The sequence below is a fragment of the Dermacentor albipictus genome, unplaced genomic scaffold, assembly GCF_038994185.2.
Source record: "Dermacentor albipictus isolate Rhodes 1998 colony unplaced genomic scaffold, USDA_Dalb.pri_finalv2 scaffold_11, whole genome shotgun sequence".
NCBI lineage: Eukaryota > Metazoa > Arthropoda > Arachnida > Ixodida > Ixodidae > Dermacentor > Dermacentor albipictus.
The window spans coordinates 11,811,344-11,883,432 of NW_027225565.1; the positions used below are offsets into that span (position 1 = coordinate 11,811,344).

The following is a 72,089-nucleotide window of genomic DNA, read 5'->3' on the forward strand; positions in this document are numbered from 1 at the left end:
TACGTGCAAGCTTGGTAAATAGTACCTATGTTTTGCAGAGGTTCGGCACGCTTATGTAACAAATGTTGCTTGTGCACATCCAGGTGTCTTAGCTTCTAGAGCCTCACAAGGAGCCCCAAGGATGGCAATGTGTTGTCGGATGTCCCGGAGTTGTTGCTATCTGTTGAAGAGGTGCTGGCTGAACAAGAAAGCCACAGTGAAGACAGCGTGAAGGCTGTGCCAACAGATGCCGTGCAAGTGGCTGTGGACCACCAAAGTTATGTACAGCACCGCAGCGACGCACGGCTTAAAGTTTATTACATTGCAGGTTATGTGGCGAGAAGGCGTGTTTTGCCCACACATTGTGAAGACTGCAAAGCAGCATGTCTTAGTGATAAAGGCAATATCCCCAGAGAACTTCCATCAGAGGCATCCAAAGAGCAGGACCTTGGGGGATTTTATATCCCCCAGAATCGTCCTATAAGGTGGTAAATGCCCTTGAAAAGAAACTCACTCGTTCATTCAGGGTAATACGCTTGCATGCCAAAACTGTGGCCGAAATATTGCAGTCAATTCGTGATATGCCAAAAATTGGTTGCCTGGACCATTCTGCTACCCTGACAGCCTCAGTTACACGTTTTTATTGCCTCACAAGGATTCACTTTTTGCTTAAAGGTGTCAATCAGCAGGGCAGTGAGAAGAAATGGAAAACACTGAAACCTTGTGTGTTGTAAAGTTTTCACTATTTTTTTCCTCACTTGTAAATAAACGATTTCATGACCAGATCTGTTGCTTCACTGCCTGCAGTCATGAGAAATTGCTTATATGAGCGTCAAAATGACATGCTACAGGTGTGCAAGTGCAGACAGAAAGTGGCTGGTAAATACGTCGTGACACATTATCAGGTAATGTCTCTTAATCTGGAGACATTACCTGATGCGCATAGGGTGATTGACTACTGTGCGTGACTACATCATAGGGTGATTGCATAGAGTGAATGACTACTATGCGTGCGTCACGCATAAGGTGATTGACTGCGCTGATCTAGAGGACGACGGTCACATTTTCAGGGAGGCGAAATGCAAGGCGCCCGTGTGCCATAGGATGCCAGTGCGCGTTAAAGAACCCGAAGTGGTCGAAATTATTTCGAAGCGCCCCCCCATGATGCATGATGCAAGCATGACGACGCACGGAGGAACCCATAAAACAAACGCACCCGCACAACTGTCCAACACACAGACAAACCCAACACAGACCAAACCACTATCACAAATGCAGCCTATAGCACAGATGCCTACACCCATCACTCATCTGGAAGGGAAACTAGACAATATGTGCGCACAAATGCAATTATTTTTTGCAGAGATTCACAATCTTAAGCGGTACGTCGACGACTCGCTCAAAGGAGTAAAAAAAAAACACGAAAACGCCGTAGCAGCCTTAGCCTGGAGAACCGACATCCAAAGGTCACCGTAACCACAGACACAGAACATTTCGAGAGCCCATACTCTGGCAAACTACACACCTACCTACCAAGAGAATCTCGTAATTTGGCAATGGAACTGCCGTTCACTAGATAACAAACATGCTGCACTTACACAATATATCAAGGCGGCGCTCATCCCACCTGACATTATTTGTCTTCAGGAAGTGGGGAAAATGCGGATACCTATTGGGGGCTACCGTTTTTACAGCGATTTGAACTACCCTGAAGCGGCAAAATTGGCCCGCAAGGACTTCACAATCAGTCGCCAAAGCACCTGGCCTAGAAATCCACCACCAAACACTCACCATTTGGCCAGTTAAGAAGGGTCGTCCCAAGTGCATGATAACCAACATAAATAGCCCCCATAGGGATAAGAGGGCCGATTTTTCATTAATTTTAAGTCATGTATCTACCTTGCTCTCAACGAAAGACCGACTAATCTTTCTCGGAGACTTTAACGCTTGGCACTCCGCATGGGGTTATCAACGCGACACCGCCAAGGGCTGAATCTACTACGAGAAACTCAGTCCCACGAACTTGTGCTGATTACGCAGCCAGGCACTCCTACAAGGATAGGAAACAAGTGTTGCCCGGGACACCACGCCGGACCTTACGTTTGTCAACAATGAGACGGGGGTCACCTGGTGTAACCTAGACGAAACACTAGGTAGTGATCACTATCTATTGTGTGTCAATGTTAAAACAGCTAAAGTTCGACAGCCCCTAGGGGTGGCCAGGCTCACTGATTGGAAAAGGTATAGAAAACAACAGCAGGCTGCTTCCTCATTTCCAGCCACGGCCGCAGGTTGGACAACTTTCCTCAAGGAGGCCCATGCTGCCACCACCAGAGAGATCAAGACCACAACGGAAGCACCAGCAGTAGACAGCCATCTCGCCCACCTCTGGGAGGCCCACAGAAGCCTCACCAAACGCTGGAAGCGGCAGCGGCGTAATCGCAAACTTAGGCGCCGAATGCTGCTGGCAAACGAAGCTAACACCTATGCAAAGGAGCTCAATAATCAAAATTGGCGCAGCTTCTGCTACTCTCTCAGAGGCACCCTCAGCACCAAGAAGACCTGGGCCATTCTTCGGTGCATGTTAGACCCAACTAGCACGCGCACCGAGACGTCTAACGTCATGCGACGGCTATTAGGAGAATACAAGGCCTCAGAACAAGAACTACTCGAGCACCTAAAACGCACCTACACCGGTGCTGCCCAGACATCTTCACACGTTATGAGAGAATACCAAGGACAGGATAACTCGAGCTTGGACGCCCCCATCACCTTCTCAGAGCTCTACGCAGCGGTACAAACCTTCAAGAAGAACACGGCTCCTGGACCCGACCAAATCACCAACGCAATGCTGCGCAACCTTAGTGATGTAGCCCTACAGCACTTAGTCGAATTCTTCAATGAACAGGTCTGGCGACCGGACGAAAGACTACCGCGAGAATGGAAGGATGCAGACATCGTGCTTATACCAAAACCGGGCAAGCCGCGTGAGCAGAACCATCTTAGGCCCATATCGCTCACGTCTTGCATGGGCAAGCTCTTTGAACGAGTAATTCTAACCCGACTCGAAGCCCACATCGAAGGAAACTCACTCTTCCCTGAATCCATGTTCGGTTTCCGCAGGAGAATCTGTGCACAGGACGTCTTTCTTGTAATAATAGATGAGGTGCTCGATCATCCTCCGGGCAGTATGGACAGAATCCTGCGAGCACTCGACGTCCATAAGGCATTTGATAACATCTCACACACTACAATACTAGACGGACTACGAGATATCGGGTGTGGTGAAAGAGTATTTCATTACGTTCAAGACTTCCTGAGCAGCCGCTCCGCGAAAATAGGACTGGGTTCAGCACGTTCTGCCCTGTATCGCCTACCAGATAAGGGCACTCCTCAAGGATCCATATTGTCACCACTTCTTTTTAACATCGGCTTACGTAGAATGGCCCTGGACTTACAGAAGAACCGGGACCTTGGCTGCGCCATATATGAAGACGACATTACACTCTGGGCCTGCAAAGGGTCCTACGGAAACCGACAGGACACGCTTCAACAGGCCATCAACACCATTGAAAGCTATATGAGGCGAGCAGGCATGAGGTGCGCGCCAGCGAAATCGGAGTATATTCATATTAGACCTAGACATACCCTAGCGACCAGAGCTCCGGATCTGCAACTCACCTTGGAGGGAGAGCCCTTCAAGAGGGCATCCCACCTGCGCGTACTGGGAATGCGCATTCAAGAAACGGGCAGCGTTAGCATAGCGCTCTCCAATCTCAGACGCACTATTCGGAGCGTAACTGGGCTTATTAGCAGAGTTGCACGCAGCCGAGAAGGCATAACCGAAGCAGACACCATGCAACTAGTAAACGCCTTCGTCATTAGTCGTCTAACGTATGCTCTGCCTTTCCAAACCACGCGGCGAAACGACATCGAACATGCGGATAAGCTCATAAGAATCGCCTGTAAAGCAGCACTCGGCCTGCCTGAAAGCACAAGTACGATCCGACTGAACAAATTAGGAATGATGAACACTTTCGAGGAATATGCAGCGGCCACCCTAATGGCGCAGCGTGAACGGCTAAACACGACACCTCAGGGACGCTTGGTTTTACAAAGACTTCACTATCCGCTGACACCCCAATATTGCGGCGACGAAACAATCCTATTGCCATCTGAAATCCGAGAGCGAATCCACGTGGTGCCAATTCCCCGTCACATGCACCCAGTCCATCATGCGGCACGGAGACGCGCGCGGGCAGCCACCTTACTAAGGCGGCGAAGCGATCCGGATACTTACTTTACAGACGCGAGTTCGTATCACAAGAATACAGCCACCCTCAATACATTTGCAGCAGTCGTGACTAGCCAAGGACGAACAACCGTAGCAGCATCCTACACACGAAATCGGTTGCAACGGCCGAAGCTGTGGCCATAGCCCTGGCCATACGCGCCGCGGAAGCTAAGAGCCGATTGGCCTACGTGCTGACAGACTCGCAGGACGCCTGCCGCCTCTTTCTTGGGGGGGCTTTACCGGGCTGCGTCTTCCGCATCCTAGGAACGGAACTCACCCTGGATCATTGCGTGACCTGGTGCCCCGCGGACACAGGGATAGCGGGGAACGAACGGGCGGACCGCTTGGTTCGAGGCATGACCGGCCGAGCCGCGGGCCACACCGCCCGAGAGAACACCTCGACACCCAGTGCGCCAAGAGAAATCCTCGAATTATGACGGCTAAGTAGGCGAACCAAAGCCCTTCCTCACCCAGACCTAGACAGGAGGCAAGCACGGGACTGGCGCCGCCTGCAAACAAACACTTTCCCACATTTATACAGGCTACACAAAATGTACCCAGACAAATACAGCAACACATGCCCGTGGTGCGAAGGAACACCGACATTGGAACACATAACATTCCAGTGCGCGTTACGTCCGGCGGCTGCCACCTCGCCGCAGCTGGACAACACTCTACATACGTAACTGGTCGTGGGAGGTGCGACTCGCGGAAGTGAAATTGGGAAGCCAACTGGCGACCCTTGACCAGGCCCGGCGAGCCGCTGTAACCAGGGGGGCCCTGGAGGAGGGGCTCCACCCACCATAACCAAACCTCTATAACAATAAACGTTTACTCTCTCTCTCTCTCTCTGAGTGGAGGACAAAAAATCCATTGCTTTGTAGCAAATGCTAAGATTTTGAGGACACTTTTGAAATGCCGTGAGGCTGATGTTTCACTAATGCTGAACAGGGTAGCCAGCGATGAATAGCTGATGCCAAGTTTCAATTTCATCAGGAACAGCAGCAGTCGGTCTTCTTTAGATACGTCACGTCTGCGCTCAGTCAAGACCGGAAACACACTCAAGAGCGCTTGTACTCCTTGAAACACTTTCGTGGCCAGTAAAATAGCTTGTCCGATAGTCTGGACCACTGTGCTTGCTGGCAATGTTCGGAATGTGTTGCACTTCACAGTCGCGTGTCTCGTGGTGGGTTATCTGCGTTGACAGGTTGTTGCCTTCAGTGCAGCAAACAAACACTGAATAGCTTGTGGTCGCGCTGCTCATCTCCGATGTTTGAGTTTCCTAAGAGAAATTTCATGTTATATTAGGGAAGTGCTGCTCTCACAATTCTAACACTTGATAGCAATTAAAAGGTATAGGCTTTCACATGTTCTCAAAAGGTTTGTTATGTGTCAAATCTTGTGAGGATAACTAGGGTACAAAACTGTCAGTGCAACAGCTGATCTACCATTTCTATATCGCTGCATTCTATTCATAAAGCCATGGCTTTCATGTGCAGCAGACGCATTTCATTGACATGACTGCAATTTGTTTTCAGCTTCTACAAAGACTGCCAATTGCTTCTGTTTACACAAAAGCACAACCCAGAAGACTAGGTACTTAAGAAGATACTCTCATTCTTTTGACATTTACTTCACAATTACAGCAGTGAGCAAGGTACTAAAATCACTATCGGTATAATCGACTCCATACTTTTAGATACGACAGAAATTAGAACCTTAAAACAAGGACTCTGAAAGAATTATGCAGATCCAAATGCAAATGCTGGAGTATTAATGAAGCAAAACTTTAATGGAGTGGTTAGTAAATGCTGTACAACTAATGACATTGCTTGCCAATTGTGCTTACTTTCATCCATATGCAACGTGTAATCTCATGCAACAGCTACTTTTATGTGCCACAAACGCAACAATTTCTATATCTCTTATGCCATGTTGGCACTTAATTGTAAATACATTTAAGGCTTTTATATTCCTTGTGTAACAGTGGCACATACTCATTCTGGAAAATTAGCCAATAATACGCACACACTGAATGGCTAAATAATAAAAAATAATGTACCTGAAGGAAGCCATTAAATACAATGCGCTTTTTCATTAAAAAATTGCTGTCCTTTAGATATGCCTACAGGCCTACATTACGGGCTAATGTGTTATGTATGAAATAATGTTTTATTACACTGAACAGTCATCCACTTCCTCGCACACCTTGTTGGTTAACATACAGTATATATAATCCTGTAAGCTGGTGCTACCATTCAGAGCACATATAAGCTTCACATATGCATCCACGAATATGTCAGGCAAGAAGCCATAGATTCATGCCAAACTGCAGGAAGAGGCAAAGAAAGGTTTAGTTCAAAATTTTCTGCTGATGAAATGTAGTGGGGTGTTTCTGCTAGTGCAGAGTTTCTTATAAAGCTCACCACTGATCTGGCTGCTACGTGGACCACAACGGCAGCACACAACAGGTTCAGGCCATCCCATGCATCCATAGAATCGCCAATCACCTCGGCTGGTACAGAGATGGCACTGCTGCTGGCGTCTTCAGCATCAAATTCTGCTACCTCTGCCGCACAAGGCGCTGCAGTAGCCGAAGCCGCAGATCTGTGCATCCATCTGCAAACGCACGGAAAGCTCAAGTGTGACAACCTCTCTATGTAATTCGGCCAGTAACCATGTCTGCTATAAAATGCGATACCACACCACAGGCCATATTTTATTTATGATGAAGGCACGCAAGATGCAATATCGAAAGAAAGGCTTATGTGTTGACGGTTGTCGAAGGAAAATGAAGTATATTTGATATCCCTAGCAAAAGTGATATCGTAACAACAAATAAGGATGAGTGAATAACAGCAATTCAACAACATGAAAAAATTTATACGCCTCAGCATCGCAAGTAAAATTCAGCTGAAGTTGCGGCTACAAGAGAACACCACCCCCCACCCCCTTCTGTTGTGGCTGCTTTTTGTCCCATGCAGCCCAGTGCCCCAATTCGTTGCATGAATATATTTTGCATTACTGCAAATATAAACCTTCAGTTGAAAGTCAGTGTTGTGTTGACTGGTCACTCTTACTCATGCTAATTCTTTAGCTTTTCTTTTTTTTTGCATTATGTATCAACTAGCCCAACACCAAACCCTCCTGAAGCGACAAAAGTAAGCGCGTGCACAAGGGGCCGTCCGATGCGTATCATATATAATTATTTACCGCGGCACGAGTAAAGCAGGTACCTCCTGAACCTGCAAATCTGTGCAGCAGGAGCCGTGGACCACTTCTTGTAGACGGGTGGGAATATTGTTGGCAGGTAACCCGGATGATTCTCCATGTTGCTTTTTTTCTTCGTTGACGAAGTGCCTCGAACAAATTCTCGTATTGTTATTCGGGCTCCAATGTGAGGGGTTATCACCGCTGAAACATATGACAGAGAGCTATCAGCTGACACTAAGTAACGCGAAGACTGAACAAATGTGTGCTAGCGTGCGCGAGAGAAATGCTAATTTGCGAACACTCGACGTGCGGTGCAGTGCACTCCAGCCTTAGTTCTGTTCTACGCGTGAGAAAACATCGGCATGATTGAGTCCGGTTCCAGCACTCTCGTCTTGATCCCGGCGCAGACACGAGCTGTAAGTTGGCTTATGAATGCACAACAAAAGCACACTGCGTACAAAGTCCCCGTACGGAGCGCTTACGAAGCTAGATTTGACAAGTAACAACCACTACACGTTTGTTTTGGAGCGAGACGAGCTAAACGACTAACAGCAGGAATCAGTTGACGCGCCTTTATGCAGTTGTCCCTTTACTTGGCCGTTTACGCCTTCGTTCGTTTAACGGAAATTCGCAAGAGCGACACTTACTTGACGCGCCGAACCGCGACGATCCATTTCAGCCGCCGGTTTGCTTCCAACGGTCTTGAAGGGAAGCGGTAAAATTTGATGGCGTCAGATAGTGCGCTGCCTTGCTCTGTCCTGAAGGCGGACATTCCAGTGCCTACCGACGCTCAGCTTCCGTGAATTACTTGCATCTGCAGATTTCAACGACGAACCCTGCTGCCCCGGCCTCAGGACAGCTCCAAGTGTGACGTCACAGACTTTTGCGCCACCGCTCTTCTGCCGGCCGAGCTGTAAACGGGTCACACGAGCAGCAGCGACGGTGGTGATCGGACGCCCCCTTATCTGCTTTGTTTTCGCCTTACAGGTTGGTGAAAAACCTACCTTCTTACTTGCCATTTTCTTTCACCACCGCTGCTGCTGCCGTGTTGCTCGCTGCTGCCTTGTTTTTTACCGTGCTCTCAGTTGTAGTGTTAGTAGAAAGATTTCCCATTTTAAACCTGTATGTTGCATAAGCTATACCAAGGCTAATATGCCGGAGACATGCCCTGCCTGCAAAGAATGTCTGCCAAGTGACGGACTCGCCATCAAGTGCACCGAATGTGAGTACACCTACCATCTCGGCAATTGCTCTGGTGTCTCTCCGTCAACATATAAGGGAAAAGGCGAGAAAGGTCGCAAAGCGTGGCGATGTCCAGACTGTCGTAAAACAAACGCAGGAAGTTCTGACGCACTCAGTACGCAGCCTGACCTAGCTAGCTGTTTAGCCGGCATAGTTCAATAACTTGATGCTCTTGCTGGCCTGCCTGACCAAGTCAATGAAGTGAAGAAATCCATCGAACTAATGTCAAAAAAATACGATGATATACTTGAGCAACAAGTGAAACATGACAAAGAAATTTGTTCCTTAAAGAAACGTGTCAGTGCCCTTGAGACCAGAGTCGACGCTGATGATGTGGAGTCGTTGAAAATGACTGTGAACGATCTTGAGTGGCGAAATAGGAAGCTGAATCTTGAGGTGCATGGCATACCTGTGACTAATGATGAGAATCTGATGGAAAAGATAAATGATGTAGCAAAATCTGTGAATTTACCAGAGCTCACATCGAACGACGTTGATGTTGTGCACAGACTTCCTTCAAAGCCAGGCAAGGTGCCCGGGATTATTGTACGGTTTTCAAAGCTCTTAACTCGTGACATGTGGTTTCAAAAGCGGACAGCCTTAAGAGATGCTCAATCGGATGTTTCAGTCACTGAAAACATGACGCGTCAAAGCCGTGAGCTGTTGCGCTATGCAAAGGCTTGGGCAGGTGAAAATGAGTACCAGTATGCTTGGCATCGGAATGGAAAAGTGTTCATTAGAAGGAAACAATACGATCCTGCGCTTGTCATTCGTTGTGCAGCAGATTTAGACCAGTTGTGAGGCCAGTAATGTGCGGTAGTACGCGGCACTCTTTCTTCAATGTCTCTTTTTACTGAATTAGTTCCTCTTTCTGACCTCCATAGTTCCATTAAGCTTGATAATCCTCATTGCTGCTCTTGTATTCACGTTAATCTCAGATCTGGCCGAAATAAGCAAGAAGAACTTGACTGTTTTTTCGGCGAAGTGGAAACTCGTTTCAATGTTGTTATGTTTTCGGAAACGTGGTTTACTTGTGAAGGTGACGTTTATGTTGTACTGACGTATAAGTGTTTCTATATGAACCGATCCATAAGAAGGGGAGGTGGTGTTGCAATGTTAGTTTCGAATCTTATGGAATCGGAAATGCTGCCTGAATTTTCTTGTATCACGCCCCATTATGAAGTCTTGGCAGTCAAGTCTGGCACAAGGATATTTTGTGTCTGCTACCGTCCACCGGGTAGCAGTTCTGCTGAGCTTTTTTTATTTCTTGATTCATTCCTAGAATTTGTTAACATGAACCAATATCAGTTAATTTTAGGTGGCGATTTTAACATTGACATGCTGGCCAATAATAACACAACAATCGAGTTCAATACTTTACTTAACGTTCACTCCTGTGAAAATGTCATCATGTCACCTACACGGATTACGACAGAATCAGAAACACTTTTATATCTCTTCATAACAAACTTCAAAACAGATAGTTTGAAATCTGGCACCATCGCTTATGCTCTGAGTGATCACATGCCAATTTTCATATCTGTCAATCTCACTCCGAATTCCCAACGACAACCGGACCAAACGTCATTTTATCGAGTTATAAATGATCAGACGTTATGCGAGTTCAAGGAACGCTTATCTATTCTTAACTGGGAACATGTTTTTGAGGAAACCGACCCTGATGAAGCATACAAAAAATTTTTAGAGATATTTACTGACATTTATAATGCTTCCTTTCGACTGAAGAAATTCTCCCAATCAAAGAAAAGTAGAAAACCATGGGTCGACAAAGATATGTTGCAATTGATAAGAAAACGAGATAAACTTTACAGACTGTTTTTAAAAAGTAGGTGTCCTGAAGCGCTGAAAACGTTCAAAAAATTTAGGAACTTCGTAACAAAGCAACTTCGCATCGCTAAAAAGCAATATATTTATAACCGATTCAATTCAACTGGTGGACAGTCCGAAAAAGTTTGGAAGGTTTTAAAATCTATCTTTGGTAATTCTTCCGAACCGACGACAAAAATTATTTATGAAGGGATTGAATTAAAAGGTGCTGACCTGGCAGATGCCTTTAATAACTACTTTCTTTCTTTTGCGGACACATCAAACAGCGATGTAAATCTGTCTAATATGAGTGCCCGAAATAGCGAAACAATATTTCTAATGCCGGTTACAGTAAATGAAGTAATTACAGAATTTTTATCACTCCATAATAGTAAAGCTACAGATGCGTCAGGTTTCCAGATACAGCCCATAAAATTTACTATCGACATTCTTGCACCTTGCCTTGCCCATATCTTCAACTTATCTTTAGTTTCCGGCGTTTTCCCGCGTCTTATGCAAAGGGCAAAAGTTATAGTAATATATAAAAAAGGGAACAAAAATGTAATGGGAAACTATCGCCCGATATCCATCTTACCTGTGTTTTCTAAAGGCCTCGAAAAAGTTGTTCTTAAACGACTATCTTGTTTTAGTGAAAGATACAACATTATCACTTCAGCTCAATATGGCTTTCGTAAAAACAGATCTACTGAGTTAGCTCTCCTTGCTCAAAAAGAATTCATACTAGAAAATTTTGAATCGAAAAACATGGTACTAGGATTATTTCTAGATTTTTCAAAGGCGTTCGACCTTGTTAATCACTCTGTGCTGCTTAAAAAATTGGATCATTACGGTATTAGAGGCATAGCCCATACGCTGATTGCCTCATACTTGCGACATAGGTCTCAGTTTGTTAGTATTGCCGGTGAATGCTCCCAGTTGAAAGCGGTAGCTTCCGGCGTTCCGCAAGGGAGCATTTTGGGTCCGTTTCTTTTTGTTCTTTATGTCAATGATATTGTCCACATCGACAGCACTGCTAAGTACATAATTTACGCAGATGACACCAACTTGTTTTTTTCGGGTACTTCAACTGCTGATCTCGCAAATCGAGCTAATAAAACCTTAAAAGAAATAAATACTTGGGCGGCTGATAATCACTTAAGAATTAACGTTAGCAAAACTGCAGCAGTCATGTTTCACCCACGTCACAAACACTTTGAACCTCCTCTATTGAATTAAACAATGCCAGAATAGAATTTGTGCAGTCTGTGAAAACTCTGGGCGTTTACTTTGCAGCAGATATGTCGTGGAATGATCATATTAATTACGTAGTTCAGAAACTTTCCAGAACAGTTGGTATCATGCGCCGCAATTGCTTTAATTTTCCTACATCAGTTAACTTGTTACTTTACCACTCTTTGCTCTCTTCCATAGCCAACTACGGATGTATGGTGTGGGCAACAACAACAGCTGGAAACATTAACAAACTCACTGTCTTACAAAAACGTATTATATGCATTGCATGTAAAGTGCCGTATTTCTTCCACACTGCAGGTCTTTTCCATCAACACAACATTATACAGATGAAGTCCATGTATAACTACAGACTGTGCTATAAATATAAACTCGCCATGATGAAAAATGATGACTCCTTGCTTAGACTTGCTGGGTTAGAGCAGAGCAGAACTGTGTATGATACCAGCACAACAGAACCTTGGAATGTTAAGAAATGCCGCACAAACTATGGCAAACAAATGTTGCAGCATACCTTAGCGACACTTCTGAATCATTTGTACTGCTACGAGCATATTGATTTATATAATATTTCTCTGAAAGAATTGCCCCAAATGTTCGTGTAGTTTTGTACTGTACAAGTACAATGTAGTGCGTACTGAACGTGCATGTCTCATTCTCTGTACCAAACGTACGTGTGTTTTTTTTGCTTTTTTTTGTTTTTCTCACGTTTTGTTTGTTGTACTCCGCCGCCGTCAATGCTGCACTGTAAGAGGAAGCCAGGACCTCTCAAGCTGTCTATACAGCTTTTTCCCTGCCTGTCCTCGCAACGCCAGTTGCGGAAATAAACCTTCAACCTTCAACCTTCAACCCTTCGCAGTTGTGGCAATCCTTGATGCAGCAGTATCTGCGCTTGTTCTTCTTCTTCACACGTCTCACGGAGGAGCTGCCGAAAGGGAGCGGTAAACCCATTGTGAAATTGGAAAACGAGGCTGTGTGGCGTGCTTGAGCGCAGTACGAACAAATGTGCCGTGGCGGCGAAGGTCTACCCACGGGTACTCACCGCCGCTGCTAGGTGGCGCGACGTGTACAGCCAAACTGCATTGCAGGTTGGAGACGCGGACCATTACCGACCGGCGTGCACTGCTTCTGACGACCGAACATGCCAGAGAAACGATCATCTCCGCATTTGCAACGAGTTGCTCTTCAATGCCTACCTACAGCTGCGCGAACTACCAGGAACCCACGGTTTGCTCACCATCGCGAGCCTTAACGAATGCGAGCCAATGCTGACGTGCCCAACAGACTTCGAATCACACAAGACAATTGTGTTTCTTCGATGGTTACTCAGGACTCACGTCTGCGTCGTAGGCCTTGACCTCGACTTCCTTGCTATAAAAAGACAAGACCCGACCTTCTGCGAAATCCTGCCTCAACAGTCCGCGCTGAAGAGGATAAATGTACAGTTCATTGGACCCACCTCAGACACATTACGCAGCCTCCCTACCTTGCCTGACGAGTCTGAGAGAACTCGAATGTCGCATCTCCTGGAGGCGCACGGAAGCGCTGGTTGCCTCACTCGCGACACTTCTGCCAACGAGTTGCCTGACTTCGCTAACGCTGGAAGAGGTCTTTCTCGACGGCGAGCCCGCGGAGAGATTCTTCGAGGCACTCACTGCGAACTTGAGCCTCAAATTTCTCGACCTGAGTTACTACAACGCCGAAGCAAACGAGACGGGCGTGACTGCGGAGAACCCGAAGACCACCAGATTGCGGGAGAGTTGGTCAATTCCTGACGCGACTTTCAACACAATGCTTCTCGGGGAGGACATCCTAGCCAACAGGAGGCTTTCGACGCTTAGCATTGATTCTATTCTCCACAATGAAAGATGCGTGGAGTACCTGTCACGGAATGCGACGCCCTCACGAAGCTGACCATTGACGCGAAGTGGATATGGAGTGTCACGATACCAGAATCCACTTTCGAACGCTGTGTGAAGGCACTGGTAGAGAACAAGACGTTGGAAGACCTCGCCCTTCCTTACCGCGTGTGGAGTCCACAGAATGGATCGCATTATTCGCGTTTCTGCCATAAAACAAATGTCTAAAGAACCTACACGTGTCGGGAAACGATACTGTTTTGTGGAAGAGTCCAGCATGTCCTTGAAGCACTAGAGCAAAGCGAGTCGTCAAAAGTTTCTTTCGGAGCTAATGTACACGGTTGCAGACTAGACCTCATAAAATTCGGGGCATTTTCAAACATGGAGCTTCAGTGCCCCGACAACGTGACACTGACCGCTTTAGAACGCCTGCCTACGTTGCCTCACTTCACTTCACGGTCGCTCGAAATCTCCGAGAGTAATTTGATTTTGTTCACCTCTCCCGCCAAGTACATCCGGGAAACGACCGTACTACACGAACTAATCCTGGTTGTCGGCAAAGACGAGGTCCCTACGAATGCACCAAACCCGTGCAACGCCCTCACGAAGCTAACCATTGACGCGAAGTGGCTATGGACTGTCAGGATACCAGAATCCACTTTCGAACGCTGTGTGAAGGCGCTGGTAGAGAACAAGACGTTGGAAAAGCTCGCCCTTCCTTACGGCTTGTGGAGTCCGCAGAAGTGGATCGCATTATTCGCGTTTCTGCCACAAAACAAATGTCTAAAGAACCTACACGTCTCGGGAAACAATACTGTTTTGTGTAAGAGTCCAGCATGTCCTTGAAGCACGAGAGCAAAGCGAGTCGTCAACAGTTTCCTTTGGAGCTAATGTACACGGTTACAGACTAGACCTCATGAAATTCGGGGCATTTTCAAACATGGAGCTTCAGTGCCCCGACAACGTGACACTGACCGCTTTAGAACGCCTGCCTACGTTGCCTCACGTCACTTCACTGTCGCTCGAAATCTCCGAGAGTAATTTGATTTTGTTCACCTCTCTCGCTAAGTACATCCGGGAAACGACCGTACTACGTGAACTAATCCTGGTTGACAGCAAAGACGAGGTCCTTACGAATGCACCAACCCCGTGCTGGATAATGCTGTGTGATGCCATCCCGCCTAACGCGAGCATTGGAACACTCACGGTTGCCACTGGCAGCAACAAGTACGAGGAGTGCCTGGCTGACACAATCAGCCGCAGCAGGAACATCATGCGAGTGACACTGGTACTGGGCAATTTTCTCCAGCATCCTACGGACTTCGTCTAGCGACTGTCGAGGAATATTGAAGACAACCACACTCTCCTCGAAATCATTCTGCTCATTGATGAGCTCGACGCCGAAGGAATGAGATGCTGGCTCTCGGTCTCGCAAGCGACCCGAAGGAACGCTGGCCTAATGGCTCGAGCGAGCGGTGTGTTTTCCTTTCCTGCACTGCTCATCTCGACTGGTAGGTGTATCTGAATTTTTTGAATGATAAGGTAAAGAGGTATCTCCTGTGAATTGAACACACCGTGAGGTAGTGTTTTGAATATTACAAAAATTAGAAGCACCGGGAGCCAGATCTAGTCATCTGAGCTCTGTTCTAACCTAACCTAATCGAACCTAACCTAGATATTTGCTGTAAGTGTATTCCCCCCTTATTAAATGCCATCGCAAGTTCCTATCAATATTTTGCCATACTGCAAATCTTATGTGAGATCATAAAAAGGATACGCGCCCAACGACAACGTACGAAGTCATTAAAAATGCTAAACAAGACGTTTGCAATAGGCAACTGACTATGTGTAACATAACGAAACGTAGGCAACTTTGACCCTATACCCTGGAGTAACTGCAGTTTGAAAAGACAGTCATTACAAAAGTGCTTACCCTAACTCACGGTGTAAGGAATATTATGAGAGGTGAGCGAACAGCGGCTTTTCGGCGTGCTGAGCGCACGCTGGCGACTCGCGTGTGCTTCGGCCATCCCCAGAGTGCGGCGCTATATGTTCGGGGGCCGCCAGCTCGTTCTAAAGGGCGAAGCCTCCCCGACATGACATCATTGCTGACGTTCGTCGCACGCAGTTAGGGTGGCTAGAAGGGGAAGTGTGAATACCGGCGGCGCTTTCCTTCGGGCGCGCGTGACCCCCTTGCACACCGATGCCGCCATGGGGAATGTGGTGCTGCCGCTCGCGGCGGGGGACTCGTAGCCGTGCTGGTCTGCGCCTCCGCTGTCAGCTGGTCTCGGCGCCCCTTTTGGAGTGTTCCTCGTGACAATCCGTAATTCGAGGGCGAGATGCAGTCGGCAGCGAAAAAGAAGACGGAGCTTTGTGCCCGGATGTGATACTGGGTGAAAGAAAACCTCAGAAAAGGTATCTCTTCCGTGCCCCTGCCTGCAAACAAGCGTTTGCCAAACGGGATCGAGTGGTCCCAATGGTCAGGCCAGGCTCATTGAAGCTATGACGTCGAGGTTCCCTGCAGAAGTCATGAGGTTATTTTAACATAGTTTTTCTCTCAAAATGGTGCATGATTGTTCTCTATGGTATTTCAGACGGGGGCAGCAAGAAAGAGGCCACCCTTGATGAAACTCTTCCGTTTCTTGATGAATGGGAGGCTCACTCCAATGGGCTCGGCTTTCTTAGTAACAGTACTTCTGAGGGGCTGAGGATGACCATCCACTCAACAAAACACCTTCTAAAGTACCTTACCGAAAATGCTGACTTCATGTACATGATGACTTCGAAACTGAGCCAAGACCGCCTAGAGCAATGTTTTGGCGTTGTGAGACAAGCGAGTGGGGCAAACAATCATCCTACCCCAGCTCAATTCATTATAGTCATAAGGTATGTATACGTGCAAGCTTGGTAAATAGTACCTATGTTTTGCAGAGGTTCGGCACGCTTATGTAACAAATGTTGCTTGTGCACATCCAGGTGTCTTAGCTTCTAGAGCCTCACAAGGAGCCCCAAGGATGGCAATGTGTTGTCGGATGTCCCGGAGTTGTTGCTATCTGTTGAAGAGGTGCTGGCTGAACAAGAAAGCCACAGTGAAGACAGCGTGAAGGCTGTGCCAACAGATGCCGTGCAAGTGGCTGTGGACCACCAAAGTTATGTACAGCACCGCAGCGACGCACGGCTTAAAGTTTATTACATTGCAGGTTATGTGGCGAGAAGGCGTGTTTTGCCCACACATTGTGAAGACTGCAAAGCAGCATGTCTTAGTGATAAAGGCAATATCCCCAGAGAACTTCCATCAGAGGCATCCAAAGAGCAGGACCTTGGGGGATTTTATATCCCCCAGAATCGTCCTATAAGGTGGTAAATGCCCTTGAAAAGAAACTCACTCGTTCATTCAGGGTAATACGCTTGCATGCCAAAACTGTGGCCGAAATATTGCAGTCAATTCGTGATATGCCAAAAATTGGTTGCCTGGACCATTCTGCTACCCTGACAGCCTCAGTTACACGTTTTTATTGCCTCACAAGGATTCACTTTTTGCTTAAAGGTGTCAATCAGCAGGGCAGTGAGAAGAAATGGAAAACACTGAAACCTTGTGTGTTGTAAAGTTTTCACTATTTTTTTTCCTCACTTGTAAATAAATGATTTCATGACCAGATCTGTTGCTTCACTGCCTGCAGTCATGGGAAATTGCTTATATGAGCGTCAAAATGACATGCTACAGGTGTGCAAGTGCAGACAGAAAGTGGCTGGTAAATACGTCGTGACGCATTATCAGGTAATGTCTCTTAATCTGGAGACATTACCTGATGCGCATAGGGTGATTGACTACTGTGCGTGACTACATCATAGGGTGATTGCATAGAGTGAATGACTACTATGCGTGCGTCACGCATAAGGTGATTGACTGCGCTGATCTAGAGGACGACGGTCACATTTTCAGGGAGGCGAAATGCAAGGCGCCCGTGTGCCATAGGATGCCAGTGCGCGTTAAAGAACCCGAAGTGGTCGAAATTATTTCGAAGCGCCCCCCCCATGATGCATGATGCAAGCATGACGACGCACGGAGGAACCCATAAAACAAACGCACCCGCACAACTGTCCAACACACAGACAAACCCAACACATACCAAACCACTATCACAAATGCAGCCTATAGCACAGATGCCTACACCCATCACTCATCTGGAAGGGAAACTAGACAATATGTGCGCACAAATGCAATTATTTTTTGCAGAGATTCACAATCTTAAGCGGTACGTCGACGACTCGCTCAAAGGAGTAAAAAAAAAACACGAAAACGCCATAGCAGCCTTAGCCCGGAGAACCGACATCCAAAGGTCACCGTAACCACAGACACAGAACATTTCGAGAGCCCATACTCTGGCAAACTACACACCTACCTACCAAGAGAATCTCGTAATTTGGCAATGGAACTGCCGTTCACTAGATAACAAACATGCTGCACTTACACAATATATCAAGGCGGCGCTCATCCCACCTGACATTATTTGTCTTCAGGAAGTGGGGAAAATGCGGATACCTATTGGGGGCTACCGTTTTTACAGCGATTTGAACTACCCTGAAGTGGCAAAATTGGCCCGCAAGGACCTCACAATCACTGTCGCCATAGCACCTGGCCTAGAAATCCACCACCAAACACTCACCATTTGGCCAGTTAAGAAGGGTCGTCCCAAGTGCCTGATAACCAACATATATAGCCTCCCTAGGGATAAGAGGGCCGATTTTTCATTAATTTTAAGTCATGTATCTACCTTGCTCTCAATGAAAGACCGACTAATCTTTCTCGAAGACTTTAACGCTTGGCACTCCGCATGGGGTTATCAATGCGACACCGCCAAGGGCTTAATCTACTACGAGAAACTCAGTCCCACGAACTTGTGCTGATTACGCAGCCAGGCACTCCTACAAGGATAGGAAACAGTGTTGCCCGGGACACCACGCCGGACCTTACGTTTGTCAACAATGAGACGGGGGTCACCTGGTGTAACCTAGACGAAACACTAGGTAGTGATCACTATCTAATGTGTGTCAATGTTAAAACAGCTAAAGTTCGACAGCCCCTAGGGGTGGCCAGGCTCACTGATTGGAAAAGGTATAGAAAACAACAGCAGGCTGCTTCCTCATTTCCAGCCACGGCCGCAGGTTGGACAACTTTCCTCAAGGAGGCCCATGCTGCCACCACCAGAGAGATCAAGACCACAACGAAAGCACCAGCAGTAGACAGCCATCTCGCCCACCTCTGGGAGGCCCACAGAAGCCTCACCAAACGCTGGAAGCGGCAGCGGCGTAATCGCAAACTTAGGCGCCGAATGCTGCTGGCAAACGAAGCTAACACCTATGCAAAGGAGCTCAATAATCAAAATTGGCGCAGCTTCTGCTACTCTCTCAGAGGCACCCTCAGCACCAAGAAGACCTGGGCCATTCTTCGGTGCATGTTAGACCCAACTAGCACGCGCACCGAGACGTCTAACGTCATGCGACGGCTATTAGGAGAATACAAGGCCTCAGAACAAGAACTACTCGAGCACCTAAAACGCACCTACACCGGTGCTGCCCAGACATCTTCACACGTTATGAGAGAATACCAAGGACAGGATAACTCGAGCTTGGACGCCCCCATCACCTTCTCAGAGCTCTACGCAGCGGTACAAACCTTCAAGAAGAACACGGCTCCTGGACCCGACCAAATCACCAACGCAATGCTGCGCAACCTTAGTGATGTAGCCCTACAGCACTTAGTCGAATTCTTCAATGAACAGGTCTGGCGACCGGACGAAAGACTACCGCGAGAATGGAAGGATGCAGACATCGTGCTTATACCAAAACCGGGCAAGCCGCGTGAGCAGAACCATCTTAGGCCCATATCGCTCACGTCTTGCATGGGCAAGCTCTTTGAACGAGTAATTCTAACCCGACTCGAAGCCCACATCGAAGGAAACTCACTCTTCCCTGAATCCATGTTCGGTTTCCGCAGGAGAATCTGTGCACAGGACGTCTTTCTTGTAATAATAGATGAGGTGCTCGATCATCCTCCGGGCAGTATGGACAGAATCCTGCGAGCACTCGACGTCCATAAGGCATTTGATAACATCTCACACACTACAATACTAGACGGACTACGAGATATCGGGTGTGGTGAAAGAGTATTTCATTACGTTCAAGACTTCCTGAGCAGCCGCTCCGCGAAAATAGGACTGGGTTCAGCACGTTCTGCCCTGTATCGCCTACCAGATAAGGGCACTCCTCAAGGATCCATATTGTCACCACTTCTTTTTAACATCGGCTTACGTAGAATGGCCCTGGACTTACAGAAGAACCGGGACCTTGGCTGCGCCATATATGCAGACGACATTACACTCTGGGCCTGCAAAGGGTCCTACGGAAACCGACAGGACACGCTTCAACAGGCCATCAACACCATTGAAAGCTATATGAGGCGAGCAGGCATGAGGTGCGCGCCAGCGAAATCGGAGTATATTCATATTAGACCTAGACATACCCTAGCGACCAGGGCTCCGGATCTGCAACTCACCTTGGAGGGAGAGCCCTTCAAGAGGGCATCCCACCTGCGCGTACTGGGAATGCGCATTCAAGAAACGGGCAGCGTTAGCATAGCGCTCTCCAATCTCAGACGCACTATTCGGAGCGTAACTGGGCTTCTTAGCAGAGTTGCACGCAGCCGAGAAGGCATAACCGAAGCAGACACCATGCAACTAGTAAACGCCTTCGTCATTAGTCGTCTAACGTATGCTCTGCCTTTCCAAACCACGCGGCGAAACGACATCGAACATGCGGATAAGCTCATAAGAATCGCCTGTAAAGCAGCACTCGGCCTGCCTGAAAGCACAAGTACGATCCGACTGAACAAATTAGGAATGATGAACACTTTCGAGGAATATGCAGCGGCCACCCTAATGGCGCAGCGTGAACGGCTAAACACGACACCTCAGGGACGCTTGGTTTTACAAAGACTTCACTATCCGCTGACACCCCAATATTGCGGCGACGAAACAATCCTATTGCCATCTGAAATCCGAGAGCGAATCCACGTGGTGCCAATTCCCCGTCACATGCACCCAGTCCATCATGCGGCACGGAGACGCGCGCGGGCAGCCACCTTACTAAGGCGGCGAAGCGATCCGGATACTTACTTTACAGACGCGAGTTCGTATCACAAGAATACAGCCACCCTCAATACATTTGCAGCAGTCGTGACTAGCCAAGGACGAACAACCGTAGCAGCATCCTACACACGAAATCGGTTGCAACGGCCGAAGCTGTGGCCATAGCCCTGGCCATACGCGCCGCGGAAGCTAAGAGCCGATTGGCCTACGTGCTGACAGACTCGCAGGACGCCTGCCGCCTCTTTCTTAGGGGGGCTTTACCGGGCTGCGTCTTCCGCATCCTAGGAACGGAACTCACCCTGGATCATTGCGTGACCTGGTGCCCCGCGGACACAGGGATAGCGGGGAACGAACGGGCGGACCGCCTGGTTCGAGGCATGACCGGCCGAGCCGCGGGCCACACCGCCCGAGAGAACACCTCGACACCCAGTGCGCCAAGAGAAATCCTCGAATTATGACGGCTAAGTAGGCGAACCAAAGCCCTTCCTCACCCAGACCTAGACAGGAGGCAAGCACGGGACTGGCGCCGCCTGCAAACAAACACTTTCCCACATTTATACAGGCTACACAAAATGTACCCAGACAAATACAGCAACACATGCCCGTGGTGCGAAGGAACACCGACATTGGAACACATAACATTCCAGTGCACGTTACGTCCGGCGGCTGCCACCTCGCCGCAGCTGGACAACACTCTACATACGTAACTGGTCGTGGGAGGTGCGACTCGCGGAAGTGAAATTGGGAAGCCAACTGGCGACCCTTGACCAGGCCCGGCGAGCCGCTGTAACCAGGGGGGCCCTGGAGGAGGGGCTCCACCCACCATAACCAAACCTCTATAACAATAAACGTTTACTCTCTCTCTCTCTCTCTGAGTGGAGGACAAAAAATCCATTGCTTTGTAGCAAATGCTAAGGTTTTGAGGACACTTTTGAAATGCCGTGAGGCTGATGTTTCACTAATGCTGAACAGGGTAGCCAGCGATGAATAGCTGATGCCAAGTTTCAATTTCATCAGGAACAGCAGCAGTCGGTCTTCTTTAGATACGTCACGTCTGCGCTCAGTCAAGACCGGAAACACACTCAAGAGCGCTTGTACTCCTTGAAACACTTTCGTGGCCAGCAAAATAGCTTGTCCGATGGTCTGGACCACTGTGCTTGCTGGCAATGTTCGGAATGTGTTGCACTTCACAGTCGCGTGTCTCGTGGTGGGTTATCTGCGTTGACAGGTTGTTGCCTTCAGTGCAGCAAATAAACACTGAATAGCTTGTGGTCGCGCTGCTCATCTCCGATGTTTGAGTTTCCTAAGAGAAATTTCATGTTATATTAGGGAAGTGCTGCTCTCACAATTCTAACACTTGATAGCAATTAAAAGGTATAGGCTTTCACATGTTCTCAAAAGGTTTGTTATGTGTCAAATCTTGTGAGGATAACTAGGGTACAAAACTGTCAGTGCAACAGCTGATCTACCATTTCTATATCGCTGCATTCTATTCATAAAGCCATGGCTTTCATGTGCAGCAGACGCATTTCATTGACATGACTGCAATTTGTTTTCAGCTTCTACAAAGACTGCCAATTGCTTCTGTTTACACAAAAGCACAACCCAGAAGACTAGGTACTTAAGAAGATACTCTCATTCTTTTGACATTTACTTCACAATTACAGCAGTGAGCAAGGTACTAAAATCACTATCGGTATAATCGACTCCATACTTTTAGATACGACAGAAATTAGAACCTTAAAAGAAGGACTCTGAAAGAATTATGCAGATCCAAATGCAAATGCTGGAGTATTAATGAAGCAAAACTTTAATGGAGTGGTTAGTAAATGCTGTACAACTAAGGACATTGCTTGCCAATTGTGCTTACTTTCATCCATATGCAACGTGTAATCTCATGCAACAGTTACTTTTATGTGCCACAAACGCAACAATTTCTATATCTCTTATGCCATGTTGGCACTTAATTGTAAATACATTTAAGGCTTTTATATTCCTTGTGTAACAGTGGCACATACTCATTCTGGAAAATTAGCCAATAATACGCACACACTGAATGGCTAAATAATAAAAAATAATGTACCTGAAGGAAGCCATTAAATACAATGCGCTTTTTCATTAAAAAATTGGTGTCCTTTAGATATGCCTACAGGCCTACATTACGGGCTAATGTGTTATGTATGAAATAATGTTTTATTACACTGAACAGTCATCCACTTCCTCGCACACCTTGTTGGTTAACATACAGTATATATAATCCTGTAAGCTGGTGCTACCATTCAGAGCAAATATAAGCTTCACATATGCATCCACGAATATGTCAGGCAAGAAGCCATAGATTCATGCCAAACTGCAGGAAGAGGCAAAGAATGGTTTAGTTCAAAATTTTCTGCTGATGAAATGTAGTGGGGTGTTTCTGCTAGTGCAGAGTCTCTTATAAAGCTCACCACTGATCTGGCTGCTACGTGGACCACAACAGCAGCACACAACAGGTTCAGGCCATCCCATGCATCCATAGAATCGCCAATCACCTCGGCTGGTACAGAGATGGCACTGCTGCTGGCGTCTTCAGCATCAAATTCTGCTACCTCTGCCGCACAAGGCGCTGCAGTAGCCGAAGCCGCAGATCTGTGCATCCATCTGCAAACGCACGGAAAGCTCAAGTGTGACAACCTCTCTATGTAATTCGGCCAGTAACCATGTCTGCTATAAAATGCGATACCACACCACAGGCCATATTTTATTTATGATGAAGGCACGCAAGATGCAATATCGAAAGAAAGGCTTATGTGTTGACGGTTGTCGAAGGAAAATGAAGTATATTTGATATCCCTAGCAAAAGTGATATCGTAACAACAAATAAGGATGAGTGAATAACAGCAATTCAACAACATGAAAAAATTTATACGCCTCAGCATCGCAAGTGAAATTCAGCTGAAGTTGCGGCTACAAGAGAACTCCACCCCCCACCCCCTTCTGTTGTGGCTGCTTTTTGTCCCATGCAGCCCAGTGCCCCAATTCGTTGCATGAATATATTTTGCATTACTGCAAATATAAACCTTCAGTTGAAATTCAGTGTTGTGTTGACTGGTCACTCTTACTCATGCTAATTCTTTAGCTTTTCTTTTTTTTTGCATTATGTATCCACTAGCCCAACACCAAACCCTCCTGAAGCGACAAAAGTAAGCGCGTGTACAAGGGGCCGTCCGATGCGTATCATATATAATTATTTACCGCGGCACGAGTAAAGCAGGTACCTCCTGAACCTGCAAATCTGTGCAGCAGGAGCCGTGGACCACTTCTTGTAGACAGGTGGGAATATTGTTGGCAGGTAACCCGGATGATTCTCCATGTTGCTTTTTTCTTCGTTGACGAAGTGCCTCGAACAAATTCTCGTATTGTTATTCGGGCTCCAATGTGAGGGGTCATCACCGCTGAAACATATGACAGAGAGCTATCAGCTGACACTAAGTAACGCGAAGACTGAACAAATGTGTGCTAGCGTGCGCGAGAGAAATGCTAATTTGCGAACACTCGACGTGCGGTGCAGTGCACTCCAGCCTTAGTTCTGTTCTACGCGTGAGAAAACATCGGCATGATTGAGTCCGGTTCCAGCACTCGCGTCTTGATCCCGGCGCAGACACGAGCTGCAAGTTGGCTTATGAATGCACAACAAAAGCACACTGCGTACAAAGTCCCCGTACGGAGCGCTTACGAAGCTAGATTTGACAAGTAACAACCACTACACGTTTGTTTTGGAGCGAGACGTGCTAAACGACTAACAGCAGGAATCAGTTGACGCGCCTTTATGCAGTTGTCACTTTACTTGGCCGTTTACGCCTTCGTTCGTTTAACGGAAATTCGCAAGAGCGACACTTACTTGACGCGCCGAACCGCGACGATCCATTTCAGCCGCCGGTTTGCTTCCAACGGTCTTGAAGGGAAGCGGTAAAATTTGATGGCGTCATCCCCTTCGCAGTTGTGGCAATCCTTGATGCAGCAGTATCTGCGCTTGTTCTTCTTCTTCACACGTCTCACGGAGGAGCTGCCGGAAGGCAGCGGTAAACCCATTGTGAAATTGGAAAACGAGGCTGTGTGGCGTGCTTGAGCGCAGTACGAACAAATGTGCCGCGGCGGCGAAGGCCTACCCACGGGTACTCACCGCCGCTGCTAGGTGGCGCGACGTGTACAGCCAAACTGCATTGCAGGTTGGAGACGCGGACCATTACCGACCGGCGTGCACTGCTTCTGACGACCGAACATGCCAGAGAAACTATCATCTCCGCATTTGCAACGAGTTGCTCTTCAATGCCTACCTACAGCTGCGCGAACTACCAGGAACCCACGGTTTGCTCACCATCGCGAGCCTTAACGAATGCGAGCCAATGATGACGTGCCCAACAGACTTCGAATCGCACAAGACAATTGTGTTTCTTCGATGGTTACTCAGGACTCACGTCTGCGTCGTAGGCTTTGACCTTGACTTCCTTGCCATAGAAAGACATGACCCGACCTTCTGCGAAATCCTGCCTCAACAGTCCGCGCTGAACAGGATAAAGCTACAGTTCATTGGACCCACCTCAGACACATTACGCAGCCTCCCTACCTTGCTTGACGAGTCTGAGAGAACTCGAATGTCGCATCTCGTGGAGGCGCACGGACGCGCTGGTTGCCTCACTCGCGACACTTCTGCCAACGAGTTGCCTGACTTCGCTAACGCTGGAAGAGGTCTTTCTCGACGGCGAGCCCGCGAAGAGATTCTTCAAGGCACTCGCTGCGAACTCGAGCCTCAAATTTCTCGACCTGAGTTACTACAACGCCGAAGCAAACGAGACGGGCGTGACTGCGGAGAACGCGAAGACCACCACATTGCGGGAGAGTTGGTCAATTCCTGACGCGACTTTCAACACAATGCTTCTCGGGAGGTCATCCTAGCCAACAGGAGGCTTTCGATGCTTAGCATTGATTCTATTCTCCACAATGAAAGATGCGTGGAGTACCTGTCACAGAATGCGACGCCCTCACGAAGCTGACCATTGACGCGAAGTGGCTATGGAGTGTCACGATACCAGAATCCACTTTCGAACGCTGTGTGAAGGCGCTGGTAGAGAACAAGACGTTGGAAGAGCTCGCCCTTCCTTACGGCTTGTGGAGTCCGCGGAAGTGGATCGCATTAATCGCGTTTCTGCCACAAAACAAATGTCTAAAGAACCTACACGTCTCGGGAAACGATACTGTTTTGTGTAAGAGTCCAGCACGTCCTTGAAGCACTAGAGCAAAGCGAGTCGTCAAAAGTTTCTTTCGGAGCTAATGTACACGGTTACAGACTAGACCTCATGAAATTCGGGGCATTTTCAAACATGGAGCTTCAGTGCCCCGACAACGTGACACTGGCCGCTTTAGAACGCCTGCCTACGTTGCCTCACTTCACTTCACTGTCGCTCGAAATCTCCGAAAGTAATTTGATTTTGTTCACCTCTCTCGCCAAGTACATCCGGGAAACGACCGTACTACGAGAACTAATCCTGGTTGTCAGCAAAGACGAGGTCCTTACGAATGCACCAACCCCGTGCTGGATAATGCTGTGTGATGCCATCCCGCCTAACGCGAGCATTGGAACACTCACGGTTGCCACTGGCAGCAACAAGTACGAGGAGTGCCTGGCTGACACAATCAGCCGCAGCAGGAACATCATGCGAGTGACACTGGTACTGGGCAATTTTCTCCAGCATCCTACGGACTTCGTCTAGCGACTGTCGAGGAATATTGAAGACAACCACACTCTCCTCGAAATCATTCTGCTCATTGATGAGCTCGACGCCGAAGGAATGAGATGCTGGCTCTCGGTCTCGCAAGCGACCCGAAGGAACGCTGGCCTAATGGCTCGAGCGAGCGGTGTGTTTTCCTTTCCTGCACTGCTCATCTCGACTGGTAGGTGTATCTGAATTTTTTGAATGATAAGGTAAAGAGGTATCTCCTGTGAATTGAACACACCGTGAGGTAGTGTTTTGAATATTACAAAAATTAGAAGCACCGGGAGCCAGATCTAGTCATCTGAGCTCTGTTCTAACCTAACCTAATCGAACCTAACCTAGATATTTGCTGTAAGTGTATTCCCCCCTTATTAAATGCCATCGCAAGTTCCTATCAATATTTTGCCATACTGCAAATCTTATGTGAGATCATAAAAAGGATACGCGCCCAACGACAACGTACGAAGTCATTAAAAATGCTAAACAAGACGTTTGCAATAGGCAACTGACTATGTGTAACATAACGAAACGTAGGCAACTTTGACCCTATACCCTGGAGTAACTGCAGTTTGAAAAGACAGTCATTACAAAAGTGCTTACCCTAACTCACGGTGTAAGGAATATTATGAGAGGTGAGCGAACAGCGGCTTTTCGGCGTGCTGAGCGCACGTTGGCGACTCGCGTGTGCTTCGGCCATCCCCAGAGTGCGGCGCTATAGGTTCGGGGGCCGCCAGCTCGTTCTAAAGGGCGAAGCACGGGGGCGCTATTCTGGACACGCATGGCGGCTGCACAGCCGCCATTATCTGCCATGTTTACTCTCTTATTGGCTGTGGCGAGCTCACGTGCCTTGAAATTTTTGCCGGGAAACGGAAGTTTTGCGAAATGTCATTTTGTGTTTTCATCAAGATGACGAAACGTGACGTGGAGCTGCAAATGTTATGGACTAATACATTTTTTTTGGTCCTTGGCAGATATATTGTGATGTTAGTGCTTCAAAAAGAATGTGAGCGGTGGCGTGCAGAAGCCAGTGCAATGCATCTGCGATTGCGCGAATATGTGGTGGCGATTCAAGATATGCGCCATGCCAGCTTGCTGATTGGCTGAAGGAATATCTCGTGAGGAGCGTCACAGGAAGGGCTGTTTCGTAATCGTCATTTTGACGATGCGTGACGTTGCACTGGGCCGCCATTGGTGAAATTTTCCGCCATAATTTTTGCTGCGACGAGCCGCGCGAATTATGCTAATTAGCAGCCATATGCAATGGCAGCCGAGAGGAATGCGTATCGCCACATTTTCCCCATCGTTTGGAGCCACGAAAATCTTTTGTTCATAACGCGTGCTCATAGTATTTGCATCGCTCTCGGGTGGTGTTGGCATTTGTGTTTGGGGCAATCATTTTTTTAAAGAACGTGTTTATACAAAATAATATTGGTTGAACATAGCAAACTTTCAGCAATGTTGTCCACTTTTCACTGCTGCATTTGTATTGTAATCGAGATTAATGCCTTTTCGCACAATCAGACGTTATGACAACGGCCTCTTTCTAATTTATAAAAAGAAATGTACGCAAGGCGGCGCCTTGAAGTTTCCTCCCGCGGTGCGAGTAACCAGCGAAATGAACAAGAGATGGCAGCGCCGGCGCTTGCGTCGCGCTAGTGGTTATCTCTGGCGCCCGCAACGCTATCGGTGATATTCGGCCGTTTCTCAGCCAGCCGAGTCGGGCTGAGTCACTTACGTTTCACGAAATAGCGATAACGTGGCCTAGAACGTGCGCGCATCACCACTGGTAGGTCGCGTATGTTGTCTCAAGCAAGAAAACAAGTGCGTTGGCGCCAACATGCGATGACTCATTGCATTTCCCGGGGACACGCATCCTAGCTATTGAAGCAGACGACGGCTTGTACGCAGCAGACGACGGAAGCGCGATGCGTTTTCGACGGAACAATCATAAGCTTCGAGATAGCTGCTTTATTTTTACTGCGGAGGAAAACTGTTTTGCTTTACCGATAACGCTACATTCAGTGTCTTCATTTCAGTTTCTTAGGCGAAACGTCAAGTTGGCGTCACGTTACGTAAGCAAAACTGGGCCACCAGCGCCATTTTGTTTGCGTCGCGCCTACGTCACGCACCGAAGAAAATGGCGGAATATCCAGAATAGCGCCCCGGATGAAGGAAACTAAGGAGAGGCTCTGACGTCACTCTTTGTGAAGCAAAAGTGAAGCCGGAAGTTGGCGTTGCTCATGGCGATGCTCCGCCTTTTGTGCCACCCTCCTCTCTTGTTTACATCTTTTGCGAAACCACGCCGCGCTGCGCGTGGTTTCGCGCGCGGAGCGCGTGCGCTCGCGCAACATCCGGCAGAGCACGGTGCAGGTAACACAGCGCCAACGTTCTTAGACATACTTCAGTTTCGCAGCTCCCTATGCGAGCCCATTGGCCGACGTGGCCGAAACGGGTATCACTGTCACTGTGTTTTCTTCCTATGTCCCCGTCTTTTTTGCGGTCAATATGATTTGCAGTAAATACCAACTAGGCCAAACTGATGTTCTACTGAAGGGTGTCACTGAAACTACCGGCGCTGCAGTCGCGTCTTTCGTCATGCGCCGCGCGTCGTCTGCTCCTGCTGCGACGCGTCGTTTGCACCAACAGGCCTGTAGGCGCTTATCCGTCGGTAAATGTAGTTTAGATACGCAGTCTGAGTTTTGTGACAAACCTGCCGCGCGTAAGTAACGGGGACTTCACGGTGTCTGTGCACTATCGGCGCTGCAGTGACATATCTCTCACGCAGCGCGCATCGTCTACTCCTGCGATGTCATCTCTGTGGTGGGTCGTTTTCCCCGACTGGCCTGTGCCGTTTGCTCTTTGACGACTGTGTTTTGGCTGCCTGAACTATATTTTATGCCAAGGACCTTTGAATGACATGTATAGCTAGTCTTTAGAAGCTGCAACTACACCGCAAATGAGAGGTTGTGCACTGCGATTCCACTTTTCAACCAACTTTTTCCCTATAAAAGCGCCACGGTGCTCCCTTCAGCGGGGGCTTTTTTTTTTGCTGCTTATTCTTAAGATGTGTATTCATTAAAGACGGCGAGCGCCTGTGCAGACGTAGGGACATTAACGCATCACGCCTAGCAGTCGCTTGAGACAACGCTGTGGTGAATTGATCCACCCCCGTCAACGCTTCTTCGCCTAATAAATTTAATTGACACATGTATTTTTTATAGTTGTCCGCGAATATTATGGGACGTGCAAATGAGTTGGAAGTGATCTGTGAGCAGTGAAAAGGACGAAGTTATAAATACTATGAACATATTTATGTCAAAGCTTAATTCATTTTCTTTTTGACGAACAAAACAAACAACAAATACAGTGACACTTTTTATTTACTTTGTGCACAAAAAAAGTAATTTTGAGCTACTTTTGCTCAAAGCAATTTTGCCCTCTTTCTGGCTGCTTGCACCTGCTCTGTCAGCGAGTTATCGACGCCAATCAGCACAGATTATATATGAAATAAACTACGCTAGCTTACCTGTCCATATTTGTGCTTGAGCAAATGGTTGCGTACACACTTCAGGGCATGTGGCACATCTCACAGGAAATAAAGGTACGCGCTCAGGCAGGCATGTATGTGGAATCTTGTGAGAAGGTGAGGTTACGCTGCCGCTGATTTCCATCTGCTGCCACACCGAGCGATTGTTCCCAGCTCCGTCACTGACTACGGCGATCACCATATATAGCACCATGTTTATGCAATTGCATTACATCTTGCAACACCAGCTCTGCTAAAATACTGCCAGGCGCAGCACCTTTCGTGGCAAAGCTAGGTGGCAATCGGTTGCACCCAGCTCTCCAGAAGTGGTACGAACATCAGCACGAACGCATGATCTGCAAGTTGGTCAGTTCCTTCATTTGAAATACCACCGTAGTCCACAAAACCATTAAGTTTGAAGGTTGACTTGTTGAAATTGTACGCCTGGCGCAACTTAATTTCATCCAAAATCAGTGTGCTGAATTTCTTCCCATCTGCTCTGTTGCCCAGCTGTTTTCCAACAGCTTCCATGCAGAGAGGATTGAAACCATACTTGCATGGTATTCCTTTCAGAATTTGTATGAGACGGCTCACGGAGGGCAAGGGCAGCATATTCATGCTCGAGGGCTCAGAAGCCAGGCCTGAGTCCGCATTGTACCGCGCGCCACACGGAGACTTTGCTTTCAACAGTTTAAACGATGTCATAAATGCAAGGAAGTTCGGCCAACGCTTCCTCGATTCTGTTATCGGGCATTTCAGAAAGCCTTCTTCAGAGGCAAAATTTCATTATTTTGCTTTTGATGCGCAGCAGCCGCCCTTAAGCAGCCTCTTCTTCACATTGCGTAGTTTCTGATATTGCTTGAGCGTTGCGCTCGGAGCCTCAATGCTCAGTCGAAGTTTCCTCTGTAGACGGAGACAACGCGCGCAGACTAGTTGCTTTGTAAAGTACATTGCACTGCTTGTGGTACATATTATCTGATGTCACCGTGTCACGCTGCCTGCTTTCACGCCCGCACACATGTTCGAGCTCTCTGCTTCTCTCGGGATTCTTTCCACATTTGCAATGCTAGTCGCAGCTCGAAATAGCCTCTTGTAAATTTTGCTGTAGCCGTTTATGCAGCAAGTACCATCCTCTTCAAGTACAACAGTTTTCATTACTCACAGATGCCTGGCTACCAGTTGCCTCATATAAAATATTCCGCATCGCTTCTGTGTTGCGTCGTCCTCAACAATTTCGAACTTCCAGAGCGTAGAAGGCAGTGTCATGTTCGTGAGCTCGTTGAGCACCAAGTGTGTAGCGCACATTTCTGAACTTCCTTCTTCCAAGCCCAACAGCAGGTTTGGATTAAGTTGAAGCGTTATCACTACAAGCTTCGCCCAATGTACTTGCCGGCACTTGCGCTCGTTCTTTTGGTGGACGTCGCTTTCGCTTCACATTTTTTGGCTTTGAGATGTGCTCAGGCAGCCCAGGAAAGAGCCGAAGAAGTGGGCCGGGAACAAGCATCCATTTCCCGCGAGGAATCAATATTTCTTTGTTACCCATAACATGCTTGTAGTATTTCAAAATGTCGTCGTCCTCAAAGTGGAGTTCACACACTTTTGATTTGTTTGTGAGGCGTTTGTCTTTTCGCTGTAGCATGCGTTCCCAACTTTTAAACTCTCCAGCGTCTTGCGGCGGGTCGAAAACATGGTGACCAGCGGCATCGTGTCTTAGGCTGCTGGTGCAGCCGGGGGCAAAACAAGACGGCATAGGGAACTTCTTGCTGTCATGAGACGCCGAAACGCTTCTTCAAGAAGCTTTTCAAGAGAACAAATCACTACGCATCACACAACACCTACAAAACGGAGAAGGATAACGACAGACGATGCAGCGCAACCAACATGAAACCAGAAGTGAAAGCAGAAGTCATGTTTCAAGTTCATTACCAGAAACGCATTTACAATACCTAGCTCAGATACAACAAACTTTCACAACGAGGTTCAAAATTAAGAACTGTGAAATAACTACTTCTCAAAATTGAAACCGAAAATCTACCAGAAATGGAGCAACTTCTATCAAAAACGAAACAAAAAGTGACGAAAGACGCGATCGCAGCGCCGCTAGTTCGCGTGACCACCACTTCGGCCATCTCCCAAGCGGAGCTGCGAAACTGAAGTATGTCTAAGAACGTTGCACAGCGCAACAAGACACGGTGACTAACGCAAACCCGCCCACACAGCGCCTTTGCCATGGCACGAAACCTACCAGAGTAACACGTGTGAGCGCTCAAAAAATCAGAACAACGCCGCCATTGTGGCCCAAAAGGCGTGGCCATGCAGCAAAAAAAATAAAAAAGCAGCAAAAAATGAGAACCTATACGTCATTTCCGCCACACTTTTCTCCTAGCGCGCGGAGGGGGTAGGGCCTCTCCTTAGATTTGTCCTAGCGCGCGGAGAGGCCCTACCCCCTCCGCGCGCTAGGAGAAAAGTGTGGCAAAAATGACGTAGAGGTTCTCATTTTTTTTGCTGCTTTTTTATTTTTTTGCTCTATGGTCACGCCTTTTGGGCCACAATGGCGGCGTTGTTATGGTTTTGAGCGGCGCTCACACGTGTTGCTCTGGTAGGTTTCGTGCCGTGGCAAAGGCGCTGTGTGGGCGGGTTTGCGTTAGTCACCGTGTCTTGTTGCACTGTGTTACCTGCACCGTGCTCTGCCGGATGTTGCGCGAGCAACCACGCGCAGCGCGGCATGGTTTCGCGAAAGATGTAAACAAGAGAGGAGGGTGGCCCAAAAGGCGGAGCATCGCCATGAGCAACGCCAACTTCTGGCTTCACTTTTGCTTCACAAAGAGTGACGTCAGGGCCTCTCCTTAGTTTCCTTCCTCCGTGCAGTTAGGGTATGGTGGCTAGACACCATAGTTAGGGTGGCTAGAACCATAGAGTTTAGCTAGAACATAGTTTCCCACAAAAATTACTAGAGGGAACTCTGGCGCTGCAGTCGTTGTCCTACCATGGGAATGATGGAAAGTACATGGATTTGTCTGATCTTCGTGCTTGTGGATTCAAACGTTTTTGTGGCTTTGTATATTACGCTATATAAATCTTATTGTCGTATATTTCAGCGCAATCTATAATCTTCGAAGTGCAGAAGACGCCGGGAACGCGTACAATTGCTATTCATTGCAACGATTGAGCTTGTCTATGTGGCCAAATCGAAACGCGCCAAGCGTCTCAAGGCACTGGCATGCCCGCGATAAATTCATAAGTGCGTTTCATTCGCTTGTCGATACATGCATCCGTGGCTTAATGGTTTCAATATCAGGCTTCTGTACTGGAGTCCTTGTTTTCGAATCCTACCGTCGGGCAATTTTAATGATGTTTATTTAATTGTTTATTACGCAGTACACTGTTGAAAAAGACGAGTTTACAAAGTCACAAAGCCGTTTGAAGCCAAAAGGACGAAGTTTAGGCAAATCCATGTACTTCCCATGCTGGGACAAACGCTCCCATTGTAGCTCACGTAGACACTAGCGCCAGAGTTCCCTCTAGTAATTTTGTAGGAAACTCTATGGGCTAGAAGGGGTGGCCACCCTAACGCAGTTGCGCACTGAGGAGGAGAAGGAAGTAAACTTTATTACTCTAGAAAGAGTAATTCAGTGGTCGGGCCAGATGTCTTGATCTTCTATTGGTTGATGAAGATCTCCGGCCTGCATGGTTGGCGCCCCTATTAGCCTCGAGAACGAACTACAGGGGCGCGCTGCGAGCGCCGCTCGCGTGACGTCAGGGCAAGGACGCGCGCCTGTCGTCTGCTACAGTTCGGGCGGTGTCCGGGCGCTTTCTGCGGTGTTTTCGTTTGCTCGCCCTCGTTCTCTCTGCTTGTATACTTATGGCGGTCGTCTCAAATATATTTTTACGACGTCCTCATTTGCGAAAATTTATTCAAAGAGCTTATTTCTTAGACGATAATGCAGCTCTCGAAGGCAACGCTACTGTGCCAGCCGAAGGAGCGCAGACCAGCCCATTGCGGGTTTTTCAATCGACAACCGCAAAAATATAGAAAATAAGAATCCAGTTATGATACCATGCCTGCCGCGGTGCAACAAGCATGTCAAAGACGCTGGCTATATATGACTCCTACAACAGTTACAATCCGCTAAAACTGGTTTACTCACGATGAGTAGTTTATGGTGTAATATCGAATTTTTGCGTTTCTTCACAGAAACGCTCGGCAGTAACACGAGGACTTAACTAATACTGCAGTTAGGTTCTACAAGCACAACTTGCTTCTTTGACTGCTTCTTAAAATTAGGCGGTTCTTCACGCGTTTATTTTAAGCGGCGGTAATTTGAAGTAAAGCTAATGAAGGCTTACGTCCATTTACAGAATACAAAATGGAATGTACCAATATATATTCCCTTTTCTGTGCTACACGTTCAACTCACTTGAGAAATTTACTGGTGCTTGTTGCTTGAGGAATATACATGACGAATTTATTTGGCGAACTGACACAGGCTACTCGGCCAAAATTTTTCAGTGAAATATGCCTGTTGGACCGCATGCTGCAGCCAGAAAGAAGTCGAAGCGTCAATCATTAGTAGTATGGGACATATTGAAGATATAATTCTCCTGTGGACGGTCAAAAATCAAGTGAATATATATATAAACACCTTGTGGTGTTTTCTTTATGAATGTTTGCGATTGGAATTAGAGCAAACTTTATTTTGCCTGCAGTTGGGCGAGGTTCTCTTTTTTTTATGTACCGACGAAGCGAATAGTTCTCCGTTTGCATAATTAAACAACGCTGGATCGAGACATGGTGAGACAGAAAGTGCTTGAATTTTCTAAGCAATCTAAGCTGCGCTGTAGTAGCTCGAGAATATTTGAGCCATTCAAAGTGGAGCTGCATTTTTAAAAAATGCTTTATGGTTTCAATACGGAATCGTAGTGAACTGATGGGTTTCACGAACGAAGCGTGCCTCGCCATACAGACAGTCGGTTGCTACCGTTACGTGCTACCGTTGCGTGATGGGTGTGCCATATTGTCGATAAAGGCTACTGAGGGCCACTATGAAACATTTCATCGCTTGCAATTGATTGGCTCTCAATATTAACAACGAAACTTTTCTCTCAGGTGATTGCTACTATGGTATTTGTGAATTAACTATGTAAATACTCTACATGATGCGCCGCCGTGTTAGCAGCCATGAGCGATTCGTTTGTTGGAGGCCTGTTTCGGAGAGGGGTGAAACTAGCAGTAAACTTTTTCATAAAAAATCGGCGCCTAACTCTTTCTTTTACGCATTAATAAATGGCCATATTTGACTAGAACAACTCACCAGAGTAATAAGAATCATGATCACAGCTTCGCTGGGCAATGTCTATCTAACACGGATAACATGCTGACGCCAATTACAGTCAAACCTCGATATAACGAACACGCATATAACGAATTATTGAATATATCGAACTCTTCCGAAATATTTTTGTCAAACACATGTATTTTTAACTTCCTATAGCGAACGCGGTTTGGCATAAAACGGATATAACGAACTTCGCGACGCCAAGCCCTACCTCACTTTAATAGTAGGCGGCAGGCTTCGTTGCACTACAGGTTTGTTGTGCGGCGCAGCAAACGTTCAGGACTACCTCGCAGGCACTGACAGCTCCATAGATGCCACGTCGTCATCGAGAGTTGACAGCCAAAGAAATCGTCCGCATCTCACAACCGCTGACAGCGCCGCTTCAGCAGCGGCGTGATCGAATGTTGCTTTTGCGTTTTAGTGTTAGCAGTGGCGTGGCCGTCGTAGCGTTGTGTGGAGGCTCTTTCGGTGGTCGTGTCGAGTGCGGTGCGCGGGTGTGCGTAGTGCTGTGATGGCGATGAATGTGAAAGAAAGAGTGGCACTGACGTTAAAGACCATGCTCGAGATTATTCAACGTGCAGTGCTATTGAGGGCAGTGGGTTTTCCCTCGTTCAGTGTTTGCAAACTGTGGAACAGGCCGTCATACGGTATGCGATCAAAACCAAGAAGCAGGCCGCGATAACGCAGTTTTTTGTGCGTAAATAAATGAACGTGACCCAAGTAAGCATCGTTCGAGTTGCTGTGCCTTCTCTGATTGAATTTTGCTCCTCCTGCATGTATTTTTTACGAAATTTTATATTACGAATTATGGATATAGCGAACTAATTTCTGAATTTTTAACTGTTCGTTATAACGAGGTTTCACTGTACCAAGATTTTTCTTTCATGTAAAATGCAATGTCTCTCATTGTTAAATTCTAAGGGAATGTTAAGTGTTTAGCCAAGCATCGTACACAACTTCGCGTATTGAATTTGCAGACATTCTTTTTACGCAAACTTTATGGACAGACACGGCGCATATATGCATTGTAAAACCAGTAGCCCCGTTCAACGCTACATAGCTTGCGACATCCAAGCCTCAAATTTTATTGACTCACGTGCTTTAGGAGAAGGAACTGTGGTTCAGGCATGGCAGCAGAAAGAAGTCGACATACCCTTCAATAAGTGCGGCTCGAGCCACCCATACCTTAAGCATACACGAACGGAAAGAGCGCGCGCGGCCGCCGAGCGAGACTGTGCGAGTGGCGTCCTGGCCGTGACGTCACACGCGAGAGGGCGCCACTCCTAATTCTCGCCGCTAATTCCAGGGCACCACTGAGCGTGGCTGCTCGTCGGGCATGATCCACCAGCTTGCGTTGGAGGCTAGGGATCGCCGCTGGAGAGCACGCTCTCCCACTGCTCCGCACTCGGATTTTCTATTTTGTGGAATTCCTTATTCGTATTGCACCTCCATGTGATGTGATAAAGTGTGGGTATTACACCACACCACGGGCATGTGTCCCTGTATTGACTTGGGAACATTTTGCATAGTATATGTAAATTTGGGAAAGTTCCTGTCTGCAGCTTTCGCCAGTAAACTGCCTGTTGTTGAGTGACTGTATTGTGGGGCGGGGGATATCTGATCCTCGTCCCTCTATGGTAATTTAGTATGTCAGAGTACGTTGGGATCACTGTCATGAAATCCTCAGGATCTCTGTTTAGGTCCGCTCGGTTTGCATGCTCGCGAGCGATCCTATCAACCCTTTGGTTGCCCTCAATCTCAGTGTGCCCCGGTACCCAAAAGATGGTGTGTCTGATGCGTTTATTCTGTTGGCCAGCGCGGAGGAAGATTTGGAGCGCTTTTTGACCGATTCTGCCATTAATGTAGTTTCGGCATGCTTCCTTGGAGTCTGTTAGAATTATAAGGGATCTATTTGTGCGGTAGCCCTCCACGGCTGCTAGAGCAACAGCCATTTCCTCTCTCTCGGTTACCGTACACCCGTGCCGACGCGCAAGCGATTTCCCTATAGTCCGAGTCTATTACTGCCGCGACGACTCTTTGTTCTGTTTCCCGTCGTTCTCGATGATACACCGCGGCGTACGTGTATACCGTGTTCGCTTTTGTTGCTAGGTATTTTGCCACATATTTTGCCCTAGCGTTCCGCCTGGCTGTGTGCAAATTCGCGTCCATGTTTCTTGGTAGGGACCCTACCTTGATGGTGCTGCGATACTCGTCGGGTAGGTTTGCCGTTCTTTGTTCTTGCCTTTCAATTTCTTTGTGCCCCAGTTTTTTTAGGAGCTTTCTGCCCGTGGTAGTCTGCTGGAGTCTGAGTAGCTGCGACCCTAATTGTGCTTCTCTGAGCTCCTCGAACGTGTTGTGGAGTCCGAGGGCCAGGAGCTTCTCTGTCGAGGTGTTGGCCGGCAGGTGACGCGGTGTTTTGAATGCTTTCCTTATGATGGCGTCGGCCTGATCCCGTTGGCCTTTGTTTGTGTTGTAATATGGGAGGGCGTACGTAACCCGGCTGATTATGAGGCTCTTAACCAACTTGACTGTATCTTCCTCCTTCATGCCGCTTCTTTTTTGCGAGACGCGGGTGATCATACGTGCCACCCGTGCCGTCGCTTGCTTGAGTAGGTTTATGGTGTGTGTGCAGCGTTGATTGCTCTGCACCCACATTCCCAGAATCCTGACGGCTTCTTTTTCTGGTATCTTTTGTCCTTGTAGGGTGACGATGATTTGTTCTTCCGAGGGTTTTCCTCTTCTGACTCTCAGGAGCTCTGATTTCTCCGTGGAACAGGCGAGGCCTCTTTCCCTAACACATTCTTCCACGCATGTTGCTGCGGCTTGTAGTCGTTCTTCTTTTTGGCTGAGAGAGCCTTGGTGAGTCCAGACGGTGATATCGTCGGCATAAATGGCGTGATGTATGCCGTCGATCTCTTCCAGTTTCCGGGCTACGCCAATCATGGCAATGCTGAAAAGGATCGGTGAGATCACGGATCCCTGCGGGATTCCTTTGTTAGGCGTGTGGAACTTGTCTGTCCGCAGGTCTTCTAACCCCACCGTGGCTGTTCTGTTTGATAGGAACGCTGGCACGTAGCCGTGGATTCTTCTTCCGCTGTTGAGATCGTCCAGTCTCTTGAGGATGGACGCGCGGCTGACGACGTTGTCGAACGCCCCTTTGACATCGAGTGCCATTATTATGTTTTCTCCGTTGTAGGGTATGTTGCTGAGACCCCCCTCTTTAATTTGTAGTAGGACGTCTTGGGTTGATAACTTGGTGCGAAAGCCGAACATACTGTGGGGATACAGATCTTCATCTTCCATGTATTGTTGTAGCCTCCTTGTCACGATTCGCTCATACAACTTGCCAAGGCACGAAGTGAGTGATATCGGCCGTAGGTTTTCTACTAGTAGCTTTTTTCCTTGGCTTGGGGATAACTACTTCTGCATGTTTCCATTCCTCTGGCAGTGTCCCCGCTTCCCAATGTGTATTGAGGAAGTTCGTCAGCTGTGTGACCGCCTCATCACTTAGGTTGCGGATTAGGGCGTTCCTAATCTTGTCCGCGCCTGCTGCTGTGTTCCGGGTCGATGCCTTAACTGCTGCGAAAACTTCCTCCTTGGTGATGGGTCTGTCTAGGTCGGAGTTTTCTTCGCCTTGGTATCTCTCCGTGTACGCTTCGGGTTTATCTTGCCCGTAGCACTTTACATGGACTTTTTCCAGTAGCTCTTCTTCTGTCCCTTCAAATTGGTGTACTAGTTACTTCCTTGTTACTTTCTGACTTGGTCTTGGTTGGGTCCATTAGAGCCTTGAGGATACGCCAGGTCTTTGCGGTGCTGAGGGTTCTATTCAGCGAGTCACTAAACTTTTGCCAACTTTGTCGTGTGAGTTGGGCTGCGTATTCCTCTGCCTCCTTGGTAAACTCTGCTATTTTCTTCTTTAGCTTCTTATTTAGCCGTTGTTTTTTCCACTTTTTGGTTAGTCCACGCCTCCGAGGGCTCTGTGGTCGCTGCGCATGCGTTAGCTGAGAGAAGGTGAGAAAGAAGGAGAAGTTGACTTTACCAGATGTGACGTCACATTGTTTGTTTTTGCTTTTAAGCAATAACTACTCTCGAACCCAGACGGCATATAGCTTGCTTCTCGTTCGCGCGCGTACCGTATTTAGAAGCTTCAAGTTGCGGACACTGCGTAGGGCCAGGGCATTGGCCAGGGCTTGATGACATTTGTTGCCCAGCTGCTGGTGCTACCGCGACGTACAGTGGTGAGCAGTCTTGTCTAGAGCGCGCCGACGATGCTCTGCGGAGCAAGTCAGCGCCACCTAACGTTGCGCTCTGGGTTTGAGTTATGCGTCCCGCGCGCAGGCGCGGCAGAAACAGAGGCATGCCTGCTCATCGCTTCCTTGTCCAGCCACCGCCTTCCGAGTTCGTTTCGTGCCGCCAGGGACGTGCTGCCTGCAATTGTGACGCTGTGACGGCGGCGAGAGCGTCGCCATGCCGCCATGTTTCAAATTCTCAGATCTGTATGGATGCCAAATGCGGTGTCACTTGTAGCTACACTCTTAGGCAAAGTTACACCCTTTGGCTTGCCCCTTCTGCCACACAACAATAATCGTTATCTGCCTTGATGCGTTTCCTTTCTTCAACGCTGCGAGCCCGGAACTTTCCAGTAACGAACGGCACGCGCGTTATCAGAAGGGGCACTCCAAAGGGTGTAAACTGCTCTATGCTGATAACGCGTGTGCCGTTCGTTACTGGAAAGTACCGGGCTCGCAGCGTTAAAGCTAGGAAACGCATCAAGGCAGATAACGATTATTGTTGTGTGGCAGAAGGCGCAAGCCAAAGGGTGTAACTTTGCCTAAGAGTGTAACTGATAACACATCGCGACGGCACGCCATCACACAATACGCCTGCAACGCATGGTGCGTGGTGGTAACGCTCAAACCCTATATATACAGTATACGGACAAGACGAAAATAAACACCAATCAACCATATAGGCCCAATTCTCGCACTCTTAGCCTGATCTGCGCCTGAAACGCGCGATCACCCGCTATCACTTAGACGTGCTTCAGAAACGCGCGATCACCCGATATCACTTGCACTTGCTTGCATAGCCGCCCCGTGATTCGCGCGAAACGCGTTGGTTTTCCGGCCGCTGTTACATATCATTCAGCGCGGCCCTGGCGGACTGAAGCGCAAGCACTGAGGCCGAGAACCCACGAGCAGGCACCGCTTTATTTTGGCCGCGCATGCGCACGAGACGCATAGCTCAAACCCAGTGCGTAATGTTAGGTGGCTCTGACTTGCTCCGCAGAGCACCGTCGCCGCGCTCTAGACAAGGCTGCTCATCACTGTGTACGTACTTGGAGCAACGGTAAGTGTCGTGCAATTACCCGTTCTCTTGCTGACACGTAAAATGGTTGCGCATTCGAGCTGTGGTCGATGTGATCTCGCAATTCGAAGGAACACGAAACGGTTGTCGCAGGTCCCGCAGTGATCGCAGGATAATTTAATCGTTCATGCCTTCAACAATTACTACTGCAGTTGCTACGCGTTGCACCAATGTAAAAAAAAAAAGCAGTGACAGTTTCCACGCGCCAGCAATGCATGCACTGAACTAGGGCTCTATTCTGGACACGCATGGCGGCTGCACAGCCGCCATTATCCGCCATGTTTAATCTCTTATTGGCTGTGGCGAGCTCACGTGCCTTGAAATTTTTGCCGGGAAACGGAAGTTTTGCGAAATGTCATTTTGCGTTTTCATCAAGATGACGAAACGTGACGTGGAGCTGCAAATTTTATGGACTAATACATTTTTTTGGTCCTTGGCAGATATATTGTGATGTTAGCGCTTCAAAAAGAATGTGAGCGGTAGCGTGCAGAAGCCAGTGCAATGCATCTGCAATTGCGCGAATATGTGGTGGCGATTCAAGATATGCGCCATGCCAGCTTGCTGATTGGCTGAAGGAATATCTTGTGAGGAGCGTCACAGGAAGGGCTGTTTCGTAATCGTCAGTTTGACGATGCGTGACGTTGCACTGGGCCGCCATTGCTGAGATTTTCCGCCATAATTTTTGCTGCGACGAGCCGCGCGAATTATGCTAATGAGCAGCCATATGCAATGGCAGCCGAGAGGAATGCGTATCGCCACATTTTCCCCGTCGTTTGGCGCCACGAAAATCTTTTGTTCATAACGCGTGCTCATAGTATTTGCATCGCTCTCGGGTGGTGTTGGCATTTGTGTTTGGGGCCATCGTTTTTGAAAAGAACGCGTTTATACGAAATAATATTGGTTGAATATAGCAAACTTTTAGCAATGTTGTCCACTTTTCACTGCTGCATTTCTATTGTAATCGAGATTAATGCCTTTTCGCACAATCAGACGTTATGACAACGGCCTCTTTCTAATTTATAAAAAGAAATGTACGCAAGATGGCGCCTTGAAGTTTCCTCCCGCGGTGCGAGTAACTAGCGAAATGAACAAGAGATGGCAGCGCCGGCGCTTGCGTCGCGCTAGTGGTTATCTCTGGCGCCCGCAACGCTATCGGTGATATTCGGCCGTTTCTGAGCCAGCCGAGTCGGGCTGAGTCACTTGCGTTTCACGAAATAGCGATAACGTGGCCTAGAACGTGTGCGCATCACCACTGGTAGGTCGCGTATGTTGTCTCAAGCAAGAAAACAAGGGCATTGGCGCCAACATGCGATGACTCATTGCATTTTCCGGGGACACGCATCCTAGCTATTGAAGCAGACGACGGCTTGTACGCAGCAGACGACGGAAGCGCGAAGCGTTTTCGACGGAACAATCATACGCTTTGAGATAGCTGCTTTATTTTTACTGCGGAGGAAAACTGTTTTGCTTTATCGATAACGCTACATTCAGTGCCTTCATTTCAGTTTCTTAGGCGAAACGTCAAGTTGGCGTCACGTTACGTAAGCAAAACTGGGCCACCGGCGCCATTTTGTTTGCGTCGCGCCTACGTCACGCACCGAAGAAAATGGCGGAATGTCCAGAATAGCGCCCCTAGTGTGGATGTCGTCCAGTGATATTTATCGCGTTCGTAAGTCTATTTTTCTCCAATTGGCCGCGAGATCGACCTATTAGCCCCGAGAACGAACGCGAGCGGCGCTGCGAGCGCCGCTCGCGTGACGTCAGGGCACGGACTCGCGCCTGTCGTCTGCTACAGTTCGGGCGTTGTCCGGGCGCTTTCTGCGGTGTTTTCGTTTGTTCGCCCTCGTTCTCTCTGCTTGTATACTTATGATGGTCGCCTTAAATATATTTTTACGACGTCTTCCTTTGCGAACATTTATTCAAAGAGCTAATTTTCTAGACAACAATGCAGCTCTCGAAGGCAACGCTACAGTGCCAGCCGAAGCGACGCAGACCAGCCCATTGCGGGTTTTTCATACGCGGATAGACAATCTCAAAAGCATAGCCTATAAGAATCCAGTTATGATACCATACCTGCCGCGGTGCAACAAGTATGTCACAAAGCTGGCTAAATATGACTTCTACAGCAGTTACGTTCATTTTATTCCGCTAAAATAGGTTTGCTCACGACGAGTAGTTCATGGTATAATATCGAATTTTTGCATTTCCTCACAGAAACGCTCGGCAGTAGCACGGGGACTTAACTAATACTGGAGATTAGATTCTACACTCCTCACTTGCTTCTTTAACCGCTTGTCAACATTAGGCGGTTCTTCACGTGCTTATTTTTTTTAAGCGGCGGAAATTTGAAGTAAAGTTAATAAAGGCTTACAGCTATTTACAGAGTACAAATAGGAATGTACCAATATATATTCCCTTTTCCGCGCTGCACGTTCAACTCACCTCTTTAGAGCGCGTTTGTTAATGATTAATAATGTGTGTTGTGTTCCTCTTTTTTTTTGTCTATGTTACCAAGTGTATATCATTTATTTATTTCAATGCCGCAGTGTGTTTTGCATTATTATTGTGGAAATATTTCTCTGTTCTTTCATATATTGTATAACTGCAATGTTTTATGACCACTATATAAATGTAATTTATATGGCGCGTGATGTGTTACCCCATGCAGCCATATTGTACCTAAGGGGGTGAGGTTACCTCAAGCCGCGTCTGTGCGGCTTTTTTCCCTCATCCATCTCCACTTACCACTCCTCTGTACATGTGTGTGTGTAAATGGAAATTAATAAATCAAATCAAATCAAACTCACTTGAGAAATTTACTGGTGCTTGCTGCTTGAGGAATATACATGACGAATCTGTTTGGCGAACTGACACAGGCTGCTCGGCCCAATTTTTTTAGTGAAGTGTGCCTGCTGGACCGCATATCTGCAGCCAGAAAGAAGTCGAAGCGTCAATGATTAGTAGTATGGGACATATTGAAGACATCGAAATTCCCCCGGTGGAGGGTCAGAAATCAAGTGAAAGTATATGCAAGGCTTGTGGTGCTTTCTTTATGAATGTTTGCGATTGGATTGGAGCAAACTTAATTTAGCCTGCAAGGTTCTCTTTTATGTACCGATGAAGCGAATAGTTATCCGTTTGTATAATTAAATAACGCTGGATCGAGACATGGTGAGACAGAAGGTGCTTGAATTTTCCTTTTGTATACAGGCAATCTAAGCTGCGGTGTAGTAGCTCGAGAATACTTTAGCCATTCCAGTTGGCGCTGTAAAAAAGTGCTGTATGGTTTTAATTCGAAGTTGTAGTGAACTGATGGGTTTCGCGAACATAGCGTGCCTCGCCATACGGACAGTCGATTGCTACCGTTACGTGATCAGGGGTGTGCCATATTCTCGATAAAAGCTACTGAGCGCCACTATGAAACATTTCATCACTTTCAATTGAGTGGCTCTCGATCTTAACAACGAAACTTTTCTCTCAGGTGATTGCTACTATGGTGTTTGTGAATTAACTATGTAAATACTCTACATGACGCGCCGTCGTGTTAGCAGCCATGAGCAATTCGTTTTTTGGAGGCCTGTTTCAGAGGGGGATGAAAGTAGCAGCAAACTTTAAGAAATGCGCGCCTATTTTTTTACGCATTAATGAATGACCATATTTGAATAGAACAACACACCAGAGTAATAGGAATCATGATGAGAGCTTCGCTGGGCAGTGTCTTTCTAAAATCAGATAACATGTTGACGCCAATTACCAAATTTTTCTTCCACATAAAATGCAATGCCTCTCATAGCTAAATACTAAAGGAATGTTAAGTGTTTAACGAAGCATCATACACAACTTCGCGCGTTGAATTGGCAGATATTCTTTTTTTAGTCAAAATTTACCGATAGACACGGCGCATATATGCATTGCAAAACCTAGTAGACCCCTTTAACGCTACTTAGCTTGCGATATCCAAGCCGCAAGGTTTCTCGACTCACACGCTTTTGAAGAAGAAACTGTGGTTAAGGTGTGGCAGCTGAAAGAAGCCGACGTATTCTTCAATACGTACGGCTCCAGCCACCCAAACCCCAAGCGTACACGAAGGGAACGAGCGCGCGCGGCAGCCGAGCGGCGTCCTGGCCGTGACGTCACTCGCGAGAGGGCGCCACTCCTAATTCTCGCCGCTAATAGGTGGCAGCACCGTCGCCCCGTTAGTGTGGATGCGTCGCCCGTGCGGTGTGTGGAAGTGTAGGGAGCTACTGTTCTCATTTCGCGATTCTGTGCACCATGCCCGCAGGAAACGCTTCATTTACCATCGTGAGATTTTGTTCGGTTCCGCAATGCAGCACATATTGCACAGAGCCAGGGATAAGCTTTCACTGCTATCCCGTTGACGCGGCACGTCGCCGAGAATGACTCGTCAGGCTTCGGAACGGCAAGGCGCCTTCCAAGTATGCGATGGTGTGCAGTAAGCACTTCGACGATGGTGCGTTCAAGCGTTCGCTGACGATAAAAGATGGCGAGTAGACCAATCTCATATCACGTTTGGGAATCCTAATCGGCAATCTGGGCATTAATGTTTGCTGCATGCGTAGTTGCTGTGTGGTTGCTGTGCGTGTGAAGATCGTTGCAGTCCGCGAAAGTTCGTGTCGGCGTGGCCTGGGATGCCAGTGATGAGTTGCCTGTGCTTTTATATACTTCCGCAAGTAAATTAACCGTGTGTCCACCCATGCAATTTATTTATAAACTTCATTCGCCGCCTGCGCAGTGAATTCAAGGTTCGCGCTCAGCTGCGAGTCCGTTTAAACGACCGTCACCGAGCGTGACTAGTTGTCACGTTTTCCGTTGTCTTTCCTCAGCCACGGGAACTGTTCTCTGTGTTCAGAACTGTAAATACGAGCACCGAAACACGGCAAGTGTGTACGCATGATCTCGTACAGATTAAACAGTGTCGTTTCGCGAGCCAACAGCGGATGGTCCATAATTAAGCGATGAACGAACATGCGCGAGCGAATTTATTGCTACTGCTCATATTGATATATTTTTTTCTCTCTTTTATAGGGGGCGGAAAAAATTGAAGCCCGATGCACTGCATTCAAGCACCACTGCAAATTCAAGTGCCTGCATGCGAAAGTAATTAAAGTGATCTAATGATTATGATACAACATAAATTATACGTTGCATGCTTTATGAGCTTCGTGTAACGGTTGCAACTGGTTATAAAGCGACTCGAAAACATTTTACAATGGTAGTAACACTCTGAAACTAACTCGCGATTTCGTAGGTCTGGCTAAAAACAAAAATTGATAAAGCAACATAAGTTCTCTAAATGTATCGCATAACGTAAACACATCGCAAATCAGCGAGTCAGCTTAGTATGAGGTAATGTAAACAAATCGCGATACGCGCCGCGACCAACTACATCCGAGCAACTTGAGGCAATACTTTACCCTGCAGGGCATGTGCAGTTCAATTCTGCTATTTTTGTCTCGTCGGTCAAATTCAGGTCGACTCCTCGGTGTGGGTCTTTACTAAGCGCGGACGACTGCAGCATGAATGCGATAACGTGCACAGGACCGTCTGAGCAGCAGGTGGAAGCGACGGCACTACACTCAATGATGTGGCCCGCCGCAACGACTTGGTCGCCTTCGGCGAGACACCTGGCACCGTCCCTAACATGGTTGAGAATTGTGCTTAGAGGCAAGGGTGCTGTAAAACGGAAAAAGAACGCATGTTAACCTCACGACACGTTGAAAGGAGACGAGCGCACATGGTGTGGTCGCGTTAAGCAAATGCTTTTCGCATCAGTACACTAAAAACGTACAGCGATTTACTTTACGAATTTCCGTTATAAAAATGAAAGAATAACAGGTTGAGAGGCTACTAACCATCGAACAAACCGTCCTCGTCAACATCCATCGTGATTTCGCGAACTACGATCGCTGCACACTGCGGCTGGAGCGGCGATGGGCCACCGGCATCCACACCATGGCCGGTCTCGAGGGGTGCGCGCGCTTCTCTTGTGCGCTCCCCTAGAGACCGGCCGTGTCCACACTACGGTGCTTCGTCACCTCGCCGCTAGGAGCCGACTCTGTTCGATCTCGAGGCCACGCTATGCCCGTTTATTTACCCGTGTTTACTGTGTTTACCCGTATTTACTGGGCTGCATTTAATTACTTTTCTCACTGCTCGGACTGACCGCGGTCAGAGGCCTTCTTTCGTTCGTTGCAGTGAGATAACGAAAGCGTATTTCCTTCACTTAAAGCTTCTTAGTAGCCCCTTTGCGAGCCGGTGAGTTAAATCATACAATGCGTACATTGTGAGCGAGCTGGTAAACGAACCTACTTTACTGCTGCTGCTACTATCGCTTTTACTGGAACTTTCAAAATTAAACATATATGAGTATGAATCGGCTCACCAAGCTTTATATGCACGTCCGTTGCTTTCGTTCATAGATCATATGCGTAGCTTTGCAACTGTAACCGATATTTAAAAAACAGCAAGAAGGCAGATGACACAAGTAGTGTGTCTGCTTTAATTGTTGTCTGTGCTGTTTTTAGAATATCAACCAACTCCACGCACTCATGCTGTTTACAGCTAAAACGTGTTTTTTTCTCATGAGGAGCATTTGCTTTTAATTGTGGCCGTAACGTCGTGAATTGTCCTCGGCCCAGATCGCTGACTGTGTGCAAATTTGTCTAATTTGTTTCACTTTACTGCTGTCTTTACAGCTTCTGCTTATTTCCTCTGCCTGCACCTTATATTTGTTGTGTTTATTGAGACCTGGCCTGTCTCTGCCTTGTTGAAGACAAATGGACACAAGTACTGGTCGCTGTTGGTTTGTTTGGTTTGCTCAGTCTGAGCGTGGTATGTATATCCATTTGCTAAAAGGGTATGCTGCTGCATCTGATGCAGGTACTGCTTATCTAAAGGTAGATTTAATTAGTAGTGGTTTGAGTGATGTATGACACCAGAGAGTTATTGTTCTAGAAAGGTGACAAAGCTGGTCCACAAATTTAAAGTATGGAGATGCTTAACCATTTAAGTGTTCTAAGTTGCCGTGAAGTATTTCACACATTTAAAATTTCAGTTGCAAAAGACATAGTAGAAGAATCCAGAAGATTTGCTGCCAGATGTCGTGAGACAATACGTTGTAGAGAAAGCATTATAGTGTGCATGAGCTGCCAATGATTGTCGTCAGCTCTAACCCATTTTTCTATATAGTCACTGTTGCTTCATAGTTTGTTGCCATCACATGCTTGTTATAAACAAAAAATTGAGCTGCGTGACTCCCCTGATTTTTCTCGCTCATAAGATACAAATGTTTTGATTTCGGCTGCCTTGGTGCCTCATGGTAGAAACCGAGTGTTTATTAGCCAGTTGCCAGCTTCTAAGATCTTGTGCTTTGTAATGTGGGTGTTTTAAAGGATAGTTAACATCTGCCATCATGACTGTGAGTGCTGCTGCCTAGCACTCTTAGGGCTATGCTTAGTAAGCATGCTGTTGTGCCATTACCACCAGCCCGGATTCCGAATCTGCAAGATGCAGAATTTATCCTGCGAGCGCCCAAATTCTCCCTTGTTACGTTTCGCCTATGACGCGCGCTGTAGCCGGCGCGGATTCAACGGACGCCGGGGCTTCGTTCAAAGCGGCGGACATTTTGGCCCGTTCGGAGCGGCCGCGACGCATCCCCGCCGAGCGCGTCCCGGCATGTTCAGTGCCACGTGTCTTTGTGTGTGCGTGTGTGTGTGTGTGCCCACGCTTGTCAAAGCGCGGCAGCCGGGGAGAGGAGCTCCCCCAGTGTGAAGCGAGGAGGTCTGACCGGCGCCGGCCCGGCTGATGCGTCACCTCCTTGTCCCAACGTGTCTCTCAATCCGTCCGTCGCCGCTGTCACGTGGTGTCATCTCGTGACCTTCCTTCTTGCCCGCGACGCCAAGAGTATAAGAGCAGCTGCCCCCGGACGCCAGGAGAGAGGCTCCGATTTCTACTGTTGAGTAACGTGCTCTCCCGTCTCTCTACTTCGGTCGACCTGACCGCCCGCTCTTTGCGATGCTAGAATAAACAAGTTGTTCTGTTAGCAGTCGCCTCATGCTTTGCTGGGACCTTCGGATGCTTCCAGTGTGCCCCAGGCCGCCAGGCCAACGCTACCCTTGGGGCTTGCGACCCATTTGCAACAACGGGTGTCAGCACTGAGGTTCCAACAGCTGGTGGCCGCGCTGAGATTCCAACAGCCGGTGCCATCGGTGCGGATCAAATACCCTTGACAAGTCAAGATGCTGAGCCGTCAGGCAGCGGTGTCCTGCGGAGGAGCATCGGCGGGCAACATGTTCGAACGTGTCACCGAGTGCCAGACAGCCCGGCGCCGCACCTCCTTTTGCCTGGAGGTCACCGCGCGCGCGAACTTTGAACCGGGTGGCCAGCGCGGTCGCTGGTTGGACCTCTCGGACGACCGTCGAGTGCTGGCTTTGTATTGGGCCGTTTGAGTGACAATGGTTCTCGGGGATTATAAAGCTGCGAGGCGGCCGCCTCGAAAACCGGATCCGCCGATCCACCGGGAGCAGTGCCGCTCTCGACTGGAGAGAGATGTGTCACGCGTTTTCGCCGGACGTCGCCGTGCGGGAACAGTCGCGTTTGTGTGAGCTCTCGGCCCCAGTGCCGATCCGATCTTGTCCTGTACAATGACCTGTGTATAATGTATAAAATCCCTTTCGTTATTCTCACCGACGCCTGACTCGGAGTCTTCGCTACCAACGCTCTGTCATGAAACGGGTGACGAGCGCTACGGGACCACCACAAAGTCTTAATAGTGGTGCAATGGTGCGAAGTCGTAACAGTGGTGGCAGCGGTGGGATTGACCGGCATCAGCTACCTCGGTGCGGTGAGTGCCTGAAGTTTACCTCAAACACCAGACTTTCTCTGACACAGGTTATAGTAGCTTAGGGAAGGATTTGGTGTTGCATTGTGTTCACCTTGTGTGTTTCAAGCCTAGTGAGAGTGTTTTGAAAACCAGGGGATGCTGAGGGGGTAAACGGGGCAGTGTGTGAAATACTTGCATATGTCTTACTAGTAGTGTTATAGTAGCGTACGGCAGGTATATTCAAAAAGGGTAAACAGCAGGAGGACAGTGTGAACGATCGAGAAGTACAAGGTCAAGGAGCTTCTCCAAGTTTGTGGGGAGTTGGGCTCAACTAAAAGAAAGAATGCGATCCTTGAGGTCATGAGGACTGGGGACGTAACAGCTGAGGAAGCCGAAGAGGCCTGGGCGGATATCAAAGAACGTCGGGAAAGGGAGGAAAGGAAAGAAAAGGAACGTCGCGAGGAAGAAAAGAGGGAGAAGGAACGTTGCGAGCATGAAAGGAAAGAAAAGGAACGTCGCGAGGAGGAAAGGGAGGAGAGGAGAGAAAAGGAACGTCGCGAGGAGGCAAAGGAGGAAAGGAGAGAGGGAACGTCGCGAGCACGAGCTTAAAATGAAAGAGTTGGAGACCCGAAATAACTCGCCGGCGCCCAGTCTCACTTCTAACGTTCCAGGAATACGCGATCAACTTCCACCCTTTGTCGTCGGAGAGGATATGGCCAAATACCTCGTGAAATTTGAGCACGTGTGCGAACGGAATAGCATTGAGCGATCCCTCTGGGCACAGAATCTGTTAGCCTTGCTTCCTGGGGAGGCATCAGACGTAATCACTTGCTTATCGAAAGAGGCGTTTGAGAGCTACAGTGATGTGAAGGAAGCGCTACTGCGGAAGTACAAATTGTCGCCCGAAGCTTTCCGGCAGAGGTTCCGGTATGCAAAAAAGGGCAAGGAGTCGAACGTTGACTTCGCGTTTCGTCTAAAAGCCGACTTGGTGGAATGGCTGAAGGGCGAAGAGGTTTACGACGACCGCGACAAAATTGTCGAATGCATCGCGTTGGAGCAGTTCTACCGTTGCATTGATGAGGATGTCCGGCTCTGGCTGCAAGATAGGCTAAAGGAGGTTAAGCTAAACAAGGCAGCAGAGTTAGCGGAAGAGTATTACACCCGCCGTAGCTTGCACAGCAAGGCAGTGCGCGTAGAAAAAGCTGATAGGAGAGATTGGTTTTCCGGGAAGCCCGACGAACGGAAGCAAATCACGCGTCGCGAGTTTCGGGACGACGAATCCCTTACCAAAGAAACTGTAAGGGAAGGGCAGAATACATCTCAGAGTGATGACGATGGTCCGAAACAGCGAAACGAAATGACGCGTTCTTTTGAAAAACGGAAGCCGTTAACCTGCTACAATTGCAAAAAGCAAGGGCACATCGCTGCAAGCTGCCCAGAGAGAATTGCTTTTGCAACGATACAGGAAACTCACAAAAACATACGTCTATTGGAGCCCTATGTGCAGGAAATTAAGGTAAACGGTAAGAAGTGCCGTGCACTTCGGGACTCTGCAACAACTATGGACGTTGTTCACCCGTCTTTCGCCTCCTCGAGTGATTTTACGGGAGAGTGCGCAAGGATACGGCAAGTGGCCGAGGAGGAGAGTGTCTGTTTACCGATCGCAACGGTTATTGAAGGAGAGTTTGGGAAACTTAACACCGAAGCCGCTGTGTCAGCCGCCCTCCCGGAGCACTTTTCCTACCTCTTCTCAAATAACTCGGAGCAGCTGCTGAACGATCAGGGCAAATCATTCTTTGCCGACGTGGCGTACATGGCGCTCACGCGATCCAAAGCGCGCCCGCTGTCGAGGGAACTTGACTTTGCGTCGGTGAGCGAAAGGTGGTGCGGCACACGGACTGATCAAGGTAACTTGAGTGGCGAGCAGTCACGGGAGAGGCAGAGCTCGGAGGCTGGCCTAGGCGAGCGGGTCCTGGAAGTGAGTGGGAGTGACGCGTGCAGTGCTAGCCGCGATATAGACGCGACGCCGCAATTAGGCGACGCGGGCTCCACACTCGCTCCGGTTTCCGCCAGCTGGCAGGAGCAGGCGGCAGTTGAAAGAGAAACTCTGATTCGCGAGCAACAGGAAGACTGTTCACTAGCCGATCTGAGGAAGAGCGTCAAACGGGGAGTGAAAAAAAAGAGGGTTTCATTTGGCAAGGAATCTGGCTTATTGTACCGCCGCTACACGGATAAGCAGGGTCGCAAATATAAGCAGCTTCGGATTCCGCGAAAATATCGCCGGGAAAAATGAATGACCTCATCTGCTTCCTCGGTAGTATGTTTTCGGTCCAAGTGACTTCAAGGGGACCATTCTATTTGTTGTTATTATTGCTGATTATTAATTGTTCATGATATTTTGGTGTGTTGTTAATTTGAAAACTGGTTGTTTGAGCCTTGTGTACCAGATCGTACACCTGCCTCTTGTTGCAGCGGGAGCAAAAAGAGGGATAGCAATTTAGTTAGATTGATTTGGATTATGGCCTTGTCTGGTGTTTGACGGGAGACAGAGGGCACTTGTTCGTGTTGGGCGCTGCCTTTTGCCGGTCGGTTTTGCAAGCTGCAGAACGACCAACCGGGACCAGTGGCGAGAAGCAAGGGCTTAGGAATGACCGAGTGGAGCTGGTCGAGGTGCCTTGGCGACAACGCGGTGGGCAGAGCTCCTGTCCTGGCGAGTGGGACCTGGGCACGTGAAGTTACCTGGCGTCCCGATACTGGACGTGAACTTGGACGAGCCGGACGAACGTGCGCGCCTGGCATCCGAGCCACGTGGAGGCAGCTCGTCTTCCCGGCGCCTTATCTGAGGGCGGGGATGCTGTTGTGCCATTACCACCAGCCCGGATTCCGAATCTGCAAGATGCAGAATTTATCCTGCGAGCGCCCAAATTCTCCCTTGACAAGTCAAGATGCTGAGCCGTCAGGCAGCGGTGTCCTGCGGAGAAGCATCGGCGGGCAAAAATAAAATAAAAATTAAATTCCCCTTAATATTCTCTTCAGCAGTTGGTCTTGCATATATAGCATCTTATTCGTCTATGCCAACGGCACTGTCTCTACATTACAATGGCTGTCTTTTTTTTTTTCCCCGAGAATTAAGTTTCAAAATGGCTCTGAAATGTACTAGTCCCTCTGAATTAAGCACGATTGTTGCGCATCAGCGCCTATCGACTCTGAGTTTCCTGCATATGAACATACAGTCAGCCCGTTCTAAAGAAGATGAATTGTGGAATTTTCTAGATGAATTTAAATTTAAATTTTCTGTCATTATGTTGACTGAAACTTGGTACCGCAATGACACCGATATTGTGCATATTGATGGGTATAGTGTGGCCTATATAAATAGAGAAACTAGAGGCGGCGGTGTATGCATATATGTGGAAACAAGTATTGGCTATCAGTATATTGATGAATGGTCTCGATGCTGTGAAGGCACTGAAATTCTGTGTTTAAAATTCGAAAACTCTCTATTTACTGTTGTGTATAGACCTCCTCACGGCAACATCAACAAGTTTCTTCAATATTTAGATGAATTCTTTTGGTTTGTTAATGAAAATAATTATACATTAGTACTCGGAGGTGAGCTCAACATTGACTTGCTCACAAAGACTAGCAAACAAACTGACCTGTCAAATCTACTTCTTTCGCCTGGCCTTTCAGATGTTATAACTACCCAAACTCGCATTACATCTGCTACAGCCACCTTGATAGATGTATTTATAACAAATTCTGCTGACCTACTACACCATGGTCCGATAAGTATCGCTATCAGTGATCATTTGCTAATTTGCCTAATAACTACGGTTGAAATTAAACAGAGGCATCCGGTGAAATCAGACATTTATCTCCAAGACATTAATTCACAATCTGTTTCTTGCTTTCGTGACGAAATAAGCTCGTTGAGCTGGGATGACATACTCTCCTCTTCATCACCTGATAGCGCCTATGACCGCTTCATTAAGGTAGTGTAAACAGTATACCAAAAACACTTTCCTTACAGGCACGTAAAAAAACCTAAACACGCTCGCAAGCCATGGATCTCCTCTAAGCTAATCAAAATGATAAATGAAAAGAATAGGCTGTACCATGCGTTTTTGAATAGCCGTGACCCAGATGATTTGAAGCAGTTTAAGAAATATCGAAATAACCTGACTAAGCTGCAAAAACAAGCTAAATGCGACTGTTACTACTCCATGTTCGATGGTATCGTTGATGCAAAACAGTCTTGGAATAAACTGAATTCTGTTATATCAAGGCGACCCGCCAGTACTATTAAAGAGCTCAAGGTTGGTAATGAGGTTCTTAAAGATGAAGCACTCGCCAATAAATTTAATGATTACTTTGCCTCTCTAGTTGAAAGCACTTATGATCAAGATGCCTTGATGTATTTGCCCAATCCCCTTACACATTCTTTGTATATTGATGAGACTGATGACACTGAGGTTTTAAATGTGTTCAAAAATTTTAGGCGATCTAAAAGTGAGGATGTGCACTGATTAAAAATACAACCAATTCTTTTTGTTATTGACCTGCTCACCCCTTGCCTCACTCATATTTACAACATCTCCCTAACCTCTGGCGTTTTTCCTCAACAGATGAAAATCGCAAGGGTAGCTGTGGTTTACAAAAGCGGAGAAAGGGAAAACTTAAGTAACTATAGACCAATCTCTATTTTTTCCACTGTTTTCAAAAGGTTTAGAAAAAATTATTCTCTAGGATGACTGCCTTTTTTAACAAGTATTCTGTTTTAACACCATGTCAATATGGCTTCAGGTCAGGCTGCTCGACTGAAACTGCTCTTCTTAAACAAAAGGAACTAATTTTGAAAAATATAGAGGCGAGGAAACTAACATTGGGAGTATTCCTAGATTTCTCAAAAGCTTTTGACAGAATTAACCATGGAACACTATTAGAAAAATTGAATTGTTATGGTACACGCGGAATAGTTTTAGATTTAATTAGAAGTTATATAACCAATAGAAAGCCATGCATATCAATAAATAGAAAATTATCTTCGTTTAAACTTATTAAGCAAGGCGTGCCTCAAGGTAGCATATTGGGACCACTTCTATTTATCATTTACATAAATGACATTGTTAATATTGATGTTTCGATTACCTATATTATTTACGCAGATGATACTAGTTTATTCTTCTCAGGAACTAAGGAGGATCAACTCATCAATTTTGCAAAGGAAATACTTCACAAGATATATAACTGGTCTGTAAAAAATTCTCTCCAGTTAAACTGCTCCAAGACAAAAGCGGTCCTCTTTAGAGCGAAGTCCACTCCTTGTGATCTCACCCAATGCCTCACACTCAATGACACAAAAATATAACTTTCCGCTACAGCAAAAACATTGGGTGTTATCTTCGATGAATTGATGCTATGGGACCACCACACCAATTACTTGCGAAATAAACTTAGTAAAGCGTTAGGTATGTGGCGCAGATGCCAGAGGCTACTAGCAATACCACAGAAACTTATGGTTTGTAACGCACTATTTGCTTCTCACCTGCGCTATTGTAACCTGGTCTGGTCAAAAAGTACTAAGAAATCATTAGGTAATTTAGTTTCAGTTCAAAAGAATGCCTTACGTGCTATTTCAGACTTACCTTACAATGGACATACGCATGATATATTCCGGAAGTTCGAGATTTTACGTGTAGACCGCCTTTATGAGTATCAACTTATGTGTTCTTTTAAACGTGACATGATTAAGGGTACTAATCATATCATAAACATCGCGAACTTGCAGCGGAATCCTTCTTTTCGCCTAAATCGATATACGGAACACTGGGAAGTCCCGCGCCCTCGGACTAACTATGGCCTTCAAGCACTCTCCTACTGTCTTCCCTCTACACTTAACAAATATAGTCTTAATGATGTAAACATACGCCATATATCCAAGAGCACATTACTGCAAAAATTTCTGTGAAAAATTAACTTTTTGGTTTGTCGGTTGAAAAGTATTTCTTTGCTATTTCTAAGTTGTCATTTCTGGTTTTCATGCATACATGTATGCGTACATGCATGTGTGTATGTATATATATATGTGTGTAAATGTGTATATATATATGCGTCTGTGAATATGTATTATTGACCTTGCTGCAAGAATGTACTACGAATATCTTGCCATGTTGCTGCCTCTTGTTCATGGGGAGGTGGGACTAGTCAAGCTGCCGTTATGCAGCTTTTATCCTGCCATCCCTACCGCTTTGTATATATCAGTGTACTTATGTGGTAAAAATAAACTTCTTCTTCTTCTTATCTTAATACTACATGTAAGGCTTGTATACTTGTGTCGCAGCGACACATACCCGTTCTACGAGATGGGCCTAGAATAGGCACGTGCCCATTTGTGCATAGTGCATTAGCCAAGTTCTCGTCAAAACCGCTGCCACCACAGTGTTAGGAAAGAGGCAAAGAAACCATGCCTTAGCATTCATACTCTCCTCACAAAGCTGGTGTCATATATGCAATCACTCGCCATACACAAACACATCGGTCAACACTGCAATGTTTGGAAGAACCCGAACCAATGCTACGTAGCCATTTACCTGCAACATAAACCCCGACTGTGTTTGGAATCTACATAATGTTTCTTAATTTCTCAGGCATTTGGTGGTAGAGGCCAGTGCATTAGACAGAAATCCTTCTAGACTGCAGCAATGTTCAGAATGTAGTATGAGGTACTCTGTCTGGCTGGAAGTTGAAGATGGAAGTTATATTAGTAGTTAAAATATAGTAGCCAGTATTGAAACTACACATGCACTCAAGGCTGAGCCACATGCGAACACAGAAGAGCAGACACACACGGTGGTCACTTGAGCTGGCATTGTGTAGCTTTACCAACAAGCCCAGCTGTACACTGAAGTAAGGCATGTTGTTGGGCTAGTCAGCTCGTAGCTTCAGCAAAATTTTAAACTGTGCGAGGAAGACAGGACATGAACAAAAGCATAGATGCATGCGCAAAGTGTAGACTTCTGACTGGCTTTGTCTGGTGAAGGCAGATAGTTTATAAGGTTCTTCAAAATGGCAAAACAAAGAACATTCGCAAAGAAATTGTGCACGAGACAGCGATGAAAAATAGCAAGGCCATCTGTGCATTAAGAGTGCAGTAGAGTCCCAAGGTGCCCATCTAAGAATTATATTTCTTTCCTTGATAGGTATCAAGAAGGTGAGCTAACTTAGTTGTCACACCTTTTAGCGATGTGGAATGTTTTGATGACTTCTCTTTCTGCTTTTGAGCTTGCCTTGGAAAGGAATTTATTCTGTTCCAGATGAGGCAGGCAGCTTTTGCTGTCGCAGCTCCTGCACTGCAAGAGGAGATTCTCAAGGAAAGAATTACTCTTAGATGGGCACATTAAGACTCTCCTGCACTCTTAATGCATACATGGCCATGATATTTTTCGTCACTGCCTCATGCACAAATTATTTGCAATTGCTCCTTGTTTTGCTAATTAGAAGTACCTTATATATTCTCTGCTTTCACGAAATAAAACCAGTTGGAAGCCTGTGCTTTGTGTGCGCCTATGTTTCAGTTCACCTCCCGTCTTCCTTGCGGAGTTTAAAATTTTGCCTAACCAGCTATATAGATTGTGTATACAATGAGTAATTAATATTATGATGACTGCAGCACAGCAATGGTCTAGTGGCATAGTGTCAACATAGTGTAGAGATCATACTAAGTTAAAAAACTGGAAATGCCATAAATTATGAAATCAACCCTTATCCCTTGGTTTCCTACAGCTGCAGAGCACTTGACCACTGCAGCAGCCAGGCATGCTGTATATTGGGGAGTGCCAGGAATTGCGAGATCGAGACAGGCTGCCACTAGAAGTTCCTTGGGCCAGGTGATAACTCAAATGCATCCAAATATTTCTATATTTCACTATATAAACCTTTGTAGAATGAGGAACTTTTCAAGGGTGAAGTTGTTTCACACAAAAGAAAACTGTTACTAAATAGTGCTTTTGTTTTGTAAGCCAGATTGCATGTATTTGACATTTCTTACTGACTCTTAATTATTCTCGCTGTCCGATACAAGCATATGCACTCACATATGATTTTAAACAAAACTATTGCGTGAAGCCATGTTTGTCGTGGAATAAAATTGGTCCCAATACAAAGCTTTGTGGTACACCGGATCTTACTAGCGGTCACGGAGAATAGTTCATTAGTAGTTACAAATTGGTACGGGTTAGTTAAAACTTTACTAATCCAATTCGTAGTCCTGTCAATTCGAAGTTTACTGTCTTTTGTGTATCGGACCAAGCCGATGTCCCCTGGCCTGGGCGGGCCCTGGCACTTCACTTAGTGGTGGCCTTTGAAAATAGCAGTGTGGCACCAGTGGTTGCATCAGGATCTAGGCTCATGAAGATAGACAGCAACGTGCATAGGGCAAGGAGTTTGGTGGCCTGGTACTCATCACAGTTGTGGAGAACACTATAGTTTTTGCGAGTCCTAGCCCCTACCTAGGATACCAGTCTGTGCACTGTGTATATATATATATATATATCAATAGAAAAGTGTATAATAGCTGTGTCTTACCAGTACTCACCTACGGGGCAGAAACCTGGAGGCTTACGAAAAGGGTTCTACTCAAATTGAGGACGACGCAACGAGCTATGGAAAGAAGAATGATAGGTGTAAGTTAAGAGATAAGAAAAGAGCAGATTGGGTGAGGGAACAAACGCGAGTTAATGTCATCTTAGTTGAAATCAAGAAAAAGAAATGGGCATGGGCAGGACATGTAATGAGGAGGGAAGATAACCGATGGTCATTATGGGTTACGGACTGGATTCCAAGGGAAGGGAAGCGTAGCAGGGGGCGGCAGAAAGTTAGGTGGGCGGATGAGATTAAGAACTTTGCAGGGACGGCATGGCCACAATTAGTACATGACCGGGGTTGTTGGAGAAATATGGGAGAGGCCTTTGCCCTGCAGTGGGCGTAACCAGGCTGATGATGATGATATATATATGTTGTGCAGGATTGCTCGTTGGCAGCACGTGATCATGCGGCAGCTGACGGGCCTTCGATGCGTTTCGCCCTGGTAGTGCGGTCGTCTTTGTGGTTCTAGAGCTGCGCTGGCATTGCCCAAGAACAGTATGTATCGGCATGGTGCAGAATTGCAGAGTGGGGGCGCTCCATTCCATTCCCACTCCATTCCTTCAGAGTTGTGGTTTATGCGATTCCAGTCCTTATAACTCGTCAGAATTCTGACAGTTGGACCATTCTCACCCTTTGAGTGGTCAAACTAATCTACTCCAATCCTCCAGTTACAGTAAATAAAACGCTTCCTGTATAATTACTTACTACTTGCGCCCCGATGCAGCGATAGCGTAGAGGTAGAGCATCCGCCTCACGTGCAGAAGGACTGTGGTTCAAATCCAGGTGCTACGCAATTTTCCACCGGATAAAAAAAATCCACGTTGATACAGTTGTATAAACAGGCCTGGTGGCCTGACCCCGGTGACCAGAACTGGTAATGCACTCCCTTACCAGAGCAGGATTGGCCACAACCTCCTATATGAATAGAACAATCAAACCCCGGCCCTCAGTCCCCAGCAGCTGCGAAGCAACTGACCACAGCGGCAGTCAGACCTGTGACGCCGCAGAGGGTGCTAATAATCTCTGGATCCGGACAGGCCACCATTGGAATCTGAACCTGGCAACGTTTAATGCTAGAACGTTCTCTAGTGAGGCGAGTCTAGCAGTGCTATTGGAGGAATTAGCGGGCATTAAACGGGATATAATAGAGCTCAGTGAGGTTGGGAGGACAAATTAAGCATATACAGTGCTAAAAAGCAGGCACATCCTGTGCAACGGGGCTTAGCGGAGAGACGAGAACTAGGAGTCGGATTCCTGATTAATAAGGATATAGCTGGTAACATACAGGAATTGTAGAGCATTAACGAGAGGGTGGCAGGTCTTGTTGTAAAACTTAAGAAGAGGTAAAAATTGAAGGCCGTACAGGTCTAGCCGCCTACATCCAGTGACTAGCAAGTCGAAAGCTTCTATGAAGACGTGGAATCGGCGATGGGTAAAGTCAAAACAAAATACACTATACTGATGGGCGACTTCAATGCCAGAGTAGGCAAGAAGCAGGCTGGAGAAAAGTCACTGGGGAAATATGGCATAGGTTCTAGAAATAGTAGGGGGGAGTTATTAGTAGAGTTTGCAGAACGGAATAATTTGCGGACAATGAATACCTTCTTCCGCAAGCGGGATAACCGAAAGTGGACATGGAGGAGCCCGAATGGCGAGACTAGAAATGAAATAGACCTCATACCCTGCGCTAACCCTGGCATCATACAAGATGTGGACGTGCTCGGCAAGGTGCGCTACAGTGACCATAGGATGGTGAGATCTCGAATTAGCCTAGACTTAAGGAGGGAATGGAAAAAACTGGTACATAAGAAGCCGATAAATGAGTTAGCGGTAAGAGGGAAAGTAGAGGAATTTCGGATCAGGCTACAGAAGAGGTATTCGGCTTTAACTCAGGAAGAGACCCTTAGTGTTGGAGCAATGAACGAAAATCTTATGGGCATCATTAAGGAGTGTGCAATCGAAGTCGGTTGTAACTTCGTTAGACAATATACCGGTAAGTTATCGCAAGAGACGAAAGACCTAATTAAGAAACCAACCCTTATACATAGCTTTCATTGATTATGAGAAAGCGTTTGATTGAGTCAAAACCTCAGCAGTCATTATGGAATCGGGGTGTAGACGAGCCTTATGTAAAAATACTGCAAGATATCTACAGCTGCTCCGCAGCCACCGTAGTCCTCCATAAAGAAAGCAACAAAATCCCAATAAAGAAGGGCGTCAGGCAGGAAGATACGAACTCTCCTATGCTATTGACGGCGTGTCTACAGGAGGTATTCAGAGACCTGTGGATTGGGAAGAATTGGGGATAAGAGTTAATGGAGAATACCTTACTAACTTGCGATCTGCTGATGATATTGCCTTGCTTAGCAACTCAGAGGACCAATTGCAATGCATGCTCACTGACATGGAGAGGCAAAGCAGAATAGTGGGTCTGAAAATTAGTCTGCAGAAAACTACGATAATGTTTAACAGTCTCGGAAGAGAACAGCAGTTTACGATAGGTAGTGAGGCACTGGAAGTGGTAAAGGGAATACATCTACTTAGGGCATGTAGTGACTGCGGATCCGGGTCATGAGACTGAAATAATTGGAAGAATAAGAATGGGCTGGGGTGCGTTTGGCAGGCATTCTCAGATCATGAACAGCAGGTTGCCATTATCCCTCAAGAGGAAAGTGTGAAACAGCTGTGTCGTACCAGTACTCACGTACGGGGCAGAAACCTGGAGGCTTACGAAACGGGTTCTACTTAAATTGAAGACAGCGCAACGAGCTATGGAAAGAAGAATGATGGGTGTAACGTTAAGGGGATAAGATGAGAGCAGATTATGTGAGGGAACAAACGCGAATTAATGATATCTTAGTTGAAATCAAGAAAAATGGGCAGGGCATGTAATGAGGAGGGAAGATAACCGATGGTCATTAAGGTTTATGGACTGGATTCCAAGAGAGGGGTAGCGTAGCAGGGGGCAGTAGCAAGTTAGGTGGGCGGATGAGATTAATAAGTTTGCAGGGACAACATGGCCACAATTAGGACATGGCCGGGGTAGTTGCTGTTTACGCAAGCATTTTGCAAGTGCGGCTCGCTTTTAAGCACCCCTTCTTATGTCTAAAAAAACAGAAATAAACATCCAGTATACTTTTTCAACTTTTACTAAGCTTATCATATAGCTCAGTGTTTACATACAGTGATTACAGGTGAGGTTACAAAAAGCAGTAATAATTGACAGTAAACACTGCTTGGATCGTGAAAAACATGGGAATCAGGTCATTTTATTTTTGACAACAACCTTTTTTGGCATAGGAGGCTCAGGAAATGGTGATGTTGCAACATTGTAAAAACTGAATAACATAGATGTGGAACATCTTGATGACTTCTCTTTCTGTTTTTTTTTATTTTGTCTTCAGAAGGAATTTATTCTGTTCCAGATAAGGGAGGCAGCTTTCGCATCTGCAACAGAACATCGGTGGATGTTGTGTGAAGCACTTTTTCCTTGCTTTTTCACTACCTGAGCAAGTCAACTTTCTTTGTGCTTCATCACGCGATTTCTACGGTCAACTTCCATTCATTCTACCCTGACGAGACTGACAGGTCGAATTAAGATGCAAAAACGTGCTGAAACACCGTTGATTCATTTGGCAGTATGTGCTTGTGTAATTTGCCTCCGAAACGAAAAATGCATCAACTTTCTATTTGTCCAAAATATAAAACTAAAGTAGAAATGACAACTCCAAGCCAAAGTAGAAACCTACGCATACCTGATTTTTTAGTATGCCAGCCAACTTTCTAAAGTCAGCTTCGCTGTATTACAGCCATGATATGCGGTAAAGCATATACTGAAAAGATTTTGCGCCAAAAAACAACACACACAAGAAAGACGACGACACCACGGGCGCCCGTGGTGTCGTCGTCTTTCATGTGTGTGTTGTTTTTGGCGCAAAATCTTTTCAGTATGCAAGATCACCAACTAGCCCAGCAGTTAACTCTTCTAAGGTAAAGCATATGAATGCTACAAACATGGTTTTAGTTTCGCAATTGATTGCACAGCTAGGCAATTTTCGGCTCAATGTCCTTGGAAAACAAAAACTGTTTGTCAGAATCAGATACGTACTACAATCATACTTTGTCAGCTACCGTTACAGCTCAAAAATCATTCTCAGCTGGGTCAAAAATAAGCATTTCAGGTAGGAGATAGCGTTGGTTTAACACATTCACTGCCCCCTAAGCTCTGCTGAGGCAGATGTTGCCACTAAAAGGGGTCGTTATTGGGGTCTGGTCAAGTTCGCATTATACGGGGAATGCCAGTTTTGGGATCAAAATACTGAATGTTTAGACCCATAGAAATGCATGGGCACCGGCCAGGACCGAATTAACTGAAAAATGAAATTAACGAGAGTCGGATTATTGGAAGCTTACTGTACACCCTTTTCTGTTCTATAAGGACTTGTCATTTTAATATGTAGTTTTCTTCTATCAGTGTGGCAATGGTGTTAAATTAAGCATTTGAAATCAACCATCGTTCCAAGGACAAGTTGCAAAGTAGGGGCACACTTTGAGACTTGAAACATTTGCACATATAAAGGCAGGACACGTTAACAGCTGTCCAATTAACATAAGTTGGCTGTATTATCTGCATAGTATGTGGTTGCTTTTTTGGAGTGTGGTCATTCTGTAAAAGAAAGTTTTATTTGTTTCAAATAAATTGCTGAACTATTGCTTGTGCGTTTTCCTGTGCTCTCTGTGCTGATTGTGCTTTTGAAAGTGCAGTGAGCGACTGCAGACTGAAATGCACAAGGCTTCACTTTATCATGCCAGGAAGCATTTTTTGGCTTGACAAAGGAGCCTTAACCCCTACCATGCATACACACTTTTTTGTATAAACACATCAAATGAAAGAGAGTGACCTCATGTATATTAAAGCCTGGCAATGTTAGACAGAGTGAAGTACAAATACCATTTGCTGTTAAGAGGAAGCTTTACCTCGGGCCCAACTCCGACGCGGCCTATTCAAATACATGTAAAACGCAAAAACGTTTTTCTGAAACAACCCCTGGACTGATTTTAATGAAATTTGTTGCATTTGAGAGAGAAAGTTAAAGGGACACTAAAGGGAAACAATAAATCAGTTTAGACTAATAACGCATTGTTTGAGAAACCTGCAGGCAGTCATTTCAAGAAAATAGTTTGAATATTAAATGAGAAAATGAAGGTCCAAGTATCAGTATTTGAATTTCGCGCCTAAACGCGAGCGCCGGTACGTCAGCGTGACGTCAGGGATTCCAAAGTTTGTTTTCGCATTTGGGCCGCGTTGGCTGAATAAAGGTTCCCGAAACTTGGCATGTTTGATATTTGGTTCCTTTAGAACACAATGTAGTCAATCTGTACCGCTATATATAATTAGTAGGCCCTAGAAGATGCCATCAAAATCCATGACGTCACAGCCCCCAGGTGCGGGAACTCAAGTAGGCGTCGCCACCCGCATTTCGTTCTTGCGCTTTTTCTGGCTTACCAAACGTCTTATCGTTGTAATGAGTGGTGTTTTTGGTGTTGTAGAACGGTGATTTACTGATGCAGAAGAAATCACTTTTCACTTTAGTGTCCCTTTAAATTCTAGTGACTGTTGGAAGTGGAATTTCGATTTAGGGCCTGAATTTTGTTAAAAAGATTTTCAGATATTCGACAGTTTGAAAAAAATAGAAGCACGTTTACAAATTCATAGGTTTGCATCAAGAACAGACATCGCGGTTCTGTAAACGGCATACATTAGATCATTCAAAGCGGACAAATTCTATATGTCATTTTACATCTTAAGTGAATTTGTTACATTGGTTACAAGGGTTCCGCAAAAGTTGTATTTCCATATTACTAAAATTTTTTATATTCATGTGTACATCAATTTTGTCCACTTTAGATGCACTATTAGATGCAATTCACAGAATTGTATTATCCTTCATCATTGTTAGAGTTGTAAACATGATAGCTTTGTTTTTTGGAAATTTTCAATTTTTGCCAATATTTAATAAAAAATTGACGACCTACATCGAAAATTCGAAACCAATAGTCACTAGATTTTAAGCTTTTCTTTTAAATGCAACAAACCTCATCAAATTCAGTGCAGTGGTTGCCGAGAAAAATCAATTCTCCTTTTACATGTATTTAGATAGGGAGCACCTGAGCTAAAGCTTCCTCTTAAGTATTGCTGCTAAAACCTCATGTTTGTGTATAGTATGCACGTGCAGTGCTGGCTATGCCATGGTTGAGCCCTGAAACAGCTTTCACCACGCTGCTTGCTATAGCATTGCTGTGTTCTGCAACCTGAGGGCAAAACTATAAATATCTAGAAGTTCAGCAGCGCAATCGACAGCTATTTTCGTATGTTTGATGCACTCCTGGCCAGGGACTTTTCGTCCTGTAGGCAAAATAGATGGCCGCCTCGGACGCTGTTTTGGAAAAAGTGCAGCATACCTCGAAAGCTTCCACACAATGCTTCACCAGCAGGTTTTGCCAGCGAGTGAAGTGGGGCACAATAATCTGACTTTGCATGGTGTGGCACAACACCTTAAAATGCTGCTGCTTCTGGCTTCCATTTACTATGACATGCTGGTGCACCTCAACATGGAGCAACCCTATTTTGCTAAAATTCTGAATTCGACCAACATGGTGTGGTGTGGCTATCTATGATCACTGTATAAAACCGGGGCAAACAGCATGTCTAAAAAGTACAAAAGCTGGTATAACTGTAATGAATGACCTGCAGTCATCCAAAATGTGTAAAATCGCAAGAATTGGTCAAGCTCAAACACTGCAGAGTTTAAGTAGTCCTGGCATAATTTTTTTCTTATGCGTGTGTAGCTGTCATTCAGTTAATTACACTACGAAACTTCAAATTCCTTCTATGCGCAACAAATATATCCTTAATGCAAACATTTAAACATGTGCCAAAGATAGTGTGGCCCCATAACCTGGTGACAACATTGCATGGTAGGTCACCAACAATTGATGCATGCTGCAGTTGTTCATAAGTAAGCCATGCCATTATTAGGTCATTGAAAACTGAGCATGTTAGGACCACTATGCAGCACAACATTGGCCTTTCCTTTCTGTCTTGGTGCACACTGTGGAGTGGGTGCATGTTAAAAACCTCAGGCGATTAAAGTTAAGCCGGAGTCCTCAACTATGGCATGCCTCGTGATCGTATCGTGGTTGTGACTTATAGAACACTATAACTAAATCTAACTAAATAACTTAACTTAAATAACTTAACTAAATCAAATCACATGTTATGCTCCTTTTTTTCTTTTTTTTCTTTCTTTTAATGTATTTCCTTCATTTTATCACTGTACGGAAACCCTCCCAAAAAAAATTATGTATATCCTCAATTATGTATGGCCACACATGTGCAGGTCATAAATACCAGGTTCTCTAGCCGAGTGCCATCCGTGCGGTATAACCGAGCTCAGATTGGTCCACCTTGACTGATCAAATAGGGCACCACTGGAGGGTAAATGAGGCTTACAACTCCTGCGGGACCCGCCGTGGTTGCTCAGTGGCTATGGTGTTAGGCTGCTGAGCACAAGGTCGCGGGATCGAATCCCGGCCACGGCGGCCGCATTTCGATGGGGGCGAAATGCGAAAACACCTGTGTACTTAGAATTAGGTGCACGTTAAAGAACCCCAGGTGGTCGAAATTTTCGGAGTCCTCCACTACGGCGTGCCTCATAATCAGAAAGTGGTTTTGTCACGTAAAACCCCATAATTTAATTTTTAATTTAACTCCTGCGGGGACAGTAGAGTATCCGTCTCCCGTGCAAGAGGAGCGTGATTCAAATCCCGGTGCCGCGCAATTCTCCACCGGAAAATACAAAAAAAAAAGACCGTGTGTTGAGAAAATTGCACAAACAGGCCTGGAGTGCGGCCTGATCCCGATGACCAGAAACGGTAACGCACTCTCTCACCAGAGCAGGATTGGCCACCCTGGTGCAGTACTTGGCCACAACCTCCTATATGAATACAACAATCAAACCCCGGCCCTCAGTCCCCAGCAGCCGCGAAGCAACTGACCACGGCGGCGGTCAGATCTGTGACGCTGCAGAGGGTGCTAAGAATACCTGGCTCCGGACAGGCCGCCATTGGAATCTGAACCTGGCAACGTTTAACGTTAGAACGCTATCTAGTGAGGCGAGTCTAGCAGTGTTATTGGAGGAATTAGAGGGTAGTAAATGGGATATAATAGGGCTCAGTGAGGTTAGGAGGACAAAAGAAGCATGTACAGTGCTAAAAAGCGGGCATGTACTGTGTTACCGGAGCTTAGCGCAGAGACGAGAACTAGGAGTCGGATTCCTGATTAATAAGGAAATAGCTGGTAACATACAGGAATTCTATAGCATTAACGAGAGGGTGGCAGGTCTTGTTGTGAAACTTAATAAGAGGTACAAATTGAAGGTGGTACAAGTCTATGCCCCTACATGCAGTCATGATGACCAGGAAGTCGAAAGCTTTTATGAAGACGTGGAATCGCCGATGGGTAAAGTCAAAACAAAATACACTATAGTGATGGGTGACTTCAATGCCAGGGTAGGCAAGAAGCAGGCTGGAGACAAGTCAGTGGGGGAATATGGCATGCTCTAGGAATAGCAGAGGAGAGTTATTAGTAGAGTTTGCAGAACAGAATAATATGCGGATAATGAATACCTTTTTCCGCAAGCGGGTTAGTCGAAAGTGGAAGTGGAGGAGCCCGAATGGTGAGACTAGAAATGAAATCGACTTCATACTCTGCGCGAACCCTGGCATCATACAAGATGTAGACGTACTCGGCAAGGTACGCTGCAGTGACCATAGGATGGTAAGAACTCGAATTAGCCTAGGCTTGAGGAGGGAACGGAAGAAAGTGGTACACAAGAAGCCAATCAATGAGTTAGCGGTAAGAGGGAAACTAGAGGAATTCCGGATCAAGCTACAAAACAGGTATTCGGCTTTAACTCAGGAAGAGGACCTTAGTGTTGAAGCAATGAACGACAATCTCATGGGCATCATTAAGGAGTGCGCAATAGAAGTCGGTGGTAACGCCGTTAGTCAGGAAACCAGTAAGCTATCGCAGGAGACGAAAGATCTGATCAAGAAACGCCAATGTATGAAAGCCTCTAACCCTACAGCTAGAATAGAACTGGCAGAACTTTCTAAGTTAATCAACAAGCGTAAGACAGTGGACATCAGGAACTATAATATGGATAGAATTGAACAGGCTCTCAGGAACGGAGGAAGCCTAAAAACAGTGAAGAAACTAGGAATAGGCAAGAATCAGATGTGTGCGTTAAGAGACAAAGCCGGCAATATCGTTACTAATATGGATGAGATAGTTCAAGTGGCTGAGGAGTTCTATAAAGATTTATACAGTACCAGTGGCACCCACGACGATAGTGGAAGAGAGAATAGCCTAGAGGAATTCGAAATCCCACAGGTAACGCCAGAAGAAGTAAAGAAAACCTTAGGAGCTATGCAAAGGGGGAAGGCAGCTGGGGAGGATCAGGTAACAGCAGATTTGTTGAAGGATGGTGGGCAGGTTGTTCTAGAGAAACTGGCCACCCTGTATACGCAATGCCTCATGACTTCGAGCGTACCGGAATCTTGGAAAAACGCTAACATAATCCTAATCCATAAGAAAGGGGACGCCAAAAACTTGAAAAATTATAGACCGATCAGCTTACTGTCCGTTGCCTACAAAGTATTTACTAAGGTCATCGCAAATAGAATCAGGAACACCTTAGACTTCTGTCAACCAAAGGAACAGGCAGGATTCCGTAAAGGCTACTCAACAATAGACCATATTCACACTATAAATCAAGCGATAGAGAAATTGCAGAATATAACCAACCCTTATATATAGCTTTCATTGATTACGAGAAAGCGTTTGATTCAGTCAAAACCTCAGCAGTCATGGAGGCATTACGGAATCAGGGTGTAGATGAGCCATATGTAAAAATACTGGAAGATATTTATAGCGGCTCCACAGCCACCGTAGTCCTCCACAAAGAAAGCAACAAAATCCCTATAAAGAAAGGTGTCAGACAGGGAGATACGATCTCTCCAATGCTATTCACAGCATGTTTACAGGAGGTATTCGGAGGGCTGGAGTGGGAAGAATTGGGGATAAAAGTTGATGGAGAATACCTTAGCAACTTGCGATTCGCTGATGATATTGCCTTGCTTTGTAACTCAGGAGACCAATTGCAATGCATGCTCACTGACCTGGAGAGGCAAAGCAGAAGGGTGGGTCTGAAAATTAATCTGCAGAAAACTAAAGTAATGTTTAACAGTCTCGGAAGAGAACAGCAGTTTACGATAGGTAGCGAAGCACTGGAAGTGGTAAGGGAATACATCTACTTAGGGCAGGTAGTGACCACGGATCCGGATCATGAGACTGAAATAACCAGAAGAATAAGAATCGGCTGGGGTGCGTTTGGCAGGCATTCTCAAATCATGAACAGCAGGTTGCCACTATCCCTCAAAAGGAAAGTGTATAACAGCTGTGTGTTGCCAGTACTCACATATGGGGCAGAAACCTGGAGGCTTACGAAAAGGGTTCTGCTGAAATTGAGGACGACGCAACGAGCTATGGAAAGAAGAATGATAGGTGTAACGTTAAGGGATAAGAAAAGAGCAGATTGGGTGAGGCAACAAACGCGGGTAAACGACATCTTAGTTGAAATCAAGAAAAAGAAATGGGCATGGGCCGGACATGTAATGAGGAGGGAAGATAACCGATGGTCACTAAGGGTTACGGACTGGATTCCAAGGGAAGGGAAGCGTAGCAGGGGGCGGCAGAAAGTTAGGTGGGCGGATGACATTAAGACGTTTGCAGGGACAACATGGCCACAATTAGTACATGACCGGGGTAGTTGGAGAAGTATGGGAGAGGCCTTTGCCCTGCAGTGGGCGTAACTAGGCTGATGATGATGATGGTAACTAAATTAATTTTAATTTAGATGTTTGAGAAGAGTCATAAGAAAATTTATTTAGTGAAGCAAGTCTTATCACACATTAAGAATCGCTCAAAGCACACGCAGCTTTCAGTGGCATGGTGTGGTCATAAAAGCTGTCATGTGGAACCAGATTAATGTAATTCAATCCAAAAGTTTAATGTCGGTGCTCCTTTACATGTAAGCATGAGGGACACATTTTTAAAGGCATCACCTAAATCCTGTGCAAGTATATATTGGTGAATATCAAATGGCCCTACATCTGAGGAAGTTATAGGGTGTTATAACAGGAAGCCACAAGATTTGTGGTATGCATTCTTCCTATAGAGACAATAGAGGGCAGCAACAAAATACTTGGGCCTTGTGAAGAATTCATTCAAGATCCTTGCCAATTTGGCAGGTTCACTATTACTAGAAATAATGAAGGCCAATCACCTTGAAATGCTTGCCCAAACCTCATCAGCATTGCATCACTTATTTCAAATAACTTTCATTTTGTCATTTTGCCAACGTTCTCGAAAACCTGCTTGGCTGGTTTCAAGAACTTTTTGAGAACGGTTTGGTTCCAATTCGAACGCAGCATTGTCAGTCTTTAGTTAACTAGACCCATCTTTACTGATATGCAATTAAGTAGATCAAAGCAGATGCTGTCAAAGTGCATGTGACAGGGTGTTTGGGGTGGGCATTCCTGGGTGATGTTGCCAAGAAGGCAGTTGTGAGCTTAATGCACATAGCAGCTATAGCATATGAAAACCAGCACATTACTAATTTTTTAGATACCGCAGGGCTTGCACTGATGCTGGTCATAGTCTACTATAATTTCCACCATATATGGCCCTTGTCATCACAAGTTATTTTTATTGTCCTACAATATATTCCCTCTGTGTACAATCAACATCTCTGCCGAGGACAACAGAAACAGTACGATTGGAAAATGCAGAATTCTCCATCTGCGGAGGTGGCTGGCTGATTGCCGTATAAGATGCTTTGTTAGCTGGCATTGATGTCTAAATCTCAACTCATCTGCAAGCCTGCAAAATAGGCTTTGGGATATTTTTACCACAAGCAGAGACTAGAATGACTGTTGCCTGTGACATATGGCACATACCCATGACGAGGGATCAGCTAGGATTCCCCATGATTACAACATCAAATAGCTTTATATTCCCACTAACTTGACAGAACATAATACTGATATGTAACAAAAATAAACAACAATGTAACTGAAAAACGAACAGGTCTACTACGATTGAGCCACAAAGGGATTAAGATCGAAACATTTGTGTTAATTGTATGAAAAATATATGCCCAAGATGTCATCTTACCAGCAGCAACAACATGTTCATGCACAAACTAGCATTACTCTTCAGGCACACTCCAGGCTGCTCAGACCATTTTCTACAAGATTTGAAGCCCAACAGGCAGAAGAAGTAGCTGCCAAAATTTTTTTTCGGCTGAATACCTTCAGCATAAAAAAGAAAGTTATTCTATTCCATAATCTCACATGAAACGCAGCAATATTGTTGCAAGCCATTTTCACACAATGAAGAAGGCATCAGCAATGTGATGAAGACAATTGAAGAAGGACTCATGTTATTTCCATTGCAATACAAACCTACACATGGTCATTTGAAGGTGCATGTGCCAAATTCAACCGTGTACTGTTATGAGGCACATAGAACAGACATTCCAAGGAAGTGAAATATTTGTAATGCAGTTACTGTTGGTGTCTAAACAATTTGGCCAGTCAGAAGGACAATGCACTAAATACAAAAAGAATAAACCTACAGGCCCACTATGCAATGCTTTTGCCAAACTATCCAAAACTTCAATGTGTGCAAGTCCACAATGACCAGGAAAAGAAGTAAACAAATTCCTTGAAGATGGAATGAAAAGAAAATGTTGCGACAATTGAGAAATGAATTCTTTGTACTTTCTAGTGGCACACGGACAGACAGTCGGTGGGCACAATTTGAATTTGAACTCATGGCAGTGCTGCAGGGGCAAATACCACACTCATACTTCCGAAAAGCGTTGGTTACAATGCTGAGTTGGAAGGGAAACATTGCAAATACTTCAGAAGTTCAAGCATCTGACCAGTAAGTTGTTGAGCATGACTAGGGGAAATATAATCAATTTCACAAATAGCACCATTTCAAAAGAACTGGCCCGCTGTATTACTATTTTTCTAAAAGCCTCTGTGCTCGTTAATACAACCTCAACCTGAGGCAGCTTAAATCTAGGTCACATGGAATCGAAAAATACAGTGGCGAGTGTAACACTTAAATTTGCTATCTGGTGAACATGAGCGAAAACTTCACTTTGAAAAGGTTTGCTCGAAAGGAAAACTCACGGCCGTAACTCTGCTGCTCGTCGCCAGTTGTGTTAATAAAGAAAAAAAAACATGTGCACGATGAATAGACACTTCGATATTTGAAGCAGCTCGTTAGTGGATATCAAGGAATGTGCACGGGAAAAGAGCGAAACATGTAACCGACTGACTGACGGAAGTAAGGCTCACAGGATAAGTTTTCTCTACCTACACCGATAATGCATAACGTATTGTGCAATTAAATCGCCCGTAATGCGCAGCAATTACCGCACTCGATCAAAGTGGCCATCGCAGCGACGCGCCATTTATTTCAGGACCACGAAAAACAAGGTATTCACTTGAGTACAGCGGCGGTTTACCTGTCGGCAAGCCTCTAACTCGCATATAACGAAAGCAAATCTCACGGAGTCCAAGCCCACGATTGTTCAAGTCAAACTGTGTAGATGTGACAGAGGTTGTGTGTGCGCTCTGTATTTGTGATTTTCTAGAAAGAAGCTCCAT

The 72,089-nt window shown here is 46.4% G+C and overlaps 1 protein-coding gene and 1 long non-coding RNA gene across 3 annotated transcripts; one reads left to right on the forward strand and one right to left on the reverse strand.

The window, feature by feature from the left end:
- Positions 1-21,650: 21,650 nt before the first annotated feature.
- On the reverse strand, positions 21,651-24,992 carry LOC139051400 (THAP domain-containing protein 6-like). Of its 2 annotated transcripts, none has more exons than XM_070528418.1 (3): positions 24,694-24,992; positions 24,071-24,247; positions 21,651-23,453 (listed from the first exon to the last, which is right to left on the reverse strand). In XM_070528418.1, exons 1-3 carry the CDS (start codon positions 24,882-24,884, stop codon positions 23,111-23,113), a joined length of 711 nt encoding a protein of 236 aa, XP_070384519.1. In that variant the 5' UTR covers positions 24,885-24,992; the 3' UTR covers positions 21,651-23,110. The 2 variants fall into 2 exon arrangements, with proteins under 2 accessions (XP_070384519.1, XP_070384520.1); XM_070528419.1 differs by having other exon boundaries at positions 24,048-24,247.
- A 15,565-nt stretch (positions 24,993-40,557) lies between these two features.
- On the forward strand, positions 40,558-57,519 carry LOC139051401 (uncharacterized). Its single transcript, XR_011509378.1, has 3 exons — positions 40,558-40,777; positions 45,842-47,647; positions 57,423-57,519. It is a non-coding gene; the product is annotated as an uncharacterized lncRNA (long non-coding RNA).
- The last annotated feature ends 14,570 nt before the right edge of the window (positions 57,520-72,089 follow it).

Bases quoted from the DNA above. Each gene is read 5' to 3' on its own strand.
- LOC139051400 (XM_070528418.1), bottom strand. From the start codon at position 24,884: ATGGGTTTACCGCTGCCTTCCGGCAGCTCCTCCGTGAGACGTGTGAAG. The intron at 24,248-24,693 runs GTAAGTGTCGCT...CATATGTTTCAG, and splicing joins GTCGCGGTTCGGCGCGTCAA to CGGTGATGACCCCTCACATT. The intron at 23,454-24,070 runs GTACCTGCTTTA...GTGCGTTTGCAG, and splicing joins CAGATTTGCAGGTTCAGGAG to ATGGATGCACAGATCTGCGG.